Source organism: Diplotaxodon limnothrissa, linkage group LG12 (assembly GCF_057381915.1).
Source record: "Diplotaxodon limnothrissa isolate DT_005_m linkage group LG12, D_limnothrissa_male_GT1.1, whole genome shotgun sequence".
Classification (NCBI taxonomy): domain Eukaryota; kingdom Metazoa; phylum Chordata; class Actinopteri; order Cichliformes; family Cichlidae; genus Diplotaxodon; species Diplotaxodon limnothrissa.
In genome coordinates this window covers 4,350,690-4,422,778 of record NC_140607.1, presented here as the reverse complement: position 1 = coordinate 4,422,778, position 72,089 = coordinate 4,350,690, and the positions used below count along the sequence as shown (strand labels likewise).

General features: G+C 40.9%; 2 protein-coding genes across 2 annotated transcripts in view; one reads left to right on the top strand and one right to left on the bottom strand.

Annotated features, from left to right (window-relative positions):
- piwil2 (piwi-like RNA-mediated gene silencing 2) overlaps nt 1–16,581 on the bottom strand; it is a 20,347-nt gene extending 3,766 nt beyond the window's left edge. Inside the window, exons 1-19 of the mRNA XM_085367796.1 lie at nt 16,159–16,581; nt 15,964–16,069; nt 15,663–15,777; nt 14,009–14,184; nt 13,591–13,681; nt 13,135–13,245; nt 12,288–12,405; nt 12,052–12,176; nt 11,813–11,893; nt 11,611–11,724; nt 11,174–11,362; nt 10,903–10,987; nt 9,390–9,482; nt 8,819–8,959; nt 8,385–8,498; nt 7,419–7,607; nt 4,226–4,327; nt 3,967–4,083; nt 48–136 (exon numbers count right to left, since the gene is read on the bottom strand). Coding sequence (XP_085223922.1) covers nt 48–136; nt 3,967–4,083; nt 4,226–4,327; nt 7,419–7,607; nt 8,385–8,498; nt 8,819–8,959; nt 9,390–9,482; nt 10,903–10,987; nt 11,174–11,362; nt 11,611–11,724; nt 11,813–11,893; nt 12,052–12,176; nt 12,288–12,405; nt 13,135–13,245; nt 13,591–13,681; nt 14,009–14,184; nt 15,663–15,777; nt 15,964–16,069; nt 16,159–16,581 — 2,579 coding nt within the window. The remainder of the gene's footprint in view (nt 1–47; nt 137–3,966; nt 4,084–4,225; nt 4,328–7,418; nt 7,608–8,384; nt 8,499–8,818; nt 8,960–9,389; nt 9,483–10,902; nt 10,988–11,173; nt 11,363–11,610; nt 11,725–11,812; nt 11,894–12,051; nt 12,177–12,287; nt 12,406–13,134; nt 13,246–13,590; nt 13,682–14,008; nt 14,185–15,662; nt 15,778–15,963; nt 16,070–16,158) is intronic.
- Nucleotides 16,582–29,768: 13,187 nt separating this feature from the next.
- On the top strand, nt 29,769–63,473 carry htr7c (5-hydroxytryptamine (serotonin) receptor 7c). Its single transcript, XM_085367794.1, has 2 exons — nt 29,769–30,226; nt 62,735–63,473. Exons 1-2 carry the CDS (start codon nt 29,769–29,771, stop codon nt 63,471–63,473), a joined length of 1,197 nt encoding a protein of 398 aa, XP_085223920.1.
- Nucleotides 63,474–72,089: the final 8,616 nt, after the last annotated feature.

Sequence of the window (72,089 nt, the reverse complement as noted above, 5' to 3'; positions counted from 1 at the left end):
CTGCCAACTCTTGAGCCACGATCGCCCCTATGGGAAGGGAAGTTTACCTGTTCACGCTCGCGACAAACCCCATAACTGACTGATGAGACTTGCTGGGGTCGTGGTGGACATCAACTCCAACTACCATCAGGTTTTTCTGTTCAGGGGAGACAGGTTTATCATGTTCCCATGTTAAAAGTTCTGTAATGATGTTAAAATACATATGGCAGGGCAACCACAGACAACACATGATGTCTCAATCTAAAGGAACTCAAGTGAACAAGTGAGAAACATAGACGTTGAGATCGATCAGACTGGGTTACAAGGCCATTTCTAATATTTCAGGACTCTAATTAAACATGCTGAGTGTAAATATGTCAATATACAAATACATTAAAATTGGAAGAGTGATGAACCTTCACAGGAGAGGCCAGCCTACCAAAATTACTCCATAAGCACATCAACAACCTGTCCAGTGGATCACAAAAACAAAAACCCCCAGAATATCATCCAAAGAACTGCAAGCCTCAATCACCTCAGTTAAAAATCAGTGTTCTCATTCAGTTTCAATTTGCAGGGATCACAAAAACTGGACTCTGGAACAATTTTTCAAAAGTCATGTCTCAGATTTAACCTGCTCATAGTGATAGGCCCATCAGGGTGAGAAGAACGTTAGATGAAGGGATCCCATCACTCCCCTTCACTGAAGCCTTTGATTCTTTTTTGGGTACAGCCACCTCGAGTCCCTTGAACAGGTATTGTATGAATCTAAGATATTGCCATTATTATGACTAAAGCCCACCATACAACCCTGTGAGAAAAACATTATGACCTAGTGTTGCTTCAGCTGGTAAGACATACAAATTAGCAACATTCTTTGCCTGAAAGCTGAGGTCACCTGAACGAGACATCATTTCACACATGGATACTTCACCAGAGTCCAAACTTTAAGCCCACTGAGAATTCAAACAGTATAAATGGCATGTATATCTTGGTCTAGAAGAGTACGCGCAACAGTAATGATGGGAAAGACTGCTGATCTGACAGATGTTCTTTTCTTTCTTTTCTTTAACCTTTATTTAACCAGAAAGATCCCATTGAGATTAAAAACCTCCTTTTCAAGGGAGACCTGGCCAAGATAGGCAGCAGCGGGTGTCTCACAGTTACAGAAATTACTCAATTAAACACAGGCAGCAACAACACACATGCAAAAATAAATGAAAAATAAATAAATAAAATTCAGTAAAATTCAAATAATAATAATAATAATAAAAAAATCAGTTAAAATGACAACCAATCTAATTGAAATAGTTACATGTTATGGACTTGGCCTCAAGGATTCTTAGTTTAGATTTGAAAGCACTTAATGAAATGAATTCAGTCTTTTTCTAGTCGTTTGTTCCAAGCCAGGGGTGCTAAACGGACAAAAGCTCTTTTACCAAATTTAGTTCGGGCAAATGGAACAGAAAGCAACAAGTAACCATGCGGACCAGCATGCTTCATTGCAAGCAGGGAACATATATAAGAAGGTAGCAACCCAAGCATTGCCTTATATATAAAACTGTATAAATGAGAGTTCCTCTGACTTTCCAAAGCAGGCCATCCTACCTGAGAGTATAACTCACAGTGGTGAGTCTGAGATTTACGGTTGGTGATGAACCTCAGAGAAGCATGATACACAGAATCAACCATTCGAAGACACTGAGCAGAAGCATTCATATATAGAATATCACCATAATCCAGCACAGGCAAGAATGTTGCAGCAACAAGCCGCTTCTTTGTATTGAAATAGAAACACAACTTACTTTAGTTTTAACTTCAGATTTTTAACAAGATTCTCTACATGTGGTTTGAAGGTGAGCGCGTCATCAATCAAGATACCCAGATATTTATACGTGTAAACCAACTAGATTTTATTACCTTCAAGAGTGGTTACTGATGGGATTGTTTGGGCCCATATTTAGAAAACAACACGAGGTTTGTTTTGTCTGCATTGAGAACAAGTTTAAGCTGAAGTAATGAGTGCTGGACAGCAAAAAAGGCTTTCTGCAAGGAGTCAATGGCTTGGACAAGAGTTGAACCACAGCTGTAAATAACTGTGTCATCAGCATAGGAGTGCATGTTTGCATCTGGCACATTTAGACCAAGATTGTTTATGTAAATGATAAATAGAAGGGGGCCTAATACAGAGCCCTGTGGCACTCCGTTGTGCACTGTAACAAATTCAGAACATAGACCGTCGGATTTTATGCACCGAGACCGATTACTGAGGTAGTTTGAGAATAGGGCTGGGTTTTTATAATCTATTTATCGATTAAAATTGATTCTCGCTTGGATAACATGAAATCGATTCATTAAAATCCTGAATCGATTTTTTAATATTAATTTATTTTGCCCGAAATGCCAGAATCTCAGGTGAAACCTCACAAATTTTCAACAACCACCAAACAGTAAAACAGTAAATGAGAGCAGGTACACGGATTCTGCACAAAGACGTAAACACAAAGCGCGGACCCGGATCAGAATCAGTGAGATGCGCCTTTCTCACCTGACGGCACGGACACGGTCGGGGCTGAAAGCCGACAGCTCGCTGGTTCTGATCCGTCGGCGGGTCCGCGCTTTGTGTTCACGCCCTTTTTGCGCCGATTCTAAAGCTCTTAGTTTTATCTCTCTCCAAACAATATTGACCGAACCAGCAGCAAAAGAAGATCCAAACTACGCTTCACATAAACATCGTCATGAATTCACTCTGACTTTTACTGTTTTGCTTCCACCAGGATGAAATCACACTTCATGCACAGCTCTCTTTCTCTCTCTCTGTACTTCAAGAAGTTTCCCGTCTAAAAATCTGTTTTCTTCATTATTCGCTTGCTTGTTACGCACAAGTCTACCGTTGTTTACAGCGCTGTCGGCCACTGTTTTTTTTTCTTATTACATACTTCCGAAAAGACAACCTAATTTCTGCTGTTCAATACTGAACAAATTTAAACTTTTTAAAATTATGCAAAATGCAAAACGCTCAGCGGTCTCTAATAAAACCGCTGGAACGTCAGAGGTAACGTTCATATGTTGATTAATGGTTTTCTTTCGTTTTTGATCTACTGCAGAATATTTTTTATAAAATCCCAGGCCAGGAAAACCACCTTCATGTTTTTCTGTGTTTTATCTTCAGCTACTTTGACACAAAGGCATCTGCTGTGATGCTCACACCTTTGATAAAGTCTTGCGTGTGTCAGCTTCCTTTTTATAGATACAAAATTATGTAAATGTACTGATCTGAATTATAATATATCTGACTGTCAAAATTTCCCAGAATCAAATCGAATTGAATCTAATCGTGGATCGAATCGATTCTAGAAATCAGTGACGATACCCAGCCCTATTTGAGAACCATGCCACTGCTCTCTCAGAGAGTCCTCACTGAAGGAGTCTAAGTTTTAAAATCAATGATCAACAGTGTCAAATGCTTTTGACAAATCAATAAAAAGGGATGCAGTGTTGTTTCTTATCAAGTGCAACAGTAATATCATTTACTACACTCATTGCAGCTGTGATAGTACTGTGATTTTTCCTAAAGCCTGATTGATATTCAGATGTTACTGACATGCTGTACAAGGAGATTAGGCCACAGGAGGTCACTGCTAAAAAGGCTCGCTTTTGTGCTGACACGACTGAAACTTCACAGAGAATCTATAGGGTATTGTCAAGAAGAAGATGAGAAACACCCAATCCAGAAATAGAGAGGAGCTGAAAACCACTGTCAAAGTAACCTGGACCTCAATAACACCTCAGCAGGCCCGTGAGCTGATCGCCTCCAAGCCACACCACAACGCTGATGTAGTGATCCATGGTAAAGGAGCCCCAAAATAAATGAAGACTATATCTCTGTTATAAATAATTGAGCTGAGGAAATATCCTAACAATCCAAATGACTCCACTTCTGATATTAAACTGCTCAGCTGTCATCTTGTGTGTCATGACACTTACCAGAGGAACATTGACAGTCCACAGCTCTCCTCCTAACTTGCTGTTCATCTGCAGAAGTATCTTCTGTGCCACACTCTTCAACTTCTGTTGCTGGGAAATTGTGCGGACGTTGATGGCCTAATGACAAATAGGCGAGAGTGAAACAAACTTTCTTTTTTGGAAGAAAATATTTTCAAAATTACTATTTATGCATTTGTTAAGTTGTAAACATTTCATTCCTTTCCTCTAATGCTGAAAGAAGAGCACAAACATCACAAACCTGGGATGGGATGGGATTTTTAACACAGCACAGCTTCTTGATGGCACTGTAGAGATCATCTCTGTTGCCAAAAATGATGCAAACTACAAGCTGCAAATTGGGCTGCACACAGGAGTGAAAAGCTTGAGTATAGTGATCTTAAACAACATCCACCAAACATCTGAGCATTCACTGGTAATGACAAAGAGGTAAAAATACAGGAAAGATACAACAGACAAAGCACTGTTCTCTTTGATAGATTTGAACGTTTTAAGGTGGAAGCAGTCATCAAAAGATGGGTGCAGGATGGTCATTAAGGGATGGGAATGAAATGATTCTCAGTTGGAAAGCAGTCCCAACTGTGCAAAGAAAATATCCACCACACTGTTACACCACCATCGCTATTAACAGCTGACACATGACATGAGGGATGCTGTGCTTTTGCCAAATTTGGACCCTACCATCTCAATGTTGCAGCAGAAACTGATAACAGGCAACATGTTTCCAATCTTCTGTTTTCCAATTTTGGTAAGCCGGTGCAAACTGTAGCTCAAGTTTTTAGCAGACAGGAGTGGGACCCAATGTGGTCTTCGGTTGATGCAGCCCATCTACTACAGAGTTCAAAATGTTGTGCATTCAAAGATGCTCTTCTGCACAGCTTGGTTGTAACAAATGGTTATTTAAGTGACTCCTACATTTTTATCAACTTTTAACTGCTGCTCACCAGATATTTTCTCTCCTTCAGACTATTCTCTATAAACACATGAGACGGTTGTGTGGGAAAATCCCGATAGATCAACAGTTTCTCAAATATTCAGACAAGCCTGTCTTGCGCCAACAACAACAACTTTACCATGGTCAAAGTCCCTTAAGTTTCTTTCTTCTGCATTCTAGTGCTCAGTGAACTTCAGTAGGCCATTTAAGTATGCAGAGATGATCGAAATGACCATGGACTCAGGTGCTGCCATGTGATTGTTAAAGTAAATAATTAATAAGGCAATCAGCTGAACAGGGGTACTTCACAAAGTGGCTGGTGAGTGTGTGCACTAGGCAAGAAAAAGTTGGTGTTTGATGTATTTGATAAAGACATGAAAAGTACAACTGCTTGTCTGTTACACTCCATTTGTCCATCATATGCAATAACTTCACAAGTTCTGGTAACGCCAAAGGATACACAAACCTTTTCTTTGAACTGGAATAAACTATAAGGGGTTGTCAGTTATTTTATTGACAAAATATGATACGTTTATAAATGAAAATATATCCAACATTAGTATATGTGATTAGTGTGTGTGTGTGTGTGTGTGTGTGTGTGTATATATATCTATATATAAAGGCTTGCCATCTGTGGAACACACTTCCAACCGATATCAAATTGATTACAGACATTAGATCCTTTACATTGAAGGTAAAGTGTGGTTAAAGGGAAATCAAAGTTGTAGTCATTTTAACTAGAGATGGACCGATCCGATATTACGTATCGGTATCGGTCTGATACTGACCTAAATTACTGGATCGGATATCGGAGAAAAATAAAAAATGTAATCCGATCCATTAAATATCACGAAAGCACCTCACAAAACTTGCAACGCGCCGTAACTCACCTCAGAACGTTAGCACGTCGGAGCAGTATGCATCACGTGATAGAGCGGCTGTGGCATGCGGGACCTGTCGGTGGTCTGGATAGCATGTGGAGCTTCGCTAACAACCCGGCATTTCATCTCCGACAAAGTTATCCCCGAGAGAAGTAAAGCAAGTGTGTAAGTCCATCTCTGAATGTTTGTAAAGCATTCCTGCGTTAAGCTTAACAAGCGACTGCCTCTCGCTCTCCGGCTGCTACTTCAATCGTGAAACTGCTTAATGATCAGCTGATCGGCTTTTCTGTCGGGAATCCGTCTGTCTTGTTTGTTTTTGCCCCACTTTGCACCAGAAAGAGGAAACCAGCGGCTGAACAACAGCAGCACGTTTAAGCTTGATAAGCTGTTGTTAGAATTTATTTAATATTACTTTCTACACCAGGATCTTTTTCTATGTAGCTGACGTAACTGTGCAGGGGCGGATCTAGCAAAGTTTAGCCAGGGGGGCCGATAGGGCATGAACAGGGAAAAGGGGGCACAAAGACATACTTTTCTTTCTTATTCTCATTTAAAATGTCTAGCTTTTAATAAATAATTATCTGACAGCCAAAGTTTTAATTTGATGTAAAATGAATAGAAGTCAATTACTGTATATAGTGACTATTAAGTCTAATATATATACCCTAGTAAGCTATAGTACTTTTTCCTTTGGGAAGGTATCATCTGTGCAGTCTGCAGTTCTGTTGAAGAAAGATGTTGAATCTATTTAATATTTCTTGAAAAATAATTGATTTCTGTGCATTTTTTTTCACACTGCATCAAATTAAGGTTGATTACATCGATTAAGCATCATGAGGTGGAGCGTGAGGGGTGGTTCCCTATTTTTTATTTATTTATTTTTGTTGTTGCTGGGAGTTGGAACCCTATTAGTTAGGTTGCTTAATATTTACGCTAAGTACTCTTTAAAATACCAGAATAGTGAGGATGGTGTAGGTTTAAGTTTATTAGATTGATCAGTATTGCTGAACTATGAAATATTTTTTTTGTATACAGGTATAACAGAATAGCTTTAGTGTAGTTGTTGTTTTAAACTTGAGTATGAACTTATACAAAATGCAGCAAGATATTTTAAAAAAACAGTTTTGTTGATTAAAAAAAACTATATCGGATTCATATCGGTATCGGCAGATATCCAAATTTATGATATCGGTATCGGACATAAAAAAGTGGTATCGTGCCATCTCTAATTTTAACTAATAATTTTAATTTTATTTTAAATTATTGTCTATTAATTTGTAATTGTATTTATGATGTAATTTGGTTTTATGAAAATGTATGTTTTATTGTAAAATGCATCTAGATTGTAAGCCCAACAAGGGACAATTGTTGAAAATTAGCAGTAGCTATAAACCTGTGCGGTACATCAGTTTCATGTCTTGCACTTGAACTATGTTAAACTGCACTGTCCCCTTTAAATAAATAAATAAATAAATAAATATATATATATATATATAAAAATCTTCACATTACTGTGATGGCATTCATATATTTCTAATGAATATTTGTGTAGTGAACTAAAAACCAGTGAAATGAGATTTATGAAGATTTCGTCAAACTAAACATTTTCTACATCATACCTGACTCGTGAGGTGCGAGTGGATGGTCTTGACATAAGTCTCGGTCCGATCATCCCTCAGCTCCACACAAATGGGTCGACCCATCTGGACCCCAATAGGTGTGGCCACCTTGTTAAAGGTGGAAACAAGCTCTTCAGCCTGTGCTGTACAGCGTCGAGGGTAGAAGACGGCCCAGGTTTTCAAGGGAATCTAAGAGTAACATGGATTGTTTAATGAAAGAAAGCAGTGGTGTAAATCAGCCATATTTGTATTATGGTAAAGTAACTTGTTCACACACTGACACTTTAGGAAGCAGTGTATTAACTGTGTATGCCGTTTTGTTCTTTAACTACTTTCAGTTGTTGAGGTTTCGTCTCTTCAGATTTATTATTCCCCAAGCGTCTCCATTTCCCCCCAAATCAGCTGTTTGTGTATAAACAGTCCCATCTTTCTCCTGTCTCTTGTGCATTCAGTGACAAAGGACAATCAGAAGTAGGACTTCATAAACTTTAGCAAACTACTGTCGCTGTTTAACTGTAAAAAGAATATTGCATTGTTTATAAGGCATCCTTAGCCTTATCACATTTTGTAGGTATGCAACTCTTAGCAAGCACACATAAAACAAGCTGGCAGAACTACAGATAAAATGTCTTTTTTTAGTTTACATTCTGAGGGACATTTTCATGTCCTATTTTAAAAACATAGTGATAACAAAATGACTCACTCATGATTTCCAATGTTTCAAATTCAGTTCCCAACTGAATGTAGCTTTTTTTTTTTTTTTAATTTCCAAATTTTCATCACAGAGAGGAGAACTAACAATGTTTGACCAAACAGTTACATGTCATTATGCTTAAACATTAATGGTTTACAGCTGTTTAATTGTTTAGCTGACTGAACACATCTCTGGTAACCACCAGACAAGATCTGGGATATGAAACAGCACATTTATATAGAGCTCTACAGATAAGCATTCATAACACTTACAGAGCTGATTGAAGCATCCCTCACAACCTCTCTGGACCAAGACACATCAGCACCAGTGGCAAAGGATGAAGACTGCAGGCAGATGGTTTCAAAGGGAAGAGTTCTACCTTTGATCTGCAAAAGAGAAAAATATTCATACTATATTGGGAAAAATAGAGAAAAAGAAACGTCCACAAGGAAAAAGGGCAAACAAGGAAGGAAAACAAAAAGGACAAGCTCTTACATCCACTTCTAAAAGAACTGTTTTTGTACGCATTATGTTTACTAACCAAAGAAATTAAACATGGCCTCAAGTCAGTCAGAATTTAGTACCGACATACTGAAAGGCTATAGCATGGCACTGGTTTCACTGTGCATTTCTCAGACAACTCTTGGGGAGAAAATAGCCCACGGGCTTTGAATGAAGGAGTTTTCTAAAGAGACAAAATTCCTACCATCAAGATTTCTGTGCCAACCTCCAGTCCCCAACCACCAAGCTCATTCAGACTTTCAGGATTGGTGTTGATGTTCTTCAGAAGTTGCTTTATTGAGTGAGTATGCTGCTCACCACTCACGTTAATGTGCATTGTCAAGTCCTAGAACATGTTAAAAAGAGCAATATTCTCTTTGAGCAGTCAGGTTTCCACAAGTTATTTTATTCATTACAATTACTTTCATGAAGGTTTTCAGACCAGAATTTGTTCTTGGAAATTTCCATTACTGACAATAATCATAAGACATCTTTGTTCTGACGGTTATGTTAGCAAAGCATTGCACTACCGTGTCGTTGTCAATGTTTACAATGGTCAGGCTCTTTCTCTGCTGTGTAGAAATCAAGTGTTTACACTCAAAGTTTAAACTAGCAAAATTTGAACACTTTAATATTGAACACTCTTAAGACAACTGATTTTTAAAATGCTATATGTTCTGTTTTCAACCAACATACACAGTGTGTATTAACACTAACATTAAATTAGATGGGCAGCTCCTAAGAGTAAGGAAAGTTTACTGACACATTAAGCTTACCTTCATAGCTCTGAAGTCCTTCCTCATTTTCTCAGGAATTCCTGTCATGAAGGAAAGCTCTGGGACTAAAAGGATCTCACCAGTGATGATTTGCTGCAACAAATGAACAATTAGTTGTTATAAAAACTTTTGAACTTAGTTTTTTACATCTTCGGTACAACAAAGCACAAGAGTGCATACAGCTGTGTACAGCTCTGCTTGACATGCATGCATTAAGATAAAGTTTTTATTCATATTTTTATTGGTTTTCACTTACTTAGCTTCATCCCATCTCACACAGATGTTGAGTCTTACATGATAACTAATCATCCAGGCTGACTAACCTCTAGGGTTGGGCGATATGCAAGAATCTTCCAACAAACAATCGTCAGCCAAATAATCGCCGATGGGCGAAATATTCAGGCATGCGCAGGCTTTTTGATGGTTGGAGCAACGTAATCATGCATGGACTGATTTGTGCGTTTACAACACAGAAGAAGTCCAAACATGGACGAAGTAATTTCCCAAAAAACATTAGCGCTGTCAGCGTTAACGCGGTCATCACGATTAACGCGATTAAAATTTTTTAAACGTGCTCAACCCATCTGGAGCGCAGACTGAACAAACTTTGGACAAACTGCCCGAAATGTGTTGAAAGAGACATTTCAGGGATTGTGACTCAGTCTGCGCTCCAGATGGGTTAATTATTAATTGCATTAGTCATGATGACGGCGCGTTAATGCTGACAGCACTAAAAATATATAGTCGCCAATTTGAGATGAAAGAGGTAAACCTACGGATGTAACCAAAGCAGTGTGCCAGTTGTGCAGACGTCTAGTGCGAGCAAAGTACTCAAACACGACTAACTTGCATGAGCATGTATGTGTCCACCATCCGGCTGAGCATGCTAGGCTACCATCAGCTTCTGCAGCTCCATCAACAACCATTTGGGCGCACTCTGAGGAGGGTGCATTTGCTCGCAGATGAAAGAGGCACTATTATTTTTTTTTCTGTTGATTGCTTATGTTATCGCCATCATTATTAGCAAACTTACTCATGGGCAAATAAATAAATAAATCGCCCTTGGAAAAACGATCGCCGATGGGCTCAGCCTATCATCGATAGTCAATATATTTATCCAATCACCCAACCCTACTAACCTTCTGGTAACTATTTGGACAAACATAAATTAAAGAAACGTGAACATGAATGTGAAGTGGCATTCTTAGAAAAACATGTCAGATGACTGATCTACTTCATCGAGCCTGCATAAAAATCTGTCTGTGTGTCTTGAGCTTTTATTAACTCATTCACTGCCATTGATGTCTATAGCCGTCAATTGCAGTGAATGAGTCAATGGGTTTAACTCATTCACTGCCAATGGCTGGCAGTGAATGAGTTAATACTAGCATTAGGCATGTGGAAATCATCATTCCATATTTAGTACTGACTTTAAAAATATCTCCCGGAGACACAAATAGTGTTGTTGCACTGAACTGTTGAATAAAACTTTTTTAAAAACATAGGTTTTTACCTTCCCGCCTTGTCTGGACCTCTCCTTTGGCCGATGCAGGAGTAAAGGCTGGTCCATCTCTTTGATTGTAATGCCATAGTTTTTGCTGTTAAACAAAAAAACAAACAAACATGCAATCACATGAGCATTGGGGAAAACGGAGAAAAGAAGAAAAAAAAACCCAGATCCAACTGATCTTTTCATTGTTGGGTTGGTATGAAGACCGAACTGCCGATATTTCACTACACAAACACACACAAAAACAGTTTGCTGTAGGAAAAAGCAGTCTAACCTGTAATAGTCCACAAAGGTAGTTACAGTGCCATCCATCAAAGTGAAGGTGTCTTTGGGTGATTTGTTCCACTCAATGGCATCAATGCGGTAGGTGCGGTTGTTGTAGCGGGTGATGACAATGCTGCCGACGAGTTCTTTGGTGCATTCATCTTGAAAGTTTTCCTTGCTCTGTTGGTACAACGTGTTCCTGGCAGACAGCCCAACACAAGCACGTGTTTTTCATTTTTCACACTATGGAACGGAGCCTTTATTAGACTGTTCTGCTCAAGCCTAACAGGGAAAGCTTGGTCAAAGTTAATAATGCTCGATAATCACTAAAGGCCATTAGAAATGTTGCAAAATCATCTGTGGCTGGAGATACAGTCACAGACATGAATCTATCTGCAGCAGCTCGAGCATGTTTGTATGCTGATGCTTTTTGTTGTGTAAACTCACATGACATCCAGCACAGAGTCATTCCGCAAGACTTTGTGAGAGACATCAATACACAGGTACAGGCCTCCATCTGTGCGCTTGATACCAGTTGAGTAGCCTGGCCAAACCTGGAGTCTAGAAAAACCGGTAGACTAGTGAATGAAACTGCGCTGCCTGATTTTAGCAGGTATCCTTTGGTGCTACAACAAATCTCACGACTTACCGGTGTTTTCCAAGAATGACTGCGCTTTCTGGATCATAATGGTTTCTGCCCACCAGCTTTAGTCCAATGATTTTCATCACCCTTGAAAAAATGAGAGGAACACTGCGTCATATCCTGTAATTTAAACTTCCTTTATAACGGCACACGGTGGGAAACAATCATTGCTGTTTAGGACTCTTAACAGCAGTCGGGCTTATTGTGTAAAATAGAAAGGATATAATGTGTCTCTGACATAATACCTCCTGAGCACCACATTGTAGAAGGGAATGCACAAATCTGAGCTCGGTGGTAAAATCTTCGTCATTTGAATTTTGATTTGTATTTCCTGATTATCGGTCCGTCTCAAACTCTTGAGAAGAACCACCTGTGCAAAAATAGTATATATATATATGTATATATATATATATATTTATTTTAAAAAGAGCGTATTAAGTTTTAAATTTAGCATGGTGACTGTAACAACTGTGATACTCACGTCTTTCAGTTTAACAGGAAGGTACAGTATCGAACCGTCAAATGCCACAACTTCACCTGTGGTTGGACGGTGGTCTTTCATCATGCCGAAACGCATCGCCACTGATTCGACATTAGGACTGGGTAAGAAATTCACATCACAAAATACACAGTAGATATTAACACGGGTAACGATACTGAATGAACAAACTTCAAGTTTCTCTGTGGTTCTTCAGTGTAATTTAAGCTGATCCTACATTTTCATTGTTGTCTGGCAAAATGTTAAATCCTAGTAAACATTAAGATTTTCCCAAAATACCTGCATAATTTTATAGACATGTGAGTGTTGGTAACAGGAGCTCTCTGGGTTTCATTAATTGCTCACTTATAATCAACGGACTAATAAGAGCCGAAAGTAGACTAAAATCTGTTAAGGATCATAGACAGAGAATTAGTCCAAATATCACTTTAGTGTAATTTTCAGTTAGTTTGTTCAGACAGGAATGTTAGGCTGGATGTTGAGCTGGAAACACTGCACTTTTTGTATGTCAAGAATAACAATATACTGAAAATCAAGTATTTATAATCTTTTGCTCCTGTAATTTTAATTCTACTCTATGTGTGAGGCAGATTTATATGCAGGTAAACCATCTTTATGGTGAACAAAACAGAGCATTTATTGTGAAAAACTGTCTACTGCCTGTCTGTGTAGGCAGTGACGCAGCTACCAGTGCCTACATTGTATTAGAACCAGTCCCTGTATTACCTGAAACTATGATTAAAGCTTTCCAACATTTCCTCCAGTTTTTAGACATAAACTTTGTTTCCTTGTACGCAACAAGTGGTCTTGAATGTTATATGATACTTACGTAAATGTAACATGGTACTGATACACCGCTTCGTTCTTGCATTGAATTTGGATGTGATTTGACCCAATATTTATAGGAGCTCCTTTGGTTCCAGCCTTATTCAGTGGCTCACTGACGAGTGGAGAACATACATGGACAAAAAGATCAGTTTATGACAAGCAAAACAAATGATCAGTTACTGACCTGAATAAAAGCTCTGTCTTGCAAAATGTTAGATTTAATCAATACGGAACCAATACCACTAGATGACCCTTAATAAAATACACCATTATGTGCTCATAAGAGACAATGAGAATGTCAGAAGACATGGATAAGTCAGAGGTAATGATGTTTTAGAATGAACAGCTAACACCAGAACACTCGCTCTGACCGTTAAAAGCCTCCAAACCACAACACAGCTCATGTTGGTTTGTTAGGACTCGCTAAGGTAAAGGAAATAGAGAAAAGCACACTCACCGAACTGCCTCCATTGTCAGCCCCGTCTTTGCAGCTGGACCAGTGGAAAGGTCTGTGGCTTCTTGAACGGTGTGTACAGGGGACTCCGTTCCTTTACAGTATTATGCATGTCATTACCCAAAATGCATGTTCCCCCCCACAAATTAATCAAATTAAAATAAAAAAAACACAATTAAGATTGTATTAGACACATGCAAAAGAAGATGCACATAATAGTTTACTTGGGGTTCCTACACCTTTCTTTCCCTTTCAAAATCACAATCTTCTCCAGTCTCAAGTTTTCAGACAGTTTCCAAATCTAAAATCTAGAATTCCTGCACAGGAATTCTTGTTTTTTCTTTTAAAAAGAGGATTAAAAACAAATTAAGGTGGTAAACTCTCAGTTTGCAATCCCTTTAAAATAATTTTATATAATTACCCGTCAGAGAGGGCTGAGAGTATTCTGTTTGCGGCTCAGACACTGGAGAAACAAACACGTCTTGACCTGCAGGAAATGAAGGAAGCAAAGCACGGCCTCTGCCAACTCCAAGCTGAGGCATAGCTGCTCTTCCGAGGCCCACCATTTTCTGAGGGGACAAACCTCGGCCAAGGAAACTGAAAAAGGCAAAATCCACACAAGGAAAAGTCATATAATGGTTGTTCAATGCAGATAAAGTAAGTAAGTGTAATTTGGCACTGGCACTACTTTTTCCATCCCAACCTGGATCAAGTCATACCTTCATAAAGGTTAGAACATGTACTTTGTGCTCTTCCTGTACAATGATTTAACTTCATGGCCGTTAGGTTTTATATATGGATTTGTTTTAATTGTCAAAAGTTAGGTGCGACAAAAAACATAATCCAGCAAATAATTTAATTTCCTGCCTGCAGATATTCATTGCTACATGTGGAATTAAATTCCATGCGTGCAAATTCAACAACCTGCGTGTGTAAAACTCAGCAGCCACACACGTGTGAGAGTCTGATTTGCAGGCATTGCTGCAGTTTCACACTCTGTGCTCACAGCTGAATCCTACCTGCTCCAATCAACTGACTTTTGACGAAGGATTTAATAGTGTTCATAAAGCAAGAACAATATTAAAGAGCTGTTTCTGGGAGGTACTTCGATCATTGATTATTAGTAAAAAAACGTTTTTACTGTTTCAGTGAACAAATGCTTTGATCAAATCTGATTATCAGCTTTTTACAGTTGTGGAAGAAGTACCTATCCTAAATCCTATACATATATAGAAGTAATAATACTACTGTACATATACATTCTGTAAAAAATGAACTTTTACTGACATAAAAGTACAAATTTTTATCAATTAAGGTATATTTCAAACTCTATAGAACTGATGAGTTATTAAAGTGTACGCTTCACAAAGTCATTGAAGCTACTAATTCACTGTAGCTAAATCACACCACAATTTATTAGTTAACTTATATTTCATATAAATCTAATTCTGCTAAATATGATTACAGCTTTAAATGGAGGGTATGTGCAGTTATACGTTTGCTGCAGACTAAGCAACTTTTTATTGGCAGATTTAAACGTCTGTATTTTGGTTATAACCGTACACTTCCTGATTCTCATGAGTTAGTTTTTTGTTTTTAATTTTTTTATTAAATGTATGGAATATTGTACAACAATATGGGACAGCAGTGAAGATGCTTCAGAACGCTCTGGTTTTAAAGATTTCTTCATCAGTAAGGTTATTTAGTGACAGCTGTCAGTATTTCCACTGCTACACAGGAAACAGCAACTGCTGATAATTAACTCTGCAGAATTAATTTACAAATATGGTTTAAAAACAGCGCTTATGTTGCTGCCTCGGTGTAACTCGATTTAAGTAAAAGAAACTGTCCATCAAAGGTGACCAATCACATTAGGACCCCTCTTCAAGCAGTCAAAAGTCAGTTGATTCAAGCGAGCAGCATTCAGCAGCGAGCACAGAAACTGCAGCAGCACAGACAAAGTAGGCTCTCATTTAGTCTACTGCAGGTTTCATAAACTACATCAGGCTGAATGAAAATATGTCAGAAACCCTGTTAGTCGAAACACAACACAGTGTCACTCCTGTGCTGCTTACCTGCTGCCTCTGCCCATCATTTCTCCAGATGGGCCGATACTCTGTGGTGTGCTGATGACACCTGGTGGGGCATCTCGCAGCTTCACCTCTCCCACATCCCCAGCTGCTCCCCTACCTGCAACGAAATGTAACATGAATCCATATGATTCTTCTTCATATACATAAACACCAAAATGAACCAACATCACGCCACTCTGTGGCTTACAAAGCTTTGAGCAAATGAGCACACAATGTGTTGTGCTTAGGGGCCCAGAGACTGTTTGTTTTCAGTATCTCTGGATTTCTCAGAATAAATACTGACCCAGTGGTGCTGCTCCTCTTCCCAGTGAAGTCGCTGATGGTTCAATGCCCATTCCTCTAAACATTGAGACCAGTGTTGATCCTTTAACATGTGGTGGCTTGCCAATCTGTCAGAAGAAAGCAAACCTGTGCAACTCTGTGTGGCAATTTCACCATTAAAATTAAAACATAATTTATTGCATTTTCTGGTTCGCACCTCTTCTTTTGTCAAAGTAGGGCTTTCTCCCATTAGAGCTGGCATCATTGTCTCACTTGGAGGTGTGCGTCCTTCCTGTGGATCCAGTCTAAGTACGCCTGCACTTCTCGCCACTCCTACCTTTGATTCAACTGCTGGGACGAGCAGCCCTCTGGCTCGGCCAACTACTATATCCTGTTGCGCCAACAGTGCTCTACCTCTTCCTACCACAGGTTCAGTAATGGGGACAGCTCCACTTAGTCCCAGTGAGTTATCACTGAAAGTAGGGAAAGCCCTGCCTCGTCCTACAACAGGTTCTTCTGTAGAGAGCAACAGCCCTCTACCACGTCCTACAGCAGACTCCCCAAGCTGTAATCCTCTTCCTCGTCCCAGCCAATGGGCACCCATCTTCTCAGTGAGATCAGGAGGCTTGCCTGGATCCATCTGATCAACTTTTACCACTATCAGCTGTTAACAGCAGAGGAAAAAAACCAAATAATAAAGTTTGTAGCACATTTCAATCATACAATAATAAAGGAAATGCATGGCCAGGTTCAAATACACTTCAACTTTCCTGAATGCTGAAAAAGCATTTCAGTTAAACTTTGTGATGTCTGTTTAATTCAAAGGAAGGTTTTTTCTTCCGGTGCAAAATGAGATCATTATGCAAATTAATACCGTCCCTGTTATCAGTCTTCTATCAGACTACGACTGAATGGGGTCAAGTTGGCAATAACATGCAATCCATTTTTGACAATACTGCAATGAACTGTGACAAGTGTTGAAAATCACATATCTGTTACTGGCTGTATCCCAATTCAGGGTCTGCAGCCTTAAAGTACGCAGCCTCAACGATCCTCAAGGGCCGTGTACTCAAAGACCGCTGAGGCCGGAAGTGCGAGGCTTGTGAAATGGGACGGTCTAGCCTCTGTTGCGCTGCCCAGGTTGCCTAGCAACCATGATACTAACAGCTGGAAAAGTGTCATACAGCTGTGTTTGACAGAAATAAAGGAGAAAATCTTTTGTTCATTTGTTTGTTTGTTTCTACATGAGCTTTGATCATTCTCCGTAAGATTAAGCTCAGCTATTGAACGGCGTATATTTTAAAGTAAAGGCTTTAAAACCAAGTTAGTACAAACGTCACTAATGTCACATAACTTTGCCGACATGTGGCCAACAGTAATGTTTAATGTTCTTCGTTATTAAACATTTGTACATAAATAAGTGACATAATATTCAGTACTTACTTAAAGTTTACTCTTCGGGCGCCCCCATCCGCCGTTTTTTTTCGGCAAAATTATCCACACCCACTGCCGCGCTATGCATTCTGGGATATGTTGGGCCACAAAGTCTACACTGCCACAGCCTTAAAATTCAGGGAAATGAAGGCCACATTTCAGGGCCGCATTTCGAGCAGCCTTTGAATTGGGACAGCCTTCGGCGCGCCGCTGTGACGTAATCGGCCTTGAAATGCGGCCTTTAAGGCTGCAGACCCTGAATTGGGATACAGCCAATGTCTGCATACACAGAAATTTCAGGGTTCATCTGCCTTTTTCAGGGTCAAATTCAAGCACTTTTTAAGCACTTTCAAGGTCCCTTTTCAAGCTTTTCCAGCACATCCCCACCCCCGCCCCCCCAAAAAGAATGCATGTTTCAATTCGCATCACCTCAGTAAGACCATTTGAAAATGAAAACAAATCATCCTAGGTGAACTTAAACACCTTTGTTCCCCTTTTGTTAAGACATAGAAAAACGCACCACACAAAAATACTGCAAAAGAAAACTGTCGCCTTATATACATAGTGTATAAACTCAAAATGCACATTTCACTTAAAAATTAAGATGTGAAAATGTGAACAAATCAACTTGTTAGAGATATTCTTCTCCTGTTGAAACCCCCCCCCCGTTGAAACAAAAAATAGGAGGCAGATGTTTGTTTGTTTTTTAAGTTAATTCCCAAATAAACTGTTTTTTGCTAACTAAATTGCTGTCTGTATTATTGCTGAAGTCCTAAACGATCACCTTTAAAGTGTTTGTGCTACAAACATCATGTACAGTCAGACAGGCATGGAGAGCAGCACTGACTGGGAGGTTTGGAACAGATCACATAGTTCAATTCAACATATAAGACTTTAAGGATGCACAAGCATCTACTTAAAATCCATTGAATTTATCACCTGTGATATTATTATGTACAATTCCAATGTATTTTGTTCATCTCCCTTAAATAAACAGGCAGCCTTAAAATATGAAATATTCATATATAAATACACATAAATGTGTGTACTGTCTGAGTGGCTGATTGTGCCCCACAGGCCTCAGTGTGAGCTTGAAGACATTTATAATGTTTAAGTAGTTTAATGTGTCGGTGATGACGATAAACACATTTTGAATGAAAGCCGGGGAACTTTGGTAGCACAGAAACAAGTGGCTATTCTTTGTGACCATATGGATCACTCATATTACCATTATTTCACCCAAAGGCACCAAGTTAATGCTCAAAAAGCTGCAGCAATACACACAAATATAAACAGTACTTGGTGACAACTTTGCTTTTAGCCTCTAACCCTCTGGGGTCCAGGGTACAATTGGCCATTTTTGACTACTTTTGATTTGGCCTCTATATTTTACCTTTAAAAACTGTTTATTTTGCCAATCTGTTATTTTCTCATTTTGACAAACTGTATCAGCACAACTTATCCAAATTCAGACAAAATTTAAAATACGAGTAGAAAGTGATATTTTGACTGTAAAAACCACAAGCATGTTTAACGAATCATTTTCATAACTTGAAATGCAAATAGAAATTGTACATTTTTTTAAAAATATGCACAAGTTTTGCAAACAACAAAGTTGTGGAACTATTTACCTAAAAATGCAGCCAAGGCTCAGATGTTTTTTATATAACCATTTTAAACTATTTACAGGTCTGACAGCAGGTGTGTCACTCCTGTTTTCCATGTGGAGACAGCGTTTACACTGCAAAATGCCTTTGGTGGCTTTTTTGCAGCAACTGTGACATTCACTAGTAGAACTGACACACAAAACAAAACAATGACTACACTACACACCAACTACACAAGACAACACACTAACTTGAGACTCCAAACGCGGTAAATGTCACAAAGCTCTCACGTATCAAAACTCTCTCTCTCTCGCTCACTCGCTCTCTCTCGCCAGTCACTCCTAAAACTTCCCCCTCTTCCCAAACGCCACATGTTGCCATATCATTTTTTGATTGGTCGACATGGTAAATTTTTCCACCAATAGGGAAGGAGTGGTTTTTCTTTTTTCACTCAAAAGCAAAGCGTGTTTGCTAGCGTTCTCCTTAGAAAACACAGTTTTTACCGTTTCTTCCCGGAGTAAACGCCACTGTTTTATTCAGAAAACAAAACATCGGTTTTACATGGCCTATCAACACAGTTTAAACACTGGTATATAGTTTGAAGTCCGCACGTTCGACCCAAGTTGAAATGGAGACTCTGGGTCCGTCGACCCCAGAGGGTTAATCAGAAAGCCTTAAGTTAGCTAGTTATGTATTGGCTAATGTTTAAAGCTTTCACTTGAGTAAATTAACTCACATTACTAAGTAACGTTAGCTAAGTTCACAGCATATTCCATAATAGCGCTGCCATACTGCATCACACTCAGTGCATTTCAATCATTTCTCCAGCGAGTTTGATAGCTAGAAAAATAGGTAATTGGTGTCGCCATAGAAAATACAATGATCTATCAGATTTCCCGGCACCCGTCCTGCAGAAGGATTTCAGTAGTGATGTGCGATACCACTGATTTCCTTTCCAATCCGATACCAAGTAAAATCCAGGGTGGTATCGACGATACTGATGCGATACCGATACTCAAAAACTTAATGTTTCATTGTATTTCATAATACAATATAGAATTGCAGTATGTAAATGTAGTAATAATATAGCTTCACAATGATTACAGGACATCAGACTACTTGTTCTTATTGCTTAATGATGCAGAATAATCATATAGAAATAAAAAACCTGAAGTTGTGGCTATTTGAACATGTTGCCTGCCTGCAGCACTAAAGGACTCCGTGAGAGACGTCTGTCTCACCCTAGCAGCACCTGTCCCTGTCCTCACCTCCTCTTCAGTTCGCCTCAACATAAGCTCATCATATTCCGTGATATGATTAGGGACGGGTACCGGTATCCGGCACCGGTTCTGACATAAACGGTAGTAACCAGACCGAAAAGCAGCGCACATTTCGGTGCTTTTTTTTTTCCTGAGATGTGATACACTTCAGATTCTAGCCAATCATTTTACGTTTCCAAGGACAGTAGGCGGGCCCAGGTACGTGCGTTCTTTTAGAGCAGAGGCGCTACAGATTAAAAATGCCCAAGGCGAAGCGGTCAAAATTTGGCTGTGCTTCACAGCAAAAGATGCAAACTCAGCAGCCTGCAACAAGTGCTTTAAGATGATATTGTGCAAAGGAGGTAACACCTCGAATCTGATGAAACACGACGCATAGCGGGGTTTTTTTAAAGCCGAGAAATGCACCGTACCTACACGGGTGTGGTGCCTGTTATCGGACCCTGAGTTAGCAACATCCCCCAAGAACCCGAAGAGGAGAGTCCTGGCCCCTAGCCCTGCCAGTGTAGCAGAAATGATGACGGATGATGTTAGCAGCAGCAGCCATTCTTCTCTGCGTGAGTAGCTTAATGTTGTTCGTGTTTAATTTACGTTATGTACGCTAACCACTAGGGATGGGTACCGGTGTCCGGTGCCATGATGGCACCGGTTCTGACATAAACGGTAGTAACCAGACCGAAAAGCAGCGCAAATTTCGGTGCTTTATTTCGCTGCTTTTTTTTCCTGAGCTGTGATACACTTCTATCCAATCATGTTACGTTTCCGAGGATAGTAGGCGGGCCCAGGTACGTACGTTCCTTTAGAGCAGAGCTACAGATTAAAAATGCCCAAGGCGAAGCGGTCAAAAGTCTGGCTGTACTTCACAGCAAAATATGCAAACTCAGCAGCCTGCAACAAGTGCTTTAAGCTGATACTGTGATACTGTCAAAGGAGGTAACACCTCAAATCCGATGAAACACCTGGCGATGCATAGCGTTTTTTTAAAAGCCGAGAAATGCGCCGTATTTGATAGCTTGCTGCGAGACCTCACACCGTGCACATCTACTGCGGGTGGGTTGCCTGTTATTGGACCCAGAGCAACATCCCCCAAAAACACGAAGAGGAGAGTCCTGGCCCCTAGCCCTGCCAGTGTAGCAGAAATGATGACGGATGATGTTAGCAGCAGCAGCCGTTCTTCTCTGTGTGAGTAGCTTAATGTTGTTCGTGTTTAATTTACGTTGTGTACGCTAACCACATTATTACATTAATGCATGTAAGGTGAACTAGCAAACACCGTCGTGGATACATGCGGCTGTCTTCTTGTTTGATGGCAGATGCTCCCTTCACCCTGGCCAAAAAGGCTAAAATGACCAAAGAAAAAGTGGAAAACAGTTAAACATGAGAGGTTTTTGGACAAAGTTTGTGTTTTTTCCATTGTTTAAGCACTGCTTCCAGCCAAGAGTGATACCATATATGCCCTATAGCTGCAGGAAGGGCTAACATTGTTATCTTTTTACAAAAAAACAGCTAAACATGAGAGGTTTTTGGACAAAGTTTGTGTTCTCCATTCTTTAAGCACCGGCACTGTTTCAAAAGTACCGGTTTGGCACTGGTATCAGATAAAACCTAAACAATACCCATCCCTAGATATGATTTACTCTGAGGTGTTTGACGAGGTTAGTGGTGTTGCCACAACACCTCACTGTCTTGCCACATGTATCGCAAACCGCGTCTTGGCTGTTTGTGGAGGTAAAATATGTCCACGCATGACTCTGTTTACGCTCAGCCATTGTTGTGAGTGCGCACGCCAGGTGCAGTGTTGCAAACTTAGTGGCTTTGTCACTATATTTACCGAGTTTTCAGAGCCCCTTGGCAACTTTTATTCTAAAAAACAACAAGTGACAAATCTGGTGACTTTTTCTGGTATTATTGGAGACTTATTTATGACAACTTTTTGACGTGAAAGCGCGTATCTTTCTTCTCAACAAGCAGCGGGTGCTGCTGTGGGCACCTCGCCCGTGCCAAAGCGCTCACAGGCAGAGGATAGTCCTCCCCCAGCTGCTATCAGGGCAGGAGATGTTCCCACCTATGCGTCCAAACTGCAAATGAATCGCGTATGAGTGAAGCCTCTGCTCCCGCACCGACTGTAACGCAATCAGTTCTTCTTTTACTGTTATGTTGTTTTGTGGATCACAAGGTTTAAAACTACTTACACACACACACACACACAAAGTAACTCCACCAGAGTGCCTTTTTCGGGTCACTTTTGCCGGTCCAAGCGCAGATAAAGGAATAAGGTTGGAATTGTGGCACAAAAACAATAATCGCTAAAAAAAAATAATTTGTAATTCTAAATAAATTCTAAATGCATTTAGGACGTTTTTTTACTCACTTTATGTCTCTTCTTTTTTTCTCTCCTACAACGTGGGTTTCAATGATATTAGCATGACCAATTATGCAAATTAGGCGATGACGTCGTTTAGCGACTTCTAGAGACTTTTAGCACAGCCAATAGCGATTTTTCTTACTGAGGAGTTGGCAACACTGGCCAGGGGCTGCAACAGCCGTATTTCGCATATGACTATGGAAGGCGTAAGAGGAAGTAGTTTCTTCCAATTTAGACGATCTGAATGATATCCGGTTGTTGTTTCTTTCCACTGTGTTCCTGTTAATGAAAAACTACAAATTTACCCCAAAGTACTAAAATATCGATATTTTAATATGAGAATGATTCTAGAACATAAATTACTGGGGTCGGAAGAATCGATATTTCAATATCGATCCGCACATCACTAGATTTCAGTGATAAATTATGCTTAATGGCACAAACACCTTCATATAATACTGTAATTCATACGCTTTTCAAGGTGCAAGGCTGTTGCAAATAGAGTTAGTTTTAACACCAATGTCCACCATAGCTTTATTTAGAAATCCCCACACTAACAGAAACTATAGGCGCGCGATATTTGTTTACTTGTTCTGCCCGTGAACATCGTCTTTACGGACAAAGACACGCTGACCATGTTCAACTGACAACTTGTAACAACACTTTAATATCATTTATTTTGGGTGTGTGCTACTTTTATCGAGCCAAAAATAATGGCGCCTCATTTCACTCGCTAGCTTTTTAAAGCAGCACAGGCGCTTATATTATATAATCTGCCTACTCATTTGCTACCGAATTTAGCTGCCAGTGGCTTGAACCGTATAATTGTTTTTTAAAGAGTCATAATATAAACATTTTCCTACGCGCTCCAACAATATTATTGTAAAAAAAAAAAAAAAAAAAAAAGCTAACAGCTGCTAGCTAGCAAAATCAAAAACTGCTAGCTAGCTTAAACACGTGTTTAAAACAAGTGCACAGCTGTCAACCACTACAAACTAAATAAGATTGAAAAAATTATCCCAGAAACCCCCCCGCTGTATTTCAGTTTCGTCATAAACGGAAATATGGTCTTAGCTCTTAAATTTACAGCAGGAAAACTTACATTTAATTGACGAAAATACTTCTGTCCTCCCTCACGTATCAGTCTAATTAATCCTCCGACGGAATCCAACAAGTGACAAATGGTGTCCGCCCTGCAGCATCCTGATTGGATAGTCAGTGCTGTCCGGGGCAGGGTATTGGTTTATTAATCCTGTCGATCAAAGGAGCTTGTAAAGAAAAGCATCTGGACTTCTTTAAGTTGCTTGAAGACGTTTCACCTCTCACCCGAGAAGCTTCTTCAGTTCTTAGGTCAAATGGGAGAGAGTCCCAGATTTAAACCCAGTGGGGGTATCCCCCCCAAAGAGGGACAAAAGGACCCCCTTTGGGGGGGATACCCCCACTGGGTTTAAATCTTTTCTTTACAAGCTCCTTTGACTAGGATGACCTGGATGACTGAGAACCTTCACAGACAGATCCTGTCGTTCTTTTATCTAGTGGTTACTATCTGCATACCTCACCTAAGTTGAATTAGAGAAACAATGCCGTTAATGTGATGTAATGAGCAAGTTAAGCTTTCATCTCATTTGTTTCATCTCATCTCATCTCATCTCATCTCTAGTATCCAGAAGGGGACATTGAGAGGCAGACATCTTTCCAAAGTCAGACTTATACTCATTGGCTGTGAAAGCAGGAGCTGTCATCAAGGGTCGAAAAACCACCTTCTACTGCAACTACACTATGTTCAACAGGCAAAAATATCAGTAACCACACACAACACACACTAACAACAACAACAACAACAGCAAAAAGCCTATTTCAGCACATATGATGTAACCTACACCAAAGAAAAGGAAATACAGCTCAATAAATTTCTCACAACCTTACAACAGTGTGTGAGACCAATAAAAGGAAATTCTCTGAGTTTTTCTCAGCTGTTTTTCAGGCTTGTTGTATTCTGTTAGAGAGGGAGCTGGGGAAATTCTATGGAAATAATTCTGCATTACTTTTGCAGTATTTGTGCCAAGTTTGAGACATGCGTAATTCATGTCTTTTTAATTTTTTAAAATTCTTTTTATCCGACATCAAAATGTCTTTATGTTCTTCTTCTTATTATTATTATTATATTTTATAAAATAACGTTTATTTATTATTATTATCATTATTGTGTTTTTTGTTTTGTTTTTACAAAATTCTAGCTTGTAATTTCGTTAACTAAAATATTGTTGTTTCCATCTAGTTTTAGCTCTGAGTTTAGTTTTAGTCAACTTTTTTCAGATGGTAACACAATTTAATCTCTAAGTTAGAGAATGTGGGATCACATTCTCACACTTCTACTGTTACCACAAACGCCAGGATATTTGCATGCATTCTCTCATCCCATTCCTGTTTTCTTATTTGAAAATACTTGTTTTTCAATGTCACTTCTTATTTAAGGAAGGTTAACACTTTGTTGTAAACATCAAGAACCAGGAAATAAATGAATTAATAATAATAATAATAATAATAATAATAATAATAATAATAATAAAAATAAAAATACCTGAGACAAACATAATAAATACTTTTTTGCGGCTAAACAGAACTGTCTTTTACAAACTAGACATTTAATTTTAGATTTAAAATGCACATTAAAAGAAGGCGGCTAAGCAGTCTTAAATATATAAAAGCCCACAGAGGTTTAGGTTTTCAGGTCACTGGTCAGACATATTAGCAATTAGTCTTAAACTAAATTGAAATAATCCCAAAAATGCTCCCAGAGCGTGTGAGGTGATGACTTTGTGCTCACACAAATTATTCAGTGTTATAGAAAGTAGCAAGTTTGTCTGCTCCTTATATTTGCTGCTATAATCTTAAATAATCACGTAGACAGTAAAAAAACAGACACACATCTTTACGTTTTAAAGGATGTGATGCCATCTATCGACGAATGTAGGAAACTGCAACATAGAAGAAAAGAAGTGACCTTCCCTCATGAATGTAAAAACCAGCTCCCAGCATTTCCTCCGGTTGGCCAAACTGACAGCTGAATGAAGCAAATCTGACAGCAGGAATTCTCATAGTGTCTGTAATGTTGCAAACATTGCAAAGTAAATGAATGAATGAATAAATAAATGCAACATTCACAGTGCGTGCTGCATATTTACTCGCCTTTTCACTGTTTGCCTCTGAAAAAGAGGCTCAGCAAAATGTCAGCGTGAAAGAAGTGGTGCTTATAGCAGTAAGAGGGCTTTGTTATGTTTGTTTGTTATGTTCTAATTAGAGCAGTTCAACCTCTGATGGGGGCTAATCCGTAATTGCTGGCCTTTTGAGAGGAAACTCTCCAACCCAGAGGAGTTTGAGGTACTTTTGGGTTTGTATTCACACTCAGGAGTTATTATTACTTGATCTACTTTAATTAGATGCACTAAGCAAGCCACCTTCCCTTTTAGCTGTTCAAGAAGTCATAAGCAGAAACATGAGGTGGATTGTGGTGTTGCCCAGAAAAAAGTACAGATAAAACGTAGGAAAGCTTTCTGCCACGTCCCAGGTGTGGACAAATTGTTGGCATTTTCTCTGTATTGTTGTAAAGCCTTATCTTACAGTATAAAATACCTCAAGGTGTCCGTTGTTGTGATTTGGTGCTAAATACATAAAACTGAACTGAATTAATCTGCTAGACCTTAAATGCTGACACATAAATTGAGCAGAAGTGAATAGCGAGAATGTGCCAGGTGTGTTTTGAGTGTTTCTGTACTAGTGCAGATGCACATTTCTGTCTTTTAAATATGGTCAATGTAATTTAATCAGCAGTTAATCCTTTTTTAAAGCCTCACTGGTATTTACCTCAGGTTTATTGCTTTCCTAACTATTACTGTCATTTCATTTCTGCATGTCTTCAAGACAAATTGGGATTTATTGTCAGTGTTTGTACAGTTCAAAAACATTTCATTGTTGATTTGGTGTCTTGCCAGGTTGACTTTGGAGATGCGCCATTTGTACTGGAACTGGCCAGGCACCATTTGTGTTCCAGCACCCTGCAAATATGCCCACAAACTGGCTTTCCTGTCTGGCCAGTACCTACACACGGAACCGCCCATCCAGCTCTCAGACAAGCTCTTCTTCCTTTGAGTTATTTAAGCAAACTGCTGAGGTCGCAGCAAAACAAGCTGCTTTTAACATTACTGGAAGACCAGAATTAATATACATACATATCTGAAGTCAGCCTGCAAGAAGTTTCTTACTGTTGCCAAGTGCTTGCTCAATAGCGGTCATTTGATTGTTGGGGTAGGGTCATTACCTTACAATATAAAGCTCCTTGAGGTGACAGGCAGGTAATAAATATGGATCCATTAAGTCCATGAGGTTTGGCATGTCAAAAAAGAAGGGGATCCAGGTGTATTCTGGCACAGAGTTGCATGCTGATTTGCCAGCATTCAACTCCCAGCGACTCTTAACAGCGTTGGCTGCAGATTTGCGCTAGAATGAGGAGTAACTTTTCTAATTTTTCACCAACTGAGAATGAATGTCAGGTCATGAACCTTTATTTTGTAACTCTCCTTGAGTTATTTTTAAAAATGACTTGCGGAGTAAGCTGCTAATAGCAGCTGAGAGTAAAGGCCACGTTTGAAGAGCAGAACACAAACCCGAGAATCTCCGACTGATGTTTGTTCAGATGAATACATATCAAAGCAGTGATTTTACTTAACGGGCTTTTTAGGATGCTGCTGCAACTCCCTTTTCTTTCTTTGACTGAAATATGCTCTTAAATGCTTATTCTTGCTTTCTAGTAGTGACCTAGATTAGATCCAGATCACAACACACACTGTTAGTGAAGTTCTTTTAGCCATTCAAATCCTGCTCGCAGTGCTGATCAGTTTTTATGTTTTGCTGTTTCAATTATTCAGATGTAAACGTAGACTGAACGTAGCTGCTGTATTACTGAGATGACACCGAAACTCATATGTATCTAACGTAGCGGTGCTTACATGTGGGGCCTGCTCAGCAATAAGGACACTCTGTTGTTTGTTGGTAATTCTTTTGGCCTTATTTCTCAAACAAATGTGTTTTCCTGCTCTGGTCCTCGCTTACATTTTCTTGTCGTGATGAAATTACCCGCTTCTTGCCTGCTTTCTGCCCGATTGTCTCAATTTATTAAGGTCATGGTTGCAAATCTTCAATTTGCTGCCAGGAAAACCAAGATAAACAATGTCTGACTGATGAAGAGGGACAATCTCCACCTGTCTGCCTTCAGCCATAATCTACATCTGAAGAACAGATGTTGAGCTGACTGGCTGATAGCATTATGCTTGTGCATTTCAGAGGCACAGGTGAATGCCAAGTGCAGTGCGCTTGGACGAGATCGGCGGGTTACTTTTGACAGCATGATTTTAAAAATAACTGGCGAGCCGGTGAAATTACAGGTTAAAGTGTAAAAACCTGATGGGCCGCCCAGATTTGTGGAGTGAAAGGAGCATGCTTTCTTAATGTTTTGGTTTCAATAAATAATAAATAATAATAATAATAATAATAAACCAAAAATACCTGAGACAAACATAATAAAAAAATTTTGTGGTTAAACAGAACTGTCTTTTACAAACTAGACATTTAATTTTAGATTTAAAATGCACATTAAAAAAAAGACCAAAACCTCATTTGGAAATGGCTGTAAATGTTTCTTGTTGGATAGTGAACTGAGCAACTACAAAGTGACAAAAGAAATAAAAAATAAATAACAACCCCTCTCAGTGCAGGACCTTGAGAGGGGTTCAGACAAACAGTGACACATTGACAGCATGCCTTGCATAAGGCGGAAACCCTGACATCTGCACTAATGTCCTAAGCACAAATGTGCCAAATTTCCCTGACAGCAAGAGGTCTAGCAGAAACTGCCAGTGGTCACTGGCAATAATCTGGTGTGACAATCATTCCTGACCTGTCACTCAGGTAATGGTGAGTAAAAGGCCAAGGCTGCGGTGGTCTGCACTAGGCATGAAAGTGGTTGTGGGGAGGGGACAACTATGACAGCACAGGCCCTGCACAGCCAGAGGGGACAAACAGACCACAGCTGCTCCTGCTGCCTGGACGGTGATGCAAGCGGCCAAAAGTCCTGGGAAGCTTTCCCACATCCCCCCAGTGTCTCCCAGCGTCATCAGCATTGCTGGATTTTCTCTTTTGATTTGTCTTTATGCTTTTCTCGGAACCATGGCGACCAAGAAAAGCATCAGGACAAAAGCACACTGGGAGAAAATGTACCTTTTGTTAAGTGGTTTTGCATTTTGAGTGTCTAATGTGTCCTACTATTAGAAAACGTGTTTTTTTGCATGTCGGAAGCACTGGAAGAATGCCCTTAAGTTCATTTCCTGTTTCTTTTTCAGATTTGTCATGCAAAATTTACTGCAGGATTTTTTTCTCCATGAAAGACTGGATCGTTAAGAGCTTTAAAATAAGCAGCTGGGTTTCAAGTCAGCTCTTTCTGACAGCAATATTGTTTAGAAGAAAGTAAAGTTGCATCGTTTTCCAAATACGAACTCAAACATATTCTGTTCATAACATTTGTACATCATGTCTTTTTGAGGGGAGCCCTGTGGCTAGATGCACCAACATGCACATCACTAATAAAGGTTTTTCACGCTCTACCCTCTCTCAACCCACCGCGAAACCACTTCTGTAGGCCATATGCGTGAAGTTCTTAGGCAGTCTCTGCGTCCTAGCACATGCGTCACATTGATAGGTGCGGTTTGCGCATCGCAACTCCCCAAAGAGGCAAGTCCATATTTGTCGAGGTGATGCACTGAGCAGCAGGCATTTCTGGAGTAGCTATATTTAGATTCTGCAACTTTTTTCCTGCTCCCTTCCTGATTGATCATTTTGGAGAAGTTATATTTCCCTATAGGAATGTACCACGTGTCCGCATAGCACTTCTTGAGACGAATCATTGATAAACAGAAGCCAGTTAAGAACCCTGTTGAGTTGCTGGCAGCTCCGATGTGGTGCAGCTGCAACACACTCGACGTAAAACCGCTGGGTAGGAACCGACAGCAGGGTACACACATCCAAATATGCGCGTAACTGGAGTGCTCTGGCGAGGCCACCCTTGCACCCCTATCCGGATAACATTGTCGTGATGTTCAATATTTCGGGGATTGAGCCCACTTTTAACAAGAAGGAAGACAATTCCGAAGTTATCAATGGCTCTCTGCAGCTTCTCCTCGTCACCATCAGCCCCACAGCCATGTGGAACGAGTCGTGCGGGGAGCAGCTTCTGGATTTCACTCGCCCGGAGAAGATCGTTATCGGGGTGATGCTGGCGATCATCACGGCGGTCACAGTGATGGGAAACACGCTGGTGGTGATCGCGGTGTGCGTGGTGAAGAAACTGAGACAGCCTTCAAACTATCTGCTGGTGTCTTTGGCGGTGGCTGACCTGTCAGTGGCCATAGTAGTCATGCCGTTCGTGATCGTGACAGATCTCACCGGGGGCAAGTGGCTTTTTGGGGAGGTGTTCTGCAACATCTTCATCGGCATGGATGTAATGTGCTGCACTGCCTCCATCATGACCCTGTGTGTGATCAGCGTGGATAGGTAAGTTTCCAAAAGTTTTCAAAGCACCGTATCAGAGCTGCTTTCGTTACTGCTTTGATGACTTTCGTTATGCACAGGTACCAAAATTACGCACGCAGCGCGCAGCGCGTTAACTGAAGCCAGGAACAGATCAAGCAGCAAATGAAGTAATGATCCGCAAGCGGAGCGAATGAAATAACTGTTGTTCTGTGAGACATTCACACTCGTTTGCGTAGTTATTTGTGCGGTTGAAGCCACTGGAGCAGAAGATGAGTTCATAGACTGTGAATGATGTACAGCAGGTTTTATTCATTAGCTTGACCGGACCACGGCAGCAGCATTTCCTGTATGCTTTGAGGATCAGCGCCCATTGACCTTACAGCGACTATTTCCTTTATAGATGACTTACCAATATCATGCAGGTCTGCTCCAGTTCATGTAGGTTGCCCTTCTCACTGTTAGTCTTAACAACAAGAACAAAGCAGCGGGGAAAATTCCCTTTAAGTGCATGCCGCAGTACACGGTGCAAATTTCATATTAGAAATCTGAACTGGGTTTTTTTGTCACACAAAACACACAAATAGGATCTTTCAAATGTATTTTTTGCCCATTTTCTATTTGTCCCTATTCATGAAACTGAATTTCCAGTTAATTGCTTTACATTCCACTTTCAAAATGGGGAATGTAAGACCCCAGCTCTCATCCCCACACACCAAAATCCCACTGCGCGTCTCAGGTATTGGAGTGACTGCTCACAAAACCTGAGCTAACTCTGCTAGTAGAGAGAAATGAGAATTTTCCACTGCTCTCAATACAATCCACACTGTGATAAACATCAGGTGATTGGTGTAACTGATCTGCCTCTGTAACCATAACGAAGGAAGAGGCTCATGGTTGTATTGATTAACTGATTATCTCCCTTGACTTTCCAATCAGATGTTATTACCTCAGGGTATTATGCTCAGAATTATGCATGTTTCCTGTGTGTGAATGAGTGAAGCACGTGGGGCTTAAGTACGCTTGATAAGCTAACGATATTATGGGAGGAACTGGCTCACAGATATCACACTGTGATACTGTGATTGCACCAGTCAGCTGTAGTAAAGCTGACAGAAGTATGAATGTGTTTTGGGCTGGTTGATGAGTTTGGATAGAGGCTGAGGGTTATGTTTGGCCACTCAAATCCCATTTAGGGCTTGAGGAGGCCCCCTATGGAACCACGTGGAACCAATAACATGTAATATTGCTCAAAAGTTTGAAGCCACTTTAAACTTTAAATAGTTCTTATTTTTGAAAAAAAAAAAAGAACTATTGAATGGATCAAGGCATTCCAGTTTCTTTTTGAAACGGAAGTTCTAAAAAAAAATGTAGGCCTTTGCCAAAAACCTAAAAATTTGATGCAAGATTGCATCCAGTGGTGTAAAGTACTCCCCTGACAGAACTGCCAACCTGCACAGCTGAGCAACAAGAGACGTAAAGCATATCTCTGGTTTAAGAAACAGATGCCTCATAGATTCTCAGAGGCCTCTCTTGGATGCTAAGTTTGACTGCAGAGCCACAAAGAGGAAATATTTCAAACATGTCAAAGAACACGGATATGGGACAGGTGGTGAATGGAGGTTTCAGTTTTTAGACCAGGAAGAAGAACATCTGTGAGATGCAGAACCAATGAAAGGTTTGTTGGAGGTGCTTGATGGGATTTTTCATGTTCGCTGAAAAAATGGGGTGCCTTGGTGGCACATATTTTCTCCATTACTTTGCCATACTCTGTGAACATGGCCCGATAAGAGCCAATCTCTCCAAACAGTACAACAGTACGCTCATGCAAAGCACAGCTCTAAATATGAAGAACGTTTGGTGCATATGAACTGCTCAGGAAACCAATTCAGCAAGTAGGAGGTACATCAGGAAGCATGGGGTTAATGTCTCTAGATGACCTCAATGAAGACAGAATGCCAAATGTCTGCTGGACTGTGGTTTGTGCAAATGGAATGGAAATCCTTTGAAAAAAGCAAAATTTGAAGGACAAAAAAGAATGGTATTAGAAATCATAACTGCCTTTTACAAATCATTTAATGACTAAAAGTATGATTAAGAAATTTTCTGTGTGAATCCAAACTTGTACATCACACAAGCTGAACTCGTCGGAGCCAGTCTGAAAAGGATCAGAGAGACTGTGGCTAAAAGGCTTTGCTGATCTTAGCCACTTGCTGTGATTATAAATGTGGCATGCTCATACTATACACTCAAAAAGGACAGATGGAGCCACCTTTGAGCAAGCGTGTCTGTAAAAACACAGCGTCTAATTGAATCTGTAGCCGTGAAATCAAAACCAAGTCACAGAGCCACCATGACTGCTTTCTGCATCTGTCTGACCTTCCCCAAGCAAACGACTGAAAGAGAATTTGAGCTGACGTTGTATCAGTATTGGGGCAGGGATAGCTCAGTAGGTAAAGTGGTCGCCCCATGATCGGAAGGTCGGCGGTTCGAATCCACTTAACGGCTACCCTGAGGTACCCCTGAGCAAGGTACCGTCCCTACACACTGCTCCCCGGGCGCCTGCTTAGTGGGCTGCCCACTGCTTCACTGAGTGAATGGGTCAAATGCAGAGAAAAACAAGTAATTTCCCCATGGGGATCAATAAAGTATCCATTATTATTATTATTATTATCAGTTTAGGTTTGTTTTCATCCCTAACAACAGCTCTACAGGCAGTTCCCCCGAAGTGTTTGTGTCGATCTCCATGAAAACAGAGTCAGTTTAATTAAACAATGCAGTGTGTGTTGGGCATATGATTCACAACAGGAAGTGTAGAGATCACTCATTAGGATGAGACTTACCAATTAGACGCATGATTAGCTGTAATTAAGGGTCTCTCGCAGTCGTCTCAGAGTCCCAAGGACATGCTTTCTAAAAAAAAGAGAAGCTCAAGAGCAGTGCTGCAAATTGACCAGATGTGTCTGCAGCGATTATATGCTCCCTGAAGCCTAGGTGTTCCACAACAGAGAGGACTATTGATTTTCTCTCAGAGCTCATTTAGATTTAAAGGGGAGAACGTGCAATGTATATGCCAACATAGAAGGACAGTCTCTAGTGTAAGTGGTTGATTCATTTATGATCCTGGATTTGACAGAGTTCAGCGATGGTGTTTCAGTGTGATCGCTGTCATCCTGGTGGAAAACAGTATCTCCGTAAGGTCTTATCATTCATCCTGTTAGAAACGTGGCACAGGAATGAAGCTGTGCTGAAAGAAGAATCAGAAGCAAACGTAATGTCACATATAAAAACAAAAGTGTGTCCCTTTAATAATTCTTAGCCTGATCAAAGGCCCATGCTATTGTATTTTTAGTCAGTAAGGCAATTTACTGGTGCACATTCATAAAGAAATATGTAATTAACTAAATTACCAGCCAGCAAAGTAAGCCTCGGTCTAACTCCAAGGTCTCAGTCTCTTACCTCTGCAATTTGTGCCTCCTAAAAATGACTTGACAGATTGAGACTTGAGCAGGAAGCGTTTCCTGTTTCAGCGAAGAAGTGAGAGAAAACTCACTGTGACTTCAAAGGGTTTCAGTCTTCTCACATTAGCACAACAACATCATGGTGTTAATAAAATGACCAGATAGGAACTTTGTGTGTTTCTCATCTAATCCAGCAAGTTAAAAATAAAAATAAAAATCAAACTACTAGAAAAGTTTTAGCAGGAAACAATCTGGCAATCAGAACTGCAGTTTCAAGGCAGAGGGCCAGTAAGAGACAAATAAGGGTTATTTTGAGTTGTGGCTCATGCAAAGCTACGTTAACAGAGTCCAATAACAAAAATAGAGAGCTGGAAACGAGCACAATAAAACTACATCCATGATGTGTCACTTCAAATAATTAGCTCTGATCTTCTTTGTTTTTTCTTTGCTATTTTTCTCCTTTGAGTCTCTGCTTCACCACAAGTGACTTATGTTTAGATAAAACTCATTTACATTTCATCAGGTACATCAGTTCCTCTGCTCGCTAGTGCAAATATTTAATCAGCCAATCACATGGCAGCATCTCAGTTCATTTAGGCATGTTGATGCAAGTTGACCACATCTACATACCAATTTGACGATCAAACTGAGCATCAGAATGGGGAAAAATGATGATTTAATTACTTTAAATGTGGCATGGCTGTTGGGGCCACACGGCCAGAAACTGCTGATCTGTTTGGATTTTTCACATCTTACAGAGAATCTGAGAAAGAAAATCAAACATCCAGTGAGCATCAGTTCTCAAGGGAAAAACACCTTCTATGATGCCAGATATCAGAGGAGAGGCCAGACTGCTTTGAGCTGATAGGAAGGTAATAGTAACTCAAATAACTAATAGTGACAAACAAGATATGCAGAAGAGCATCTCTGAATGCACAGCGCGTCAAACTGCTACAGCAGCAGAAGACCACACCGAGTGCCACTCCTCTGAGTTAAGAACAGGAAACTGAGGCTATAATTCACACAGACCCAGCAAAATACAACAACAGAAGATTGGAAAAATGTCATCATAAACAACATGAAAGCATGGATCCATCCTGCCTTGTATCAACAGTTCAGGCTGCTGGTGGTGCAACAGTGTGGGGATATTTTCTTGGCACACTTTGAGTTCCCTCCCTCCCCCCTCATCCTTTCATGACCACAATGTACTCATCATGATGGTTAACACATGCCCAGCAGGATAACAACATGTCACAAAGCTCAAATCATTTCAGAGCAGTTTCTTGAACACAGCAGTGAGTTCGCTGTACTCAAATGTCCTCAACAGTCACCAGATATCAATCCAGCAGAGCATCTTTGGGATGTGGTGGAACAGGAGGTTCACATCATGTATGTGAATCTGACAAATCTGCAGCAACTGTGTGACGACGTCATGTCACTATGGACCAAAACCTCACAGGAATGTTTCCTGTGTCTTGTTCAGGCTGTGCCACAAATAATGAAGGCAGTTCTGAACCCGAAAGCTGTCCAACCCAGTACTATCAAGGTGTAACTAATACATGAACTGGTGAGTGTATTTGATTAGTGCCACCACGAGGAGTCATGTTTTAGAGACTCTGGTGAGTCAGGTATGTGGCACAATCCTTTAGGAGCACCTATATACAACAGTGTAATAAAACATATTGATATTTGGTGCTAAAGTAACAATAATTGTGTGTATATTGCTCTATCAATATCAAAACCCTCATTATTCCATTGAATGCACTGAATTACTGTAATTTAATTAAGAAATTATTATTAAACTTTCTAGAAAGATTTGACTTTCATTTTAAAAAAAAGCACCGTTCTATGTTAATATTTCTGTTCTAAATATGTATATTCTAAATGGTAAATGTGCGCCCCAGGGTGGCTGTGGCTACAATGTAGCTTGCCATCACCAGTGTGTGAATGTGTGTGTGAATGGGTGGATGACTGGATATGTAAAGCGCTTTGGGGTCTTTAGGGACTAGTAAAAGTGCTATATAAATACAGGCCATTTACCATTTTTATTCTAAACAAACAACCTGCTGCTGTACTCCCAAAATACCCAGTAATATCAAAAGCTCCAGTTAGTTTGTACTGTTTGTGCAAATGAGACTTAGAGTTTCACTGTAAAAGCCCGTTAATCACCTCCAGCCTCTTTAAATGGAGAATCAGTAGTGCAAATCGAAGCTAACACACCAAAGCATGACCCAGTCACAGCAGAAGAGTCAGTCTCTTGATGTGTTGTGAAGTGAAGAAAAGTGAAGTTACATATCCAAGGCCTCCTGCCCGAACTAATGCAGGCCTGCTCCTTCATACAGCGTTCCAGCATGCACTTTCAGGAGCAGCCTTCATGCCCACTTCCCTAAAAAGTTAGTATCGCTTTAGGCTATATTCAGTTTTTACCTTCACTGAGAGTAATATGTTGTACGCTCAATAATTCAAAAGTCAAAGATGAATGATTTATTCACAACAGTGGGAAGCGAGGAAAGTCCTTTTTTCTGTATAGTTCCCCAGAAGTCTAAGAAAAGACGACTCTGAAGGAACGGAGGAGTGGGGCTTGTTAAATTTGCAAATCAAATGGCTTAACTGTCAGTGAACTTGTCTAAGACGGAGGGGATGTAGGTCAAGAAAAAAAATATCACAGGAATGCAGCGAAGTAAACTTTTCCATCAAGGTTCAGTCTAAGTGCAACATAGGTGTGATCACACCTGTAAGCTCCTGCAGGGAGTGCGATGGAAGTATGTCAACCGGTTCTCCACAACTGATAATATTTTTTGTGAAGGAGGCGTGCACTTTTGTCCCAGGAGAGACTTTCTTTGCTTAGAGCAGCTGGGAAATGTCCACCTGCAGCACCACGCACAGATGACTTGACCTCTGTGATGTTTCCTGTGGTAATAAGCCACTTTCCCGGGTGCTATCCGCTCCCCGCTTGTTGGCCACCTCTCCAAAATCTGAAGGAACAGACATCTCAGACGAGGCCTGTGCAGTCAGATCATGCCCATAAAGATGTGCTTAATAAGTAAAGAAAGTGTGTTTTGGGATTAAACAGGATGTCACAGTGAATTTTTAATTCCTGTGGACCAAACCAGGTTAGAGAAAGTGCTAAATTTGAGAGGTTTTAGAGACCACACGAGACCCACTTCCTGTTACAAACCTCTACCAACCTTTTACTCCGAGAAGAGAAACCACTCTTGTGTTTAAGAGGAAACAGTATTTACTTTTAAAATGCATCACTGTTCCTGCCCTGTAAACAAACACTTCTTCTTCTAAAGCAAACTGCTGTCAGTGAAAAACATTTCAGAGCAGCATTAAATAAAAATACTGGGAGCAGCATTTTTTCTTTTTTTAGATCAAGTTAATCATTGATAAATCCTGTTTACACAACGCACCATAACCATCCTGTTTGATGGTCTGTTTGCGTTTTATTAGAGGGGCACGCAAAGCGAAAGACAAATTGCACATTGATCATGTGACGGGTGAGGTGTGTGTGGGAACGGACCTGTAGGGGTTTAAAATAACTGAGAACAAAAAAAAATCAAAGAGAAGACAGTGAAATTATAAAAATGATCGCATTGTTGTATTGCTGTTTGCTATTTTTCAGCACACGATGCAGGCAAACATGATCATTATCCTTATTGTTAGTTATATGCTTTCCACAGCATGTCTTCTAGCCTGTCTTCCTTCTCTCGTGGCCTGTGAAAAGAGAGTTTTTCCTCCCCACTGTCGCCAAACTGCTTGCTCATAGGGGGTCATATGATTGTTGAGTTTTCTCTGTATGTATTATTGTAGGGTCTTCCTAACAACATAAAGCCCCTGTGGGACTGTTGTTGTGATTTGGAGCTGCATAAAACTGAACTGAATTACAGCTAAGTCAGGTCCAGTACGCGTCAGTCACAGAGTGTCATGTGCATTCATAACATTTGGAAGTTACATTAATGAAGAGATTTCAGTTTGCTGATTGAGATTTGTCATTAAATGCACTTAAAAGGACTGATTTCAGCATTGTTTCAGGATTGATATGAATTCATAAATGAAGAAATTAAAACTCAAAACAGTGGTCCAATACGAGAACATAAGGGAGACTATTGCAGTGACAGTGTCTAATTTTACTGTATATACTGTTGAAAACTGCACAAGCCACAAATATGAAAAGATGTGAAACATGAGTGGTGGTTGAGGCAAACCTAACCTCAAAATCTGGGTCTTTACAATCTGCATGGTAGCGTGCGCTCTGTGCTTTACCCCGATCAGTCAGATCAACCTGCAGGCAAGCAAGCTTGTTAACAGAGAATGCCACTAAAAGTGACACAGATTATACCAACCTGACCCCGTCACTGTCATCTGACATTTTACAGTTTTTGTATATTCTTTGATTTTTGCATAATACATTTTGCACATTTAATACTATATTAATTAGTTAAGTATAGAAAATAAAGTCAATCAAAAGTTTTTCTGGTCATGGGCCTTAACGCACATAGAAGTTTCAAATTCTCAGTTTGTGTTAATTTCCCCGGCATTTTTCAGCCCTCGTAACGTCATAATTACAGCAAATAGCCTCAGAACATTGAAGCTTTGTTAAAAAGTCCAACTCAGACCACTTTTATGTCAACTCCATGTGTCGCAATCTAAAGCCAAACTCTTGTTTATGTTCTGTGCAAGTTTTTTGGAAAACCAAATCTAGGTCACAATATAGTTGTGACCTATATGATGGTTTGAACACATCATGCAGATTTAGTTGATACAGCAAGGTTTTTGTTTTTTTGTTTTTTTAAAAATCCCCTTAAAAATAACTTAGCATGCAAAAGGGATCACAGAAAGCTTCTGAATGATCTGCATAGCTTATTTCTTATTTTAGGTCTGCATTTCAAAGTATGTATTTATTGCATAATTTGTGCTTATTTTTATTTTATTTTATTTTATTTTATTTTATTTTATTTTTGCCTGTCCCGTTTGGCTCTTTTGCCATCAGAATTGTTGTCTAAAGGCAAACAAAGATGCCCAACGGATTTACTTTACCAAATTGACCATCCCAGCCTTGCCGTAATGGTCCATTTGATTCACCTTTTATTGTTTATTTTATTTTCACTTACTGAATATGGGACAGACTTGACTGGGGGAAAGAAGGGGAGAAAGAAAGAGGGAAAGAGAAACAGCTGAGAAGAGGGACGGGGGAGAAGGGCAAAAGACAAAAACCAACAGAACGGGCAGAGAAAAAAAAAATGCATATATCGATCACCTGGATCACCTGCTGAGAAAGAAAAAAGAAAACAAGCAGAAGATTTGTGCTTATTTTTAATCAAATCTTTATGTAATTTTTAATGTATTTCAAAGAGATCAGTACTGGAGTTTAGCGCATAAAGGCTGTGGTATGTGTCACGGTTTAGATTACATAAATAAAACGGGATAAATAAAAGACAGACATGTTCCACAGTCAGTGGATATTACTGAAATGTAAGATGGACTCGGTCAGGGCCAGTAAAAGTGGTTCCAGAAAAAAAAAAATCAAACACACTTTGACTGAAGAATGACCACAGAGACACACATGGTGCAGAATCTTCTTACCCCTGTCCTGCACGCTGACTCTTCTCGCTGGTGTGAACAAAATGTGTGGGCTGAGTGTGATTACAACTCTGTCAAATAACTGATACTCTGAAGTTGTTGACATGAAAGTTAAAAGGTACTTGGAAATTAGAAAAATCCTTCCAGTTCACAAATAACTCAAGAGCAATAAGCAAATGGGATCTATGTGAGAATTAACTGAATGTACAGTGGGGCAAAAAAGTATTTAGTCAGCCACCGATTGTGCAAGTTCCCCCACCTAAAATGATGACAGAGGTCAGTAATTTGCACCAGAGGTACACTTCAACTGTGAGAGACAGAATGTGAAAAAAAAATCCATGAATCCACATGGTAGGATTTGTAAAGAATTTATTCGTAAATTAGGGTGGAAAATAAGTATTTGGTCACCTCAAACAAGGAAAATCTCTGGCTCTCACAGACCTGTAACGTCTTCTGTAAGAAGCTTTTCTGTCCCCCACTCGTTACCTGTATGAATGGCACCTGTTTGAACTCATCATCTGTATAAAAGACACCTGTCCACAGCCTCAAACAGTCAGACTCCAAACTCCGCCATGGCCAAGACCAAAGAGCTTTCGAAGGACACCAGGAAAAGTATTGTAGACCTGCACCAGACTGGGAAGAGTGAATCTACAATAGGCAAGCAGCTTGGTGTGAAAAAATCAACTGTGGGAGCAATCATCAGAAAATGGAAGACATACAAGACCACTGATAATCTCCCTCGATCTGGGGCTCCACGCAAGATCTCATCCCATGGGGTCAAAATGATCATGAGAACGGTGAGCAAAGATCCCAGAACCACACGGGGGGGACCTGGTGAATGACCTGCAGAGAGCTGGGACCAAAGTAACAAAGGTCACCATCAGTAACACACTACAACGGCAGGGAATCAAATCCCGCAGTGCCAGACGTGTTCCGCTGCTGAAGCCAGTGCATGTCCAGGCCCGTCTGAAGTTTGCCAGAGAGCACATGGATGATACAGCAGAGGATTGGGAGAATGTCATGTGGTCAGATGAAACCAAAGTAGAACTTTTTGGTATAAACTCAACTCGTCGTGTTTGGAGGAAGAAGAATACTGAGTTGCATCCCAAGAACACCATACCTACTGTGAAGCATGGGGGTGGAAACATCATGCTATGGGGCTGTTTTTCTGCCAAGGGGACAGGACGACTGATCCATGTTAAGGACAGAATGAATGGGGCCATGTATCGTGAGATTTTGAGCCAAAACCTCCTTCCATCAGTGAGAACTTTGAAGATGAAACGAGGCTGGGTCTTCCAACATGACAATGATCCAAAACACACCGCCCGGGAAACAAAGGAGTGGCTCCGTAAGAAGCATTTGAAAGTCCTGGAGTGGCCTCGCCAGTCTCCAGACCTCAACCCCATAGAAAATCTGTGGCGGGAGTTGAAAGTCCGTGTTGCTCGGCGACAGCCCCAAAACATCACTGCTCTCGAGAAGATCTGCATGGAGGAATGGGCCAAAATACCAGCTACTGTGTGTGCAAACCTGGTAAAGACCTATAGTAAACGTTTGACCTCTGTTATTGCCAACAAAGGTTATGTTACAAAGTATTGAGTTGTATTTTTGTTATTGACCAAATACTTATTTTCCACCCTGATTTACCAATAAATTCTTTACAAATCCTACCATGTGAATTCATGGATTTTTCTTTCACATTCTGTCTCTCACAGTTGAAGTGTACCTCTGGTGCAAATTACTGACCTCTGTCATCATTTTAGGTGGGGGAACTTGCACAATCGGTGGCTGACTAAATACTTTTTTGCCCCACTGTATATAATAAATAAAAAATAAAAAACATCAATTGAGGACAATAATTTTCAGTTTTTGATGTATGTTCTGTTGGCTACATGACTACGTTTTTATTGGAGTGAAACTACTAGGTTATAGCTAAGACACAGGAAAGTGTCTTTAAGATACCGATACCAGAGGTAAAGCAAAGCACAGAAATGTTTTTCATGTCCTCTAAGGTCAACCATATGGAAAATCGAATTTTGCAAAAAAAAGATTTTATTGCTAAACTGATTAAATTAACAGATATTGTGGCATTATCGCTAAACAAAAGGAGCTAAATTATTTCCATTGCAAAATATGATTCATCTGAAACTGTGTGTGCGTGTCTTTGGGCAGGTCCTTCTTAAATGCCTGAAAAAGCGTGGAAGCTTTGTGATTTACTGTTGGGTAGCTTCGGTTAGAATAGTCCCAGAAACACGAATCAGACTTTGCCACATTTAAAAATGAATGACATGTTCTGAAAAAAAATTCAAACTGCCCTAAATAGTTTGTCTGAAGTCAATCTGGAGACTAAAGAAACACTTCGATTCAGGGAGAAACTGGAACAAACCACTTAATAAAAGTTTTGTATCAACCTAAATACGTGCTCTGGATCTCAGAATTATGGGTTCCTTTCCAAAACCTCATAACTTGTCCAGAGCTTCATTTCTTCAGTTCTTTATTCACTTTAACACCTACATTGAAAAAAACCTTCAATGCACCCGCTCTCATTCCTGTCTTTCAGGAAAATGCTGCACGAGTTTGAAAAGCACAAAGATTCATGCTTCACGAACATGATTGCATGATGTGTCTGTTTGATTTATTGTGTCGATTTGGAGGTTTTCTGTGTTGGAGCCTCCTAATCAGTGAGCTTTAGAACCAGATTCGATCTCGACCACCGGCGTTAATACAAAGCAGCAGTACAGGATGATAGATCGCTAACCAGACCATGGATAGAGATGTGAGTTTATTTTGCTATTCTTGGTCTGTCACCTTATTTACCCAGCAAACTCTGGGGACAGGATGCAGAAAAGGGCAAAGTGCTGAGTGAATTTAGTGTGGTATAAATCATGCTTTGTGTTATTTGGTATAACAAAGGTGGAGTCCATTACTCATCAAGGCCGAACAAAGCACCAACAAGAATTTACTAAGCAGTGAGATAATGGGTTTCTTGTTGATGGAGCTGAGAGACTGCAAACAAACACACACACACACACACACACACACACACACACACACACACACACACACACACACACACACACACACTGTAGATTGCAGATGATATACTCAGGACATTTAGCATATTGTTGCTCTTGCAGAATAACTCAAGCTGACATTCAGTTCATTTGTGCACATGAACTGAATATTTATACGTTCCACTAAATGCAGCAGTATTAAAGATCCTACAAACAGGGATTGAGAAGTTATCTCTGATAATTCAGTGAGCAATCGTGTGCATTACTCTGTGTATAGTATGTTGCATGTCTAAACGTACTGTCTGCATTAGAGCATATACTGTAACGCTACTGCAGGTGACAGCTTTTAGTGGCAATGTCTTCAGACACGCAGACTTTAATTAACTCCTGCATGTTACTTTAACTGATACATCGTTCTTCATACATGCTCACTGCTGTGCATCATTAAGATATACTTGTCAGATAACAATCCAAGAATGTTTTATGATGGATGTGCTCATTGGCTATAGTTCAATGTGACTTTACAGCAGATTTGTTTTTCCTGTTATTTGGGTCAGGTAAATGCTGGGAAGTTAGTGATTTAACTCCCGGCACTCCACAGAGGTTGTATTCCAGCTGTGAAATAGCAAACTGAGTTATGGCACACCCATCACTGCCAAACTGCCCTTCAGCAAGACACTGAACTTTAGAACTGACAACTAACTGTGTCACTGCACTGTGTGCTGAACTTCACTCTTTGAAATGTCTAGTGTGGAAAAGGAAAAATTCTAGCAAGAAGCAACTGCACAAGTTTAAAAACAGCAGTAAACAGAACCATTACCAATACAATGTCGTGCTCTTAGCTGATTTTGAGTATTCAGGATTGCTCAGAAAAAGGAGAATCTCAACACTGACAGATTAGCCTGGCATACAGAATAGAAAGCTCCTGTAAGCTGACAATCAGAAGGCATTTCAACGTACAGCGAGACAGATGTGCTGACCACATAAATTCTTGATCCAACTCTCTCTAGATCTGTAGCTTCAAATCTTGCAGATAAACACACTGATTCTGAGTACTGACAGTTTAGTCTACACACAACAACAACAAAAAAATAAAATGTAATTATACAGTCCCGAACAAAAGTTTAAGACCACTTGAAAAATGGCAAAAGAAATCATAGTTTGCATGGTTGGATCTTAACAAAGTTCCAAGTAGAGCTTCACCATACAACAAAAAGAAATGGGACTGAGACAAAACATTATTTTTGAGCATGCAATTTATTGAAAACAACACTTAAACTGAAGCAGGCTGTTTTACAGCTGATCAAAAGTTTAGGATCACACCTCCAAAAAACCCGTAAACCACCCCCAAAACAGAAATCAAAATTTCAAACATGAACTCAGTAATGAGTAGCTATACTATTGTCCATTTTTGTAAACATCGCTTGCCATCAAAGGTTCTCATTTGGATTTGGATCAGGGGAGCGTGCAGGATGGTCCAAAAGAATGATGTTATTCTCCTGGAAGAAGTCCCTCGTGTGTACTGCAGCATTGTCCTGTTGATAAACCCAGTCGTTACCACACAGATAACAGCCCTCTGTCGTAAGGAATGCTCTCTGCAACATCTGGACATAGCCAGCGGCGGTTTGACGCCCCGGCACTTCCTTCCACTGAAGGAAAAAGCAACCCAGACCATTATGACTCCCCCTCCACTGTGGCACACAGAAAACATCTCAGGTGGGATCTGGTTGTCATGCCAGTAACGTTGTAAACCATCAGGACCATCAAGGTTGCATTTTTTCTCATGAGAGAAGAAAACTTTCTTCCACCTTTCAATGTCCCATGTTTGGTGCTCTCTTGCAAAGTCCAAACGGTCAGTTCTGTGGCGTTTAAGGAGACGAGGCCTTTGAAGATGTTTTTTGTTTTTGAATCTCTTCAGTGTCACATGCCGTCTGACGGTTACGGGGCTGCAGTCAGCACCAGTAACGGCCTTAATTTGGGTGGAGCATCATCCAGTGTCTTGATGGACAGCCAATTGGATCCTCTGGCTCAGTGCTGGAAAATTCTTTTGGGTCGTCCACTTGACTTTTTTGTTCCGTAACCCTTAGGATCATTTAAAAAATTCTAAATTATGCTTATGCAGTTCAACAACCCGACCACATTCAAAAAGGGAATGCTTTTTTTCCTTTGCCATCATGACATCATGACAGTGTGACTACCTGATAGAAAATGACAATGAATCCACATTTTTACACAGATTTGGCCTTTTAAGGGCCGTGTGGTCTTAAACTTTTGATCAGCCTGTTTCAGTTTAAGCGTTGTTTTCAATAAATTAGATGCTCAAAAAAATGTTTTGTCTCAGTCCCATTTCTTTTTATTGCATGTTGAAGCTCTATTTAGAACCTTGTTAAGATCAAACCATGCAAACTATGATTTTTTTGGCCATTTTTCAAGTGGTCTTAAACTCTTGTTCGGGACTGTATATATAGGGTCACTCCTCACTCTGCCTTGTTCCCAAACAGTAGCAGCGTCAGTATAATATAGCTGTCAGGTAATTATCAGAGAATGTTGTATGATGGATGTCCTCAGTGGCTGTGACTTTATAGCAGATTTGTTTTCCTTGTTATTTGGGTCAGGTGTTATTAGCTGGTTATGGTCCGGTACTATAAATCAAGTTCGACGCACCCCGGATAGTTTTTTAAACTTTATCTTATTCAGTTAAGATACAGTGGGGCAAAAAAGTATTTAGTCAGCCACCGATTGTGCAAGTTCCCCCACTTAAAATGATGACAGAGGTCAGTAATTTGCACCAGAGGTACACTTCAACTGTGAGAGACAGAATGTGAAAAAAAAAATCCATGAATCCACATGGTAGGATTTGTAAAGAATTTATTCGTAAATTAGGGTGGAAAATAAGTATTTGGTCACCTCAAACAAGGAAAATCTCTGGCTCTCACAGACCTGTAACGTCTTCTGTAAGAAGCTTTTCTGTTACCTGTATGAATGGCACCTGTTTGAACTCATCATCTGTATAAAAGACACCTGTCCACAGCCTCAAACAGTCAGACTCCAAACTCCGCCATGGCCAAGACCAAAGAGCTTTCGAAGGACACCAGGAAAAGTATTGTAGACCTGCACCAGACTGGGAAGAGTGAATCTACAATAGGCAAGCAGCTTGGTGTGAAAAAATCAACTGTGGGAGCAATCATCAGAAAATGGAAGACATACAAGACCACTGATAATCTCCCTCGATCTGGGGCTCCACGCAAGATCTCATCCCGTGGGGTCAAAATGATCATGAGAACGGTGAGCAAAGATCCCAGAACCACACGGGGGGACCTGGTGAATGACCTGCAGAGAGCTGGGACCAAAGTAACAAAGGTCACCATCAGTAACACACTACAACGGCAGGGAATCAAATCCCGCAGTGCCAGACGTGTTCCGCTGCTGAAGCCAGTGCATGTCCAGGCCCGTCTGAAGTTTGCCAGAGAGCACATGGATGATACAGCAGAGGATTGGGAGAATGTCATGTGGTCAGATGAAACCAAAGTAGAACTTTTTGGTATAAACTCAACTCGTCGTGTTTGGAGGAAGAAGAATACTGAGTTGCATCCCAAGAACACCATACCTACTGTGAAGCATGGGGGTGGAAACATCATGCTATGGGGCTGTTTTTCTGCCAAGGGGACAGGACGACTGATCCGTGTTAAGGACAGAATGAATGGGGCCATGTATCGTGAGATTTTGAGCCAAAACCTCCTTCCATCAGTGAGAACTTTGAAGATGAAACGAGGCTGGGTCTTCCAACATGACAATGATCCAAAACACACCGCCCGGGCAACAAAGGAGTGGCTCCGTAAGAAGCATTTGAAAGTCCTGGAGTGGCCTAGCCAGTCTCCAGACCTCAACCCCATAGAAAATCTGTGGCGGGAGTTGAAAGTCCGTGTTGCTCGGCGACAGCCCCAAAACATCACTGCTCTCGAGAAGATCTGCATGGAGGAATGGGCCAAAATACCAGCTACTGTGTGTGCAAACCTGGTAAAGACCTATAGTAAACGTTTGACCTCTGTTATTGCCAACAAAGGTTATGTTACAAAGTATTGAGTTGTATTTTTGTTATTGACCAAATACTTATTTTCCACCCTGATTTACGAATAAATTCTTTACAAATCCTACCATGTGGATTCATGGATTTTTTTTTCACATTCTGTCTCTCACAGTTGAAGTGTACCTCTGGTGCAAATTACTGACCTCTGTCATCATTTTAAGTGGGGGAACTTGCACAATCGGTGGCTGACTAAATACTTTTTTGCCCCACTGCATGTACATACACGGGTGTTTTTTATATCAGCAATTTTCTGCTTTAATTAAAACAAAACAACTTAAAAATTGGAAAGTGTTGTTAAGATTGTGCCAAAGCAACAGGCAGTGATATAACAATCAGAGGATCAGGCAGGTGAACAGGCAGGCATAAAGCAGATAAAGGCCCACACTGCTTTTTCTTGTTGATGCTGATAGTAATGGTATTCGTGGGAGCCAGAAGCTGTTTACGATGAAACATTTGTTTGTGTCTTTTAACATGGTTTGCTTCAAAGAGGTAAAAGACCATATTTATCTCTCATTTGTGAGGAAAACTTTTAAAAAAATTATATCATAATCATCAGTGAGTAAGAAATGTGCCCCTGATTGTAATGACTCACGAGCTTGTAGGTGCTCAGATCAGCGGTTCCAGTGTCCATGGATTGAGTGGGCGTGTCTGTGAGAGCACAAAAATATACATCACCTGTAAGAAAACAGATTGTGTGCTATATTTATTGCTGCTCTATGCTTAAGTTCAAAACTGCATATGCTTTGTGGAAGTTGGAGACACCTCTTAGAAAGAACCACAGTTTTCCTCCTTTAGCTCAAATGATGGAGCTTAAGCTCGGTATAACACAGGAAGGATTTCGCTGCCACTCAGTTTCCCAAATCTGATTGAATAAAACCCCAATATGAATAATTTCATGATGTAAATGAACAGGACGCTGGTGCATATGCAGTCAGTCTACATAATAAGTCAGTCTGAATAAGCCAGCTTCATTGTTCGCACACATTCCTCGCTGCACAGCACTTTTTCTTAGAGTGACAGTTTTTCACCTATAATTATGCGCACTGCTTCTGCAACACAATGCTAACCTCTATTTTGCCAGATCACTATTATCACTGTTATTACCTTGTTGTCACTGCTGTGTTTGCTCACCTGCAATGGCATTTTGTCTGTCCGTCTTTGAAATTAGGCCGCGCTGAGACTGGGGATGTACATGGATGTGTACAACTGTGATTAAATATGGGTTTTCAGCAAAAAGTTAAGACAGCTACTGGTTCCATAATTGCAGGTAAAAGAAGAAAAACAAAAACATGAATAAGTGAGACCTTGAAAAGAGCATCATTTTTCAAAAACTAATGTAAATTTATGAGGAAAACAAAGCTGTGAGGTTGATTGTGAAGCTTCTAATCAGAGTAGAGCTTATGTTGCACTTCTTTTTTTTTGCATTAAAAAATAGTGCAGTGTATTTAGACAAAAAGAAGTGAGGATGAGGTGACAGCTTTTGTGCATTCAACACAATGGACCCATGCAAATACATTACTGGTTAAATCATCAATATGGCTCCGTACTCGGCTGTCACAACAATTTGATCCAGTCTTGCAAAGTGAATCGGTGGCAAAACTCTCCACATTTTTGGGAGTTAATTTGTGCTTTTATAACATCAAATACTATTCAACATTTTGTCATAATGTACCACTTTGTTCCCAGAAAGTATCTAGTTCTTTAATATAAATGTAAATATGTGACATTATGAGTTTTTCCTTGGAGTACGTATAATTAATTCATTTTATTACATTTTTATTTTGTTTTACCCTAAATTTCCCCAAAAAGTGCCATCACACGCAGGTGAATAATTTATATTTTTTCCCCCTGGCTCGCCTTAGATGAGATTAGCAAAATTCTTGCTATAATGAATATTCCTATCATTAGTCATTTCTTCATCTCTGGGTAGTGCACTGAATTTGACCTCCAAGTTTGATGTTCTGATGTGTGTCATCCAGTACAAAATCAAATTTAATTCATTGCTTTCTTCTGCTGGAAATTATTAATATCAATCTTGCTGAACTCATGTCCTATCTTTGCTTATGTCATTACCTCTGGCTGAACATACTTTTGTCATTTATTTGATCAAAATCTTTCTGTATAGAATACAGCTTAATTGATTTATACTTCAAGAGATTTTCCAATTAAAGTGACAAATCCAACTAGATAGAAGACATGCTGTAGAGGCAACGAATCATTTAAAAGATTACAATCGCCCCTCAGATCTCCTGTGCTCCTGATTGGGATGAGAAGATGATCACATGAATAAATGAGCAACGTTTGCACATAAGAGTCTAAAAAAGAGAACACCTGCACATTTTTTCTTTACCAATCATGCTTCATGTTTGAAAGCACACAGATGAGCTATTGTTCTATATAGATAAAAATAAAGGGAGAAGCCTTTAGTGAATGTACTTGTATAGCTCCTTTTAACAGCAAGGTCATACAAAGGAACAATAACAACACAGGACTGCAGAAAATACATATAAAGGACGTTATATAGCTTACTATATATATATATATATATATATATATATAAACAACACCCAGCACGCCCCTGCGGGCGGTTTATCCTTCAAGCTCGGGTCCTCTACCAGAGGCCTGGGAGCTTGAGGGTCCTGCGCAGTATCTTAGCTGTTCCCAGGACTGCGCTCTTCTGGACAGAGATCTCCGATGTTGTTCCCGGGATCTGCTGGAGCCACTCGCCTAGCTTGGGAGTCACCGCACCTAGTGCTCCGATTACCACGGGGACCACCGTTACCTTCACCCTCCACATCCTCTCGAGCTCTTCTCTGAGCCCTTGGTATTTCTCCAGCTTCTCGTGTTCCTTCTTCCTGATATTGCTGTCATTGGGAACCGCTACATCGATCACTACGGCCGTCTTCTTCTGTTTGTCTACCACCACTATGTCCGGTTGGTTAGCCACCACCATTTTGTCCGTCTGTATCTGGAAGTCCCACAGGATCTTAGCTCGGTCATTCTCCACCACCCTTGGGGGCATCTCCCATTTTGACCTCGGGACTTCCAGGTTATACTCGGCACAGATGTTCCTGTACACTATGCCGGCCACTTGGTTATGGCGTTCCATGTATGCCTTGCCTGCTAGCATCTTGCACCCTGCTGTTATGTGCTGGAGAGATAGAGATATATATATATATATATATATATATAGACATATATCTGGATAGCGTAGTGGTTAAACTACACGCCTTTGGAACAGAGGATCGCAAGTTCGATTCCTGCCTGGGGCGTCTGTATCCAGTAAGGGTCCTAAGGCTAGACCCCCTATGCTAAGCAAGCCTACCGCAGACATGAGCGAGACAGATAAATATGAAGGCATGCCGGCTCGGACGTCGCCCGGACGTCGCCCGGATCAACAAGGTCCGCGTCAGGGCACCCTGACGAAAAGTGGGCTACTGGAACAAGAAGGCATCGGTGGGCAAGGGACGAAAACAGGGCGTTGTTGGAATGCTACTACGCAAGTAACCCTGGCGGAAGGGGCTACATGAATAGGATGAGGGACCTATGGATTCTTCGATACCCAACATCCACAATGACGGCGAAACAACTAGTAGCTCAGTGTTCCAACATTCGAAAGAAGGGACTGCTCTCACAGCTAGAGATTGACGAGGTACAACACAAATGCTACGGCAAGGAGGAGTCAGGACGCCAGGTCAGGGGGGAGATATCATCACCCCCACCCGAGATTGGGTACATAGCCCCAAGTGCGATAGGAGAAGGATCGTTGAGTGCGAGAGGAACTGACCTGAAAAATAGGATCATGGCCAAGCTTGAAACCTGGATCCCCCGTAGCCGGTTACCAAGATTACGTGAAGTACCCTCAGAAGGTCTGCTAGATGATGTTAATGCAGCACTATGGGCAATACCTACAACCACAATTACCGACACTAACAAGCTGATCTACAATACGGCAGCAGTGATCAGTGAGATGCTTGGTTACAAGTTGAACAGCCACAAGGGGCAGTACCCTCCATGGAGAAGGAGGCTAGAGGGCAAGATCAAAGTAGCACGGAGGGAGGTTAGCCAACTAACAGAGTTGCAGAAAGGTGCGACAAATAAGGTGCCTAAGAAATACAGCAAGCTGTCCATACCTGAGGCCTTGGAAACTGCCAAGCAAAGACTCACAGCCTTGGCCAGCCGCTTGAGGAGGTACACCAGAGAGATAGAAGGCAGGAGAATAAACCAGCTGTTCTCCACAGAACCAGCAAAGGTGTACTCTCAGTGGCAAGGGAACAATAAGAGAACAGCACCACCAAGGCTGGAGACGGAGCAATACTGGAAGAGCATATGGGAGAAGGATGCAACCCATAACGGCAATGCTCAGTGGCTAGTGGATCTGAGGGCAGACCACAGCGACCTCCCTGAACAGGGTCCAGTAACCATCACAGTGGCAGATATCCAAGAAAGGGTCTCCAGTATGAAGAGTTGGACAGCACCAGGGCCCGACATGGTTCACGCCTACTGGCTGAAGAAGCTGACTGCACTCCACGAGCGTCTGGCAGCACAAATGAACCAGCTGCTAGTTAGCGAGAGACACCCGGAATGGCTAACTGAAGGCCGGACGGTCCTGATCCCCAAGGACCCCAAGAAGGGACCGGTCCCCTCCAACTACCGACCAATAACCTGCCTCAGTACTACATGGAAGCTCCTGTCAGGCATCATATCGGCTAAGATGAACAGGCACATGGGTCAATACATGAGCGGGACACAGAAAGGAATTGGCAAGAATACCAGAGGTGCAAAACACCAGCTACTGGTAGACAGAACAATCAGCCGAGACTGCAAGACCAGACTGACCAACCTGTGCACTGCCTGGATTGATTACAAGAAGGCCTATGACTCAATGCCCCACAGCTGGATACTGGAATGCCTAGAATTGTACAAGATCAATGGGACCCTAAGAGCCTTCATCAGGAACTCAATGGGGATGTGGCGTACAACACTAGAGGCCAACTCCAAGCCCATAGCACAAGTCACCATCAAGTGCGGGATCTACCAAGGAGATGCTCTGTCCCCACTGCTGTTCTGCATAGGCCTGAACCCCCTCAGTGAGATCATTAACAAGACTGGCTACGGATACCGACTACGGAACGGAGCAGTTGTCAGCCACCTCCTGTACATGGATGACATCAAGCTGTATGCCAAGAGTGAACGAGACATCGATTCACTGATCCACACTACCAGGCTATACAGCAATGACATTGGAATGTCGTTCGGACTGGAGAAGTGTAGTCGGATGGTAACAAAGAGAGGGAAGGTAGTCAGAACTGAGGGGATTGAACTACCAGAAGGCAACATTGCAGACATAGAGGACAGTTACAAGTACTTGGGGATCCCGCAGGCGAATGGGAACCATGAAGAGGCCGCTAGAAAGGCTGCAACCACCAAGTACCTGCAGAGGGTCAGGCAAGTCCTGAGGAGTCAGCTGAATGGTAAGAACAAGATCCGGGCCATCAACACGTACGCCCTGCCCGTGATCAGGTACCCTGCTGGGGTAATAGGCTGGCCAAAGGAGGAGATAGAAGCCACTGACATAAAGACAAGAAAGCTCCTGACCATGCATGGAGGGTTTCACCCCAAGTCCAGCACCCTGAGGCTGTACGCTAAGCGGAAGGAAGGGGGCCGGGGACTGGTGAGTGTCAGCACCACAGTCCAGGATGAGACAAGGAACATCCAAGAATACATTGGGAAGATGGCCCCAACTGACCGAGTGCTCAGTGAATACCTCAGGCAGCAGAAACCCAAGAAAGAGGAGGGAGACGAGGAACCATCATGGAAGGACAGGCCCCTGCACGGTATGTACCACCGGCAGATAGAGGAGGTGGCTGATATCCAGAAATCCTACCAGTGGCTGGACAAAGCTGGACTGAAAGACAGCACAGAGGCACTAATCATGGCAGCACAAGAACAAGCTCTGAGTACAAGATCCATAGAGGCTGGGGTCTATCACACCAGGCAAGACCCCAGGTGCAGGCTGTGTAAAGATGCCCCAGAGACAATCCAGCACATAACAGCAGGGTGCAAGATGCTAGCAGGCAAGGCATACATGGAACGCCATAACCAAGTGGCCGGCATAGTGTACAGGAACATCTGTGCCGAGTATAACCTGGAAGTCCCGAGGTCAAAATGGGAGATGCCCCCAAGGGTGGTGGAGAATGACCGAGCTAAGATCCTGTGGGACTTCCAGATACAGACGGACAAAATGGTGGTGGCTAACCAACCGGACATAGTGGTGGTAGACAAACAGAAGAAGACGGCCGTAGTGATCGATGTAGCGGTTCCCAATGACAGCAATATCAGGAAGAAGGAACACGAGAAGCTGGAGAAATACCAAGGGCTCAGAGAAGAGCTCGAGAGGATGTGGAGGGTGAAGGTAACGGTGGTCCCCGTGGTAATCGGAGCACTAGGTGCGGTGACTCCCAAGCTAGGCGAGTGGCTCCAGCAGATCCCGGGAACAACATCGGAGATCTCTGTCCAGAAGAGCGCAGTCCTGGGAACAGCTAAGATACTGCGCAGGACCCTCAAGCTCCCAGGCCTCTGGTAGAGGACCCGAGCTTGAAGGATAAACCGCCCGCAGGGGCGTGCTGGGTGTTTTTTTTTAATATAGTTTGATTTGGTACAGTGATGGTAAACTGACGCTGTCAGTTCTGAAGTTTTACATATCAGGAAATAGAATCATTTACCAGGTTGTAACCTTATTTAAATACAACCTCAGATACACAACAATATATGACATACTGCACTATACCACTGCTACAACAGAAATGAAGCCAAAAGGAAAATGCAGTGTGTGAAAAACTGAGCACTGCCCATGATTCAATAACGTGTAGAACCACTTTTAGCAGCAAAAACGTGAAGTAAATGTTTTTACTTTATCAGTGTCTCACATTGTTGTGGAAGACTTTGGCCCACTCTTCTTTACAATGCTGTTTCAGGTGAGGTTTGCAGACATTCATTTATGGACAGACCTCTTGAGGTCCCACCGCAACATTTCAATCAGGTTGAGGTCTGCACTTTGACTGGGCCAGCACAGTGATTCTTTCTTTTTCAGTCATTCTGCTGTTTATTTGCTGCTGTGCTTGTGATCATTGTCTTGTTGCATGACCCAGTTTAGTCCAAGCTTCAGCTGTCAGACAGATGGCCTGACATACAGAGGGGTTCATGTTTGACTCGATTACTGCAAAGTGCCCAGATCCAATATCTGCAAAACAAGCTCAAATCATCACCCCTGCACCAACATGCGGACAGCTGGTGTGACGTATTTGTGCTGGTTTCTTGTGTTTAGTCTTCACCAAATGTAGCACTTTGCATTGTGGCCAAACGCTGATTTGGATTCGCTCTTGTCTGTCCAGAGGACATTGTTCCAGATGTCTTCTGGTTTGTTCAGAAGTGTGTGTGTGTGTATATATATATATATATATATATATATATATATATATATATATATATATATATATATATATATATATATATATATATATATACTACTTTATTTTTACAACAACTTTACGATGCCTTGTTTTGCCCTCACATGGGTTTTAGCCTTTAAATATATCCTCTTGCTCTTAGCCGAGCTTTTTAATATCTCTGATATTTTCATCTGCCCAAAATAAAAGGTCAGTAAAAGGATAAGAGATTGAAAAAAGAACAGCACTCAACAGTTGCCTTTATGTTGCATGGTAGTGTTGTGACTCTGGAACAAGTTGGCTACAGCTCCTCCTCACTGTCCTTTTCCATTTGCAGAGGCATGAAATGATGGCGTATAATGGGGCGCGCAGCTACTTCAGCTATACCAACTGCTGGCTAGATGCCAAATTGGAAAAAAGTGAGTCGGTTCAAAAGAGGAGCTGTCTGTGGTATCCTTGGTAACTAAAATTGCTTAACATTTTTTCTCAAAGGTCAGAAGAAAAACGGGAAGAAGTGGAGACTTGGATTCCTCCCCCACATCTGAGACTTCCTTTAAGCTTATTTAGTTTTCAAGGTGTCCTTTGAGAGGGAGAGCGACAGAACCAAAGGGAAGGTGACAAAGATGGAGGGGCTCTTCACCCTGGCTCTCTCTCATCATCATGACAGGGAAAAGAACGGAAAGGAAGACGGATTTGCTGGCACATACTTATTCACCTTCCAGTACCAGACTTCACTCGTTGTATAATAATGAAGAGAAAATGAGTACACTCTTTAATATTTAACGTAACATTTTGGGAGCTCGCATTTGAGACTATTAGTGAGATGCTACTCACAGCTGAAAGTGTATATTTAGGTGGCCAGTAAGCGCAGCACAATGGCAAGCATGCGCATGTACAAATGTAATTTCCTTTGGAGAGCCAAAAGCCTCTAGAGGCTTTGTAGCTGCATTACAAATCAGGTCGCCATGGCTGCCACCATAAAGGAACTCCATTAAATAATTGACAGGGAGCAGAAAATGGCTAAATGCATAACAAGCAGGCATAAATCCATTCAGGAAGGAAAAGTAGATTGTGTGACAAGATGGAGCGATTTACTAATGTGACAGAGAAGTTACTTTTCCGTACTTTAGTTTTATGTATGTTTTGTTGCCACGTGTTTCTGCATGTAGAGCAACACTGATGTTGGATTTAGGGGCCATGCAGTGCCTCCTACATTATCCACATTTTTGTATGGTCACTGACTCTCACGCCCTCATTATAAAGGGAAGATCATCAAACTGACTTTGACTGAGGCTAGCTGGAACACCAGTAAAAACTTTAGTTGGGATGCATATATTCCACCCTTGAGTCTCATTGGTGCACTTTCCTCAGATACTTTAATCCCAGCTGTTTTGTTTTGTCACCGTTCTGGTTTAACTCAATGCTTTTGTGTTCCAGATTTTTTTTGCCCAGCTTTTTAATTCTCCTTTATTCCTGTACCCTATTATCTGCCCCGCTCAGCTCTCTTCTGTTCTCTGCTGTTTTTCCTTTGTTGTCCAAGGACACCCAGCTCTGACTGGGATGGACACAATGACTGTTGGAAGTGGATTTCATTTATCACTGTGGCACTAATAGCTGCCCATCATCCCTATTGCCGTGAGAGCCCTTAAACCTCCAATAGTGACAGGTGGTGAGTTGTGTAGGAAAGGCCATAAAATATCCACCCAGAGGGTTTACAACAATTAGGAGGAAGTAAAACAGACATAAAGGATTTAAAGTCTGATGAGGGGAAGTGCTTTGTGAAGCTAGGTGTGTCTTGTAAGTATACAGGGTGACTCTGTAAATAGGTCAACAATAGAAAATGGTTTTCATTGCTACATAATTAACAAAATAGAACAAATCCAACAGATTTTAAAGGGTCAGGGATGTTATCGGTGAGCACTGAAAACCAGGATTGTTTTGGGACCCCAAAGCAGGTTGAGAATGTTGAGAAGGATTATAGATAACTTTTGTCTCAGATCTGTCCTTGAGCTGTGTTCAGCATGCCCACATTTCCCCGTGGTGCCACATGGATAGTTAAGTGCTTACAGGACAATACAGTAGTAATCAATTTCTGTTAATCTCAGTCACAAGTCTGGACATGGGTGGTACCGTATACACATGTGAGTAACAGTTTGATTGCAGCTGTTGCAATATTATAACATGGGTCAGTGTGGCTACCATGGTATACACCTTTTAATGCAGCTGAACTGGAGAAAAAAATGAACGCTAGAGGGGTATAAGTTTAACATTCAGTCAGATTAAAAGAAGTTATATAGACTCACTGACCACTTTATTAGGTACACCTGTTCAATTGCCCCTTAACACAAATATCACAGATACCTACTAGCAACTTGATGCATTTAGGCATCTAGACTTGGTCAAGAGGACCTGCTGAGTTCAAACTGAGCATTAGAATGGGGAAGAAAGGTGATTTAAGTGACTCTGAACATGGCATGGTTGTTGGTGCCAGATGGGCTGGTTCGAGTATTTCAGAACCTGCTGATCTGGTGAGAATTCCCCACATTATCTCTAGGGTTCACAGAGAATGGTCCACAAAAGAAAAACTAACCAGCAAGAAAAAGTTCTCAGGGATAAAATGCGTTGTTGTTGCCAGAGTGGTCAGACTGCTTCAAGCTGATAGAAAGGCAACAACAACTCAAATGACCACTTGTTACAATGCAGAAGAGGAATGCAGAAGAGCATCTCTGAATGCACAACATGTTGAATCTAGGCTACAGCAACAGAAGAGCCAACACGTTCTCACTCCCAAAGCGTAATATTTTACGCTAGGTGACAAACCGTCAAAATATTATGCTTCTGGGCGCCCAACATGTCCATAAATGACGAGATCAGAAAAATGAGGAAACATGAGAACCGTTTGGAATCAATCTACACATGTTCGTTCATTTTACTTAAATCACTTTGGAAAACTATTTAACGTCATTAAATTGCTGGTTAACGCTAGGGATAAGGTTATGGTTAGGGATAAGGTTATGGTTAGGGCTGGAATACATGGCTGGAATGTGTATTACCGCGGGACCATCATTCTACTGGATTTCACCAATAACCCGGCGTGTAGCATAAGAACGCAGAAGGTCACCTTTCGCGTTCCTCAGGAACACCGCGGGACGTGAAACATCGTTGGGATGTTACTCGAGAGTGAGAATGGGCTGGAAGACCACATTGGGTGCTGCTCCTGTCAGCTAAGGATAAGCTACAACACAGGCTCACCAAAACTGGACAAAAAAAACAAAGACTGGTAAAACAGTGCCTGGTCTGTTGAGTCAACACTGAGATGGGGTCCGAATTATATCAACAGTTCAGGCTGGTGGTGATGGTATAATAGTGTGAGGGATGTACTTTAGAACCAACTGAGCATGGTTTCAGTCCCACATCCATCTCTTTAAGATCACAGTGGGCCCAGCTCCTGATGGCTGCTTCCATGAGGATAACGCACCATGTTACAGAGTTCAGATCATCTTGAATATGGCAGTGAGTTCACTCAAATGGCCTCCACTGTCACCAATCCAGCACAGCACCTTTGGCATGCAGTAGAGGTTCACATCATGGATGTGGATGAACTGTGAGATGCAATCATGTTATTATGGAAAAACACCCTCTGAGGAATGTTTCCAGCACCTTGAAGATTGCAAAGTGTTAGCTTGACAGGTAAAATAGAAACTTGCAGGATAAGATCAAAATGTAGATTATTGTCAAAATGTTGTGGTCGCAAAGAAACTATTAATGTGCAAAAGTTGTCTAAATGTTTCAGGTTGGACTAAAGCTTCGGTCCAGCATTGCCATGTTGTGTGTGTGTGAAATGCAAAAACACAAAACAAAACTGCAGTCACCCCCTCAACACTTTTTTGTCTTATCAGTTTAAGAAAAGGAAAATTAAGGTGTTATGTTTGTTGTCAGTAACTATAAAGTTTGCATAAATTTGGCTTATCAACTTTTTTTTCTCTTAAAAAAAATCCTTGCCTTAAGTAGCAATTCCCTCCTCGACACATTGGCTGAAATAAAATAATAGTTATTCACAGACTGGCTGGAGGTAATACACAAATCTGAGGGAAGAATTGTGTCTGTCCAGGGATGACTCAGTTTAGCTTATGTAAGAGTCTAAATGTGATTAAAGAAACAGCTCTATTATTATTTTACTCACTCATTCTCACCTCACCACGAGCAGAAATCAGGCAAGAGAACAGAACCTGACCTAAACAGGTATAAGTGTGTTAGAACAAAAATGCTTAATTGTGTGTAAAACCCGGAAAAAGACGAAGCTGCTCCTTTGCTTTCTTGTTGAAAATTCACGTCGTGCTCTGTCAGAAGAAAAGCAGCTCAATTTCTGTCTTATGGTGCTTCCTCAAATAGAGCTGAAGCGCTCCTTGAGGACTTGACTCGTTGTCAGATGTCGGAGAAATGTTCCAGAGCTCTCACTGAACACATCCGTTGTGCTTCAGCTGAAGAAAGCTCAGAATAAATAAATGCATGTGTTGAACAACTGTACTCTTTATTTTATTTTTTAATTATCATATCCAGAGGTCAAACCTTACATTTGTTTAGAGCTAGTCCAGCTCATAATACCTTTATTACAACACGGTGTACTTAACAAATCAATAAGCAAACAAGCTTTTCTACGGTATATCTTGCACACAGCTGACACTCGAGTGAACACTGAACTGTGTTTTCTGAGATCTTCCCATTTTCAGCACTCTCGTTCACTTTAGATAAATCAAACCAAGCTCATAAAGCAATGAAGCTGCATTTCTCAAAAAACGGTTTGATTTCAGGTGACGTTTGCACCTCTCTGTCCGCTCGCTTAAATCACACGCAGATGAATTCAGAGATCTTCCAAAAACGGGCAACACTTAAAATTTTTAAACTCATGTTGACCCCCTCCCTGCACATTTGTGCTTGATATAAGAATTATAAATGGCTTAGTGAAGGGACTTCAGTGGAAAGTTTCTGTGGGAAAAAAGGTATTCTGACAGACACAGAGCTCCAAATTTACCACCCTGTCTCTCAGCCAATGGCTTGGATAAATATTTCACCATGTTTCCCCTCTCAGAAGTAAAAGGTTTGTGAGGCTCTCCTGGAGATGACTGACGACTGTTGCACAAGAGGGCCAGTTACAGTGTTTCAGAGCAGAAAATAGCACACTATATTGTGCTCTATGGGGTAGCCTAGTGGAGGTAATGGAATTCTCCATTAGCTTGGACATTCTGGTTACCTATGGACAGGTAATTCCTGAGGGCCGCTGTATCTACCAGAGATGTGAATAAAAAAATAATTTAAACATCACTGACTGTGTTCAGGTCACACTGTATAGGAGGTGATTATAATCCACTGCCACTGTGTATTTAGCTTGCGCTTTCATCATATTGCAAGGTTCAAATATGGTATGCATTTTGAAAAATGCTCTAGATTTCTATTCAGACTTGCAGATGGTCCAGCAATGCGTAAGTCTTGAGCCACCTCTTGTTTATGTTTTCCTATAAACAGGAAATAGATGCAGCAATTTACTTATAACATGCAAATGGAGAGGCTGTTGCTTGGGAGGTAAAGCAGGTCATCGTTTATTCAGAAGCTTGGTGGTTCGAAGTCTGGCTGCTCCAGTTTTCTTTGGGCGAGATCTTGAACCTGGAGTTCAAGATTGGACTGTGAATGTTTTTTTTAGAAAACACTTATATGAAGTAAAAAGCATGAATGAGACATGTTGTACAAAGTGCATTGAAAGCTTGAGTAGAAAAAGCACCATATAAGAACCCTTTTAAATAACTGGAAATACAGTTCAATTCTAACTTGAAAGTCAATATTTGCTATGACCACCGTTTTTCTTCAACACAGTCCAATGAATGTGGATGATCTTTGCTGGGTTTTTTCCTATTTCTTGAAGACATGACTTTCAGATACTGTTCATCTACTGTAGTTAGTTTTATAGGCCCTCCATCTATCCAGTTTATTGAGATAAACTGCACACCATGGTGAGATATACCAGGTTTTTTGATAATAGCTCATTGGGAATCACCTTGCTGGTGCAAAAATACAATTTTGTGCCTGTCAAACTATGTCTGTCTTTTGCATTTTTTATAGATTCAGCTAAAGAAACGAGAACATATGATATATTTTTAAGACAGACTGCTAGTAACCGAGTGCATAAAATGCTATTTGGTTCTTGTCTGTCTAGAGACAACACAGGTTTATCCCTTTAGTTAGGTAACTTTTTGACGCTTGAATGAGTGACAGGTCAATGTTAAGTAGCTTAATAATAATAAAAAAAAATCCACTATATTGACTGTAAATTTGTTAAAAAGAAGCCAATGTCTAAAGAAAAACTTTGAAAGAACACCAGGAAGCTTGCAAAAAAATAAAAATAAAAATGAAAGTCTGGGTCCTTGGTTCAACACTTTTGCACATCCCTGTGTATGAAAATAAAAGTTCTGTATTTTAATATCAACATTGGATTAAGTGACTGTGTGTAATGTGGGAGACATCCCTTGTAGCGATGCTGCTTGGTTTCTCAGCTCAGTTCTGTGGCGCACTTATGTTTTTTGTCTCACTCTGACAGTGCTCATAATGTGGCAGCGTGTCAGTGCTGGGGACTAACTGTGTTCAGCTGGTGAACACAGGAGTTAGTGGAGAGAGGGAGAAAGAACAGTATACTTTTATCTCTGAGCTGAATGCATGTTTCTGCCATATTAACCTATCACTGTTACGTTGTACGCGGCAAAGGGAACTACACGTACATGTTTTTTGCCGTTGTTATTGTTTCTTGTTACCCTGCCTCTCCAGGGTTAGTAAAGTTCAATTTTTAGAATGCAAAAATAAGAATGATTAAACCCACAGATGTTTGCATCAGCACATCCTGCTGCAAGATATGCAAGAAGCAGTGTAATGAAGTGTCAAAATGCGTGCTCTCTTAGCCAAACCGGCAGTCATTTGTCTCCAGAAGGACGATGAGAGGATTGTGTGTCCAATGAGAGTGTGCCTGGAAACAGCTCTTCCTTCTAAAGGTCTGAAGATGAGTCATGGTGGCAGAGAACTGCCCTCCACCCTCCACTGACAAACAAATATCCCCCCAAATAAGCACCACAAACACCAGTGTGTGAATGTGTGTGTGAATGGGTGGATGACTGGATATGTAAAGCGCTTTGGGGTCCTTAGGGACTAGTAAGGCGCTATATAAATACAGGCCATTTACCATTTACCATTACCATCTTCATTACTGAGTAATGGATTCAGAGAGGAGTGTTGCATTACTGCGTATCTATTATGAATTCCGTAGAAGCATGGCACGTACTCATCTTGGCTCTGTTTCATATTTATTTGACATTGTTGTCTGTGTGTTTAGTCTCCCCTGTGAAACTTAAGTACATTTTAAGTGAGGGGTGTAAACTACTCAGATTAGTGGAGGGATTAGAAGAATGAACACAAAGTAGTTGTTATATAACGTCCACTGAGGACGGACAACCTGAGCTGAAGGATCTTGGAGTCTGACAGTGTGATGGTGCGCGGCACACAGTTTACATGGAAACTGAAAAGTTACTGTCTCGTGTAACCAATGACAAAAGTAACCTACACCAACGCAACTACCAGTTGTAGCTGTATCTTTTTCTTTCTTTCTTTAGTGTCGCAGTATTTTCTACCACCGTCAGCCCACAAGACCTGCCATGGGCGACAACATAATGACACCTGTCTCAGATAAACGACTGATGTTTCATTCAGCGTGGCAGTTCTGATACGAGGCGTGTGAGGCTTTTTAAAGCCGATTAAAAAAAATCTGATCTGGGTTAGATGTCTGTGTGTGTGTGTGTTGGTGGTGAGGAAAGGATATAATAAAGCGCTCCTAGCAAAGCGCTAGTTGTAGCCCTGGTGTCCATTCAGAGTCATTCTGATTTAGATCAATACCACTTGCATTATGTGTTGGCACTAGTTAATAGGCACCAGTGTGCATCAGAGGTGCTGGACTAGAGAGCATTTTGACATTTTGTATACCTTCACTCAGATGTGTCTACAACCAGCATCTCTTAAAAACGCACTAGAAATGATTTCTGAGGAGTGTTATAATGTTATTTGACAGCCAAGTTTGTTAATGTCCATACTTAATCTGAAGGTAACAGAAAATGAGCTGCAGATGGCAGCGAGCTCTGTAATATTTGTGACTAGCATAATACTAAGCTGTACAAACACTGGAGAAAATGTTTAAAGATGAAGTCATATTTTAAAGCTACACCTGACAAGCTAAACTTTTAAAAACCTGTCAATAGAGTAAAGACCCAAGTCGAAAAGCACTGAATGTAATTTGACAGTGAATCACAGCGATCCTTACCAAGTTTTTTTATGTTAGAATTAACAGCAAAGCAGAAATCAGATAAATAGCCCGGAGAGTGGAATATAGAGTTTTCATCAATGACGCATCTGGTGCTGATGAGTGCTGCGGGCGTGCCGCCAAAACATGCAGTGTCGTACACACAGATTTATCATTTTGTGTGAATAGTGGCTATTTTCCCAGTTTTGTACAAATCCGAGCCTTTCACACCTCATTTTGTCCGTATTTTTTTTTCCCTGACACCTCCAGCTGCTATTTGAAACCACTGAGCTGCCTGTTTGATTGATGGCTCGTTCTCTACTTACCAAGCTCAAAGAGCCAAAGAAAAAGCAGCAAATAACCCTCCGGGCAATGACAGAGCTTAAGACCTTTCATCCAGATGTCTGTCTTTGAAATGAGGGGACGTTTCTTTGATGCTACCACACTACAAGCCTAAAAGGGTGGATTGTAAATGATAAATGAATAATAAGATTTTGTTTTTGAGATGACAGAGAGAATATATTAGATGAGGAGTTTAAAACAAGATGTCAATGTGACATCAAATGCTTTTAGTACTTGCTAATGATGCTTCATTTGTCTCCTTTTCTCGCAGGTATCTGGGGATCACACGACCTCTCACCTACCCAGCCCGGCAGAACGGTCAGCTGATGGCCAAGATGATCCTGGGAGTCTGGCTGGTGTCAGCATCCATCACACTGCCGCCTTTCTGTGGCTGGGCCAAAAACGTCCACACAGCCGGTGTGTGCCTCATTAGCCAAGACTTTGGCTACACCATCTATTCCACAGCTGTGGCCTTTTATATCCCTATGCTGGTCATGCTGGTCATGTACTACAAGATCTTCAGGGCAGCTCGCAAGAGCGGCGCCAAGCACCGCTTCACCAACCTTTCACGACGCGAGCGTCTCGAAACAGTGGCTAACGAGGCTCTCCGAATGCAGGGCCTGAAGCCGCCCGGCGTGGCAGAGGAGTGTGCCGCATTGTCCCGCCTGCTGACCCGCGAGCGCAGAAACATCTCCATCTTCAAGCGGGAACAAAAAGCGGCCACGACACTGGGGGTGATTGTGGGCGTCTTCGCCGTGTGCTGGCTGCCCTTCTTTATCCTGTCCACCGCCAGGCCCTTTATCTGCGGAGTGGAATGTAGCTGTGTGCCCATCTGGCTGGAGCGCACGCTCCTGTGGTTAGGTTACGCCAACTCCTTAATGAATCCCTTCATCTACGCCTTCTTCAATCGAGACCTGCGCTCCACTTATCGTGACCTTCTCCGGTGTCGCTATCGCAACATCAACCGTCGGCTTTCCGCCGTGGGTGTACACGAAGCTCTCAAAGTGTAAGGCCGAATGGTTAAAGTCGCTGCTCTTGGACACTCGGTGCTTAAAAGGCGACACATAAACAGCCGGCCTGCAGACAGACACGGCCTAACGGGATAAAAGTCGGTGTTAGTGGCTCGCTGCAGACAGCACAATCACTTCAGTGTGTGAGTCAGTCATTCTATTTTGGAAAGAAAATCACAGAGCGTACTTGATGGACTATTCAAGTCGACACTGCTTTTGTGCATATGCCACAATTCCATCCTGTTCCAGATTTATGATGGAATAATGCCGTAACAAAGGAAATGACATATAAACACAATCAATCATTCTAGGGCTTTCAAAGAGACCATAAGGCAAGCAGATTTCTGTATATTAACAAAATTGATGTTTGATAACAAATAACGTTTGTTTCGTGGCTTTCTGAGCATCTCCCTCTCATCGTGTATCCACGCAAATCCCCGATGATTATTTTTCAAACGGGAGGTAAACACTTTGAGGCGTATTACAGGACTGAAACTTATATCACGCCATCTAAAGTCAGAGCCTTCAAGCTGGTCCTCCGACTGAATTTATTTTGAGCACCCTAGATGTCACCCAGTTGTTTAAAATCTGGTGATTCCAAGTAGAACAAAGTGGGGTGGAAAATGCTGATTTAACACAACATAGTGAGAACTTCTCAGTGTTTGAAGGTAGTTTGTTTTGTGTCTGCATGAAACATATTTTTCTTACATGCCACTGTATACATTAATCAAAACAGAAGTGGTGGCAGCGGTGTTTCATGGGTAACCCAGACACTGCATCGCACAGAAACCATGATACTGTGGAGCTTTTCACTTTTCTCCAGGCAACTAAACGTTTCCACTTTAATAATTAGAATTTCCACATTCTTAAGACTCGTTTTCCTCACTGGTTGTTGACAGTGTTTTTATCTCTCTTTTCAATCAGGATGTGTGCCCCCCCCAGTTCAGTACATTTCCTTTTTATCTCCTCAGTGACTTGTACGAACCCATGTCCGATATCATCAGTCGAGCAGTGTGTGCTTATTTTCTACCTCGATTTTTTGAAATGCTCTACATTTCCTCCCCCCAAAAAAGGTGTACTGCTGTATCATTTTGTATCGAAATGCTATTTTTTATTGTGTAAAGTCAATCTGTCTACAGCTGTGTGCGAGCGCTTTGAGTGACCACTCTGTTATTACCTTGAGAAAGAAGTTGGGGAAAGGGGTAAAAGTATTTCATCACTTTGTAAATAAAGAAACACCGAAGATGTCACTGTGGCCTAGATTAGTGTGAAAGCCATTCGTGCAAAGTCAGTGAAGTTCTTGTTCTTTGGACTGAGATTGCAGTGATTTAGGAGACAATCAACATGGGTCTTCTTGCTTTCTAGCCCCCACGGAGCATCCTCAAATGCCTGATGCACCCAGTATGTCATGCATAGAAATAAAGACCAACCTTTAAGCCCATTAGAAGTCTTTGATACATTTGTGACCTTTCTTAAAGCAGTATCGCCAAGACTGTTGGGCTACAGCTAGGATTCTTAAGGATGGTTGCCCCTCCCGTCTGCCCCAGAAACGCCTTTGTGTTAAGTCTGCTTTTATTCAGAGTCTGGGTAACAGCTGTCTGCTTACTCCAAGGGAAAAACAGTGACGAAGAAGAGTAAAGTAGGATGTGTCTCGTCTTGTGGTCAGAAGGTATGTCTCAGTACAGACATATTTGGGTTGTGTTTGTAGAGGAGTGTCACTGTATCACAGGCAAATCACCACTTCAAATATATTTAACACATAAAGACCAACTTAGAAGACCAACAACATGGCTTTCCAATCATATTATTAAGGCTGACACCAAACAAGCCTTTTTATTTTGTGTGTACATACATATTCCTTCACTCACATACACATACAAACTGTTTCATCAAAATGACTTTGCACATCACAGGTATGATACGGCCAAACTCATTTATTTAAAAAAATATTCCAAGCACTTGCCGATGAACCCCTCCCCCTATCCAGTGTATAGTGGTGCTCTTTATAGGTGTCTGTTGAATTAAACTTAGCGCTGCCCCTCACCAGCAGTTTGCCTCAGGAGACCATACCAGGGGCAAATGCATCATAGACAACATACTTGTGGGATCACTCAGACATGCAAACCCTTCACCTTAAAAAGGTCGGAGAAAGAACATAAAAGTAATACTTTTCATTTTGCAGACAGGTGCTAACTTACTATGGGTTTTCAGAGCTTTCTCCTCAAAATAGTTACTTGCTTTGGTTGAAGAGCTGTTGTGGTAAACTGTGAATTGTAGCAACTTTGACACTTCCTGTCATTGTCCAATGCAACAAAAGTCATTGCAAGTTTTCCTGATTTTGAAGAGAAATTAGGCTAGCTTTATTTAATCCAGAAGAATGCTGTTACTGTTCATCATGACACAACTGCTGCGACATACAATCCCAACACAAATGTGATTTTTCGAAATGTTTTCAACTGATTCCTGTATAAAATCTCTTGGACAACCCTTTAAATGTGCCGCTTTTAATATTATTACTGTTATTACATGAGTCCAAAAATAAGCCTTGGCGGAACATTTGGCCATTTCCTTGATTTCACCGTCTGTCAAATGGTTTGGTGGGATGGTACCCAAATCTAACATAAGGACATTCCTAATTATACTCTTTCATTTGCACTATGAGTGGCTCTCCAAGTCAGTTGAACAATGTTATGCAATTCAGCCCTGCTGACAATAAGAAAAACCCATATGATGATCACAGGGGATAAAATCTAGTTAACCGGCCCTTTGCAGACTAAAGTCTATTTAGGGTTCAGAGTCCCTGGAGTAAAGAGCAGCAACACAGCCTCAACCCGCACGCTGACATTTTGTTTCAGCACACTCAGAGGAGGCAGCGCTGGTGGATCTTGTGCGCTGCCCCTAAGACCTTCAGACTCCCGGCAACCATGTCAACGGGCGTTACTCTCGGGGAGTGAGCACCACTGCGCCTGCGAGGAGCGCCTGCCCTCTCGGTCACCGTGTCTGGCCTCCTGTGCTGGCGCCTGATGTGTGTCATCGCTGTCGGTGAACGGGAGGAACTATTTTCATTTGATGTAGTACATTCATCTAAGGGAGAAGGATAGTAGCTGAGAGTCTTTCACATATGCTGCCCAAAGGCTCAGTTGCCAGCTCTGACAAGCTGTGGGGGTTGATGTGGGGACTATCCACTCGCGCTTTGCTATTTTTAATCTGTCCCAGCAATTAAACGAGGAAGCTCTGATTAAGCATGGGGGAAAAGGAATTTAAAGTACTGTGATTTTGCTATCCTTCCATGTACCCTCTGCACATGCAAATAATAATAATAATTATTGATTTGGAGATAGTCTTTGATACTGCATAGGACAATTATGGTGACCAGGAACTTGTAATATTTCTATTCAACTCACTTAATACATGATTAGTCCACATTTATTGTGTTTAAAATACAGTTTGTGTTTCTTTCAGTACATGACAAAGTCAAGTTCATTTATATACAATATGTTTTGTAGCTGAGGACACGTCACATGTTGGTGCAAAAACTTTTGGAAAGTATGAGTCTGACTTTCAACAAAAAACAAAGAACAAAAAATGTGTGCATTAACATTTACACTGCGTGAACAGAATAAAGTACACGTGGTGGTTTCCAACATGTCAACGGAAGGACTGGACGTCCTGAGACGATTTTAACCAGGTAAGAAATAAGAAATAAAAAATTGTAATAAACTATAACAAAATAATTAATTTAAGAAAATCATACATTATATTTAAAATTATTAAATATTCTCCAATGCTTCCCTTCTCTAACTATAAGATGGATATATGGGTAGTTGCCGATTTTTAATGTAACAGACTAATTATTTCTTTTACCTGTAACTTATCAAAGCCACTCTCAGATTATTCCAAACACACATCGATGTAAATCTGGTTTCTGAGATATTTTGGGCACACGTGTACCCGGATGTTACATCCTCAAATATAATCAGGGCCATAAATGTAGCCTCGTTTCCCACCTACTAATTAAAAAGGGAAGCTATAAATACACCAGTAAACATGTCAATTATGTGTTAATCCAATTTATGCGGTGTGTCCTGAAATATCAACTTCCTCCCACGGCCACCACCCATGGCCAATCACAGCATGAGTATCTGTTCATTGTCTATGGGACTTCCTGTGGGGATGGGCCTGTGGCAAATGCAGATAAGTTATCTAAGTGTCACCAAGAAGTTTTTTCCCCTCATTTTATTTTGTGGAGGCAGCGACCTGTAATTAGGTTTTGTCATAGAGCTGGAAGGTAAATGTCTGCTTTTTAAGGTTGCAAGCATCAAAGAACCTGCGTATGAGGGCAGCCTCTCCTGTACACTTCAAAGTGAACGAAGTAGATATAACACTTCTTTTGCATAGCAGTTTTTTTTTAACTCGGGTATGAGAGCATGGACTTGATGCCTTGTATTTGCACACATGTTCACAGTGCTGGCTGCCAAGAAACCCTCCTACACGGCTTGTATCGGATAAGCCTGTCGATTGTTCTGCACTGCATCTTTGAGGCCAATCAGTAAGAGTGTGAATGTGTGTGGAAAGGCCCCCATATGGTCTAATGCTCCACGTTCCCTTAATATGTTAAGCATATCACAATAGTAGCACTTCCTAAAATCATCCGCTGCTTTTTGGGATCTTAAAGAATTTGCAGACATTGTGATTAACCTACAAGCCCATTCACACGGAGGTCTGATATTTTTGCATCTTCCCATTTCAGTGCCAGGTTTTGTTTAAATGGATTTTCTTTTATAAATAGGCTACAGTATTTGTGGTGGTAAAAACATATTGCGAGCCACATTTTTCAGACAGACTTGATTTTCCAGAATTAAAACTCCCACTTGGAACAGTGTGACATAAAATAATAATAATTTAAAAAAGAAAAAAAAAAAAACAGAACAGAATCTACCACATAGAGTTATTATTAGGCTTGCAATCTCATGAAATAACTTCTCTAATAAAATATTTTAGGATGCAGAGAAATGTCAGCAATCGATTATTTAGTGGATGGACAGACTTGAAATGATTTGTAAGATTAGAATAAGTTTTTTCTTTTATCAGACTCACTTAAACATATTCACCACACATCAGTTGTCTGTCGTTTTGTTCGTATACGTCTCACACAGTGACCAGGACAGGTCAGCTGCTTGTCATCTGCTCAACTAGCTTAATTTACGGTGGCTGGGAAGTGCAAATCGCAACAAATTAAAAAACCGCAACAAATAAAAAACAAACCACAACAAAATACAAAAAGCCCACAACAAATTACAAAAAGCCCACAACAAAATACAAAAAGCCCACAACAAATTACAAAAAGCCCACAACAAAATACAAAAAGCCCACAACAAATTACAAAAAGCCCACAACAAATTACAAAAAGCCCACAACAAAATACAAAAAGCCCACAACAAATTACAAAAAGCCCACAACAAAATACAAAAAGCCCACAACAAATTACAAAAAGCCCACAACAAAATACAAAAAGCCCACAACAAAATACAAAAAGCCCACAACAAATTACAAAAAGCCCACAACAAAATACAAAAAGCCCACAACAAAATACAAAAAGCCCACAACAAATTACAAAAAGCCCACAACAAAATACAAAAAGCCCACAACAAAATACAAAAAGCCCACAACAAAATACAAAAAGCCCACAACAAAATACAAAAAGCCCACAACAAATTAAAAATCCTTGACGGAAAGGGATTGTCTGAAATACCGGAAGTGACACAAGCGTGATGTCACGAGGGGGGGCGTGGTCAGGGTTTTTGGTTGAGGCGCCACATTTCTGGGCCGAACAAAGCGCTAGCGAAAGAGCGAAAGTACACGGATAACACCAGCTATGGTTCGTACTTGCTGTGCGGTCGGTTGTAAAGTTAGATCGCACGACCGGCAAGGGAATAAGGTTGAAAATGGTTTATCTTTTCATTCTTTCCCCACCTGGAAGCAACATGAGGCAGCTCATGTATCGGATGTTACCAAACGAAGGCGTCTAGCCTGGATAGCAGCTGTGAGACGAGCTGATATCCAGTTCTCTTCCATCTCCAAATATCTGTTGGTGCTCCAGACATTTTCATTCCCGTAAGTTATAGATATGTTCATATCACTCTTTATCCGGTCTTTAAGTCTGACGTCACTAGCATGGGCTCAAACGCTGCTGCAGGTCCATAAATCACAGGATCACTGTGGCATTACTGAGAGTTGAAAAACTGTCTAAAGTCTTTCATCTGTAATAAAATTATCAGCGTTCTGCTCTACCATGTGTAACAATTGAGTTTAGCATCCATGAAAACGAAACGGAATATATGACATTTAACAGAGTTAGAAATTAGCAGGAAGTTAGCTCGCTAGCTTCCATCTAAATGAGGGATTTTGGAAACAAATTCAAACGTACAACTCTGCTATCACTTCCAACATAAATGAAGACAGAAAACTAAACAGCAGTGACGTTTGTAGGGCACTGTGAGTAAAATGCGTTTGATTTCCTCCCGAACATTCAAATTAGTGCAATCATAAATTCATTCATGAGGTGCAAATTAGAGTGAGAACACGTGGAGGCTCTGGCTACGTTCACACTGCACGCGAAAACGCATCAAATCCGACTTTTTTGACCGTATGCGACCCATATCCAATCATGGTATGACGGTGTAAAAACAGCACAAATCCGATATTTTCAAATCCGATCTGGGTCACTTTCGTATGTGGTACTTAATCCGATACATATCTGATGTTTTAGGAAGCAACTGCTGTTTGAATGGTCATGACGCATTAAATCCGTCTTTTATTTCACTGACACAAAACATATGCCAATTATCAGCGCTGGAGAAGACATTGAGAACACATGAGCGCTTCGTGTGCATCCCGTGCAGATGTTAGTGAAACTGTTGGGAAGATAACGTGAACATTTTATTTGTACTGTATAATCTGCAGATTCTGACATAAATCTGCAACTATCCTTTGAAGCACCGCTCCTCTCTAAAACAACAATAAGGATCATTATTAGGCCATATGTAAATAACAAAATAACTTAAAGCAAAATTGGACAACGTAAAGTCTGAAACAAGTCTTTATATTAAGGGCCATCAGTCAAACAATGCTGTTTGGTCTAAACAGAGCGCGTTGTGTGTGACGTCTTCTTTTGCGCATGCGGGCCACTTTGAGGGTTCACAAAGGACTGCGTTTGCTGTCACATTTTATTTGTAGTGTGAACAAGCAGACACAAAATCAGATTTAAATTAAAAAAAAAAAAAATCGGAATTGAGCATTAAGACCTGCAGTGTGAACGTAGCCATAGTGAGTTCAGTGCATTGATGTGACATTGTCCTGAAGGATTTAGTTATTCTCAGTGGTTAAAGAAATTGCAATTATTTATTCATATTTATTATAAATAATCCTAATTATATATCTTGCTTCCATGTTTGTGTCCTGTGTCACAAAAAATAAATTTTTTACTATAATACATTGATTAATGACCTGCAGAATCTCCTTATCATATTACGTGTCCATAATTGTCACCTAAAGTCAAACTTTATGCTTTCTCCATCTTGAAAGTGATGACATCCTTGCATTACATACTTTAGGTTCATTTTCTGAAGGCAGGTTTCTGAAAGAGAACAGGCAGATTTGGAATATAACATGCAGCGTTCTATAGATGGATACATAAAAAAATGGAAAATTACATGTATGTGCTAACTTTCTAAATACTTTGTTACATTTATGATAAAATGGATTTGAAAGTAGATAAAACAAATTTATGTCGGCCTTGGCTCATTAGAGTCCTTGTCTTTAAATTAACTTTGTATGTTTCAGGTACTGCACTCTCAAAGACTGAATGAACCAGCATTGGGTCATTGTGAGCATCACAGGGAAGGTTGAAGCCGCCCACTGCACCTGTATGGCCGGAGTCCTGGAGACCTGCATCCATGGCGCTGCTCTTCTGTTTAATGTAGAAGCAACAGTGCAGATCTGTGGCACAAGGACTGTTACAGATGAACCTGCATACTGGGGTTTTCTGGGTAATATGACCAAGATACAGCCAGAGGTTGGCCATAAGATGGACTTCTCCTCTTCAGCTGACCAAAAACTGCTCTCAATCAAAACATAAACAGACCATCTGTAGTGACAGGTAAAAGGAGCCGTCCTCAAAAAAGAAAAATCCCACCTGCTACTGTGGAGGAGTTGTCACTGCTATTGGAATCTTTGCTGGAACACAGTAAAGCTGTGGGTTGTGGGAATGACCCATAATGTTTTATATAAGGGTCTAGATTTATGCCTGAAGTGCACTGCCGTGTAAATAATTTGCATTTACTGAATATGTACTGACTGAGTACCACTGTTCAAAAGTTGAATAAAGAAACAAACTAAGTTTTGCTCTTTTTTTTTTTTTATTAAAACCACCTTACAGAACATCACATCAGTTACAATGTAGAATCCATGTTGTTAGGAATTTTAGTACCATGGGAGCATTTACTGGATATTGTTTTATAGTGACATTATACAGGAAAACTCTGTCATTCAACAAGGTTGAAATACCACAGAGATCACTCCCTCAGCTACATTAGTTTCTTAATCTTTTAGACGCCT

Excerpts from the sequence above, each read along its gene's own strand:
- htr7c (XM_085367794.1), top strand. The coding sequence starts at position 29,769 with ATGTTCAATATTTCGGGGATTGAGCCCACTTTTAACAAGAAGGAAGAC. Across the intron at positions 30,227-62,734 it reads TGTGTGATCAGCGTGGATAG|GTATCTGGGGATCACACGAC; the intron begins GTAAGTTTCCAA and ends CTTTTCTCGCAG.